Source organism: Pteronotus mesoamericanus, unplaced genomic scaffold (assembly GCF_021234165.1).
Source record: "Pteronotus mesoamericanus isolate MK-2021 breed Mesoamerican mustached bat unplaced genomic scaffold, CSHL_Meso_final scaffold_167, whole genome shotgun sequence".
Lineage (NCBI taxonomy): Eukaryota > Metazoa > Chordata > Mammalia > Chiroptera > Mormoopidae > Pteronotus > Pteronotus mesoamericanus.
In genome coordinates, this window is record NW_026555308.1 from 48026529 (window position 1) to 48098617 (window position 72089).

Genomic DNA, 72089 nt, shown 5'->3' on the forward strand with positions numbered 1-72089 from the left:
CTGCAAATTTTACAAATGGTTGCTGCTTAAATTAGTAAAAAATGCATTGTTGTGTGTAAGTACCATAGTTGAGTCAGTACTTGTTACTAGAAATAGGTTTCGATAAGGAACAGAAACTAAAATATGGAATTGAATTGATGGAGAAAGTGAAGAGATGAAAATTCAGGTCTTAGATACTTGACACTGGAAAACTGGACACATCTCTATAAATAATGAAATAAATTTGGCCACATTGTCACATGACGAACTGCATGAAGCTAACTTTACACTGGCAGAGGCTGTACTGTTGGGAAGCGGGGGCGCTGACCAGAATGGTGGCAAGTGCGGGCTCTATTACCACCTCTAGGAAAATAATACAAGATCTAGAAGAACCCAGGTGAGATGCAGAAAGTAGGGAAGCACAAATGGGAGGAAAGGCCACTTTGGTGAGAGAAGTACTCCCTCCCTACAGTCTGATGTCTATATTATCATAAAATGCTACAATTCAGAGACTTAAAAGGTTAAAAAACAAAAACACATTTCTTATTGTGAATAGAAACCATTAGAAGGGCAGCAAAGGAAGCAACTTTAGCGAGAGATGAACTGTTGCTAAGGTCAGCCAGGCAAATGCAGGCTGTCCGAAGGCAAAAATAAGATTCAGGGTTTGGCCTTCCCCAAAATATATTACTTTAAATCACCCCAAGGCAATGGCCATAAAGTTAAGGGAGGGAGATAGGGAAGAATGTAAAGGCCAGCTAGAGTTACACCTACAGGACACTGAGTGAACACAAGTAACCCACTAATATTCTGATAGAACTGTATGGTAACCAAACTCTGAGTCTGGATTGCACAATAGTGTGACTGTCATTGCTCCACTAAAAAAGATATGGGATAATTAATTCCCAGGATCCCTCAACACACAATCGGAGACACTTGCTTTTGAAAACAAAAAGCAAGTGACACTTGCTTTTGACACTTGCTTTTTGATCTATGAAGCATCTCAGAGGGCAGAGCCAGGGACCACTAAAATGGAATGAGAGTCAAAGGCTGGATGGCCCAGAGCTTAGTCTGCTACTAGTTCAGGGATTCCTTGCTATTCCTGAGCAGCAGGATTTGAAAACTGCTATGAATGTTACTTCTCTTTATTTTTTTAATCCTCTTTTTCCAAATGGAAGTTTTCATAATAGCTAATCTGTCTTCTCCAACACTCTGAATGTTTTGGATACAGATAATTTGCCTTTTACCAGGAACTACAAGTGGTCCTATTCTTGAGATTACCCATTATCAAGATGACACACCCTGAACTTTGAGTTGGCTGCAGTAACTACAAGAGAATTTGAGATGTTTCTATGGGAAAAGAAGCAGTTATGTTCTACTCTTTGGAATAATAGCGTATAAAAAATATTAAGTAGCCAAGGTATGGACTACAGAAAATGTTAGTTTTCCACCAAATAACCATTCCCTTCTTCCTCACTAAGCAAACTCCTACTTTTTTGTGAGTTGGCAATGAACTCAGAAACAACATATTTTCTAGTCTATGTGCTGTTCCTATAATAAATTCTAAAACAACTCTGGCAAATGGGAAGAGTTAAAGTGTGTTCAGGATTTCTGGAAAATTTTACTTTCCTTATGTGGTAGATAATCGCCAAAGATGGCCACCATAAAGTCCTTCTTTTTCTTTACATACATGTTCCTTTACATATCAAGAGGTGAAGTGTAATTCTGTAACGGGGCACAGCCGCCCCCCCCCCACCCCCCACCAAAGGGTATTTTGTAACAGAGTCCAGAGATTGGGGTGTCCAAGAAAAATATATTCTCCCCACCACAGGGCGGGCCGCCTTGGGGGATGGGAGCCTTGAGCAGGGCCATTGACAAGTCAGTTTGCATGTCAATAACAGGATGGCTTCATTCCTCATTTGCAAAGAGGATTATTTGGCATATCACCAAAGCTAATCAGGAAGGTTTAAAAGACTTAATACAGAATGTAACTGAGAGAGAAAGAGGAGAGACAGGGGCCTGCAGGAGAGAGAAAGGGACACAGACTCTGGGGAACAGTGTGTGAAGACAACGCGGGAAGAAAGAGGGGAGAAAGGACTCTTGCTAGTGGGCCATGAGGAGGTGCCACATGGTTATGGGTTAAGAGCTGGAGATCGCGGCGAGGCGGTAGATGGTGCTGAGACCCCCGAGAGGCCTGAACTTCTGTTCTTTTTCTTGGGTGAATGACGGTACCCCTGACTGGCCTGACTGGGCAAAGGGGGTAAGGCAGGACGGTGTGTGTGCTGGTGGTTGTTTTGAAGGGATTTTGAGGTTTAAGGGTGACATTTAGTCATTAATCAAACCTGTATAACTTTTGAATAAATAGTTCCTTTTCCTTCTCACCAAACTCTGCCATTCAGAGCCATAATTCCAAGGGCGGCGGGCAAAGGACCCACAACCGAGGGGTCCCAGGGAAGGAGGGTGTCGTTGTTTTGGTAATAGCATCTGGGCACCTCCACTGCCACGGGTCCTTTTGTTCGGTAACAATTCTTATTTACATGCGATGGCCTTAACGACTGATTTGACTGATAAGATATAGCAGAAGTGATACATACAAATTTTTCAAACTGGGTCATGTAAAATCTTTTAGTGACAGGATGTTTAATGATGACATACTGGAATAATGTAGAAAATAGAAAATGATCCTAATGAACTGATGTATCAAGTTATGGATTTTCCAGGCAGAATGTTGAAAGTGTCTATTTTCTGTTAGATGCATAGGATAAGATACAAATAAAGAATGTTTTTTTTTTTTTAAGACAGTATTCAGTTTTACAGAAGAATTTAGAGGAAAAAGAAGAGTTAAGACTTATTGGGCTCAAAAATAGAACTATTTATCATCTTCAGTCTTCCCAGGCAGCAAAAGGTTTCTCAAAATAAGAAATGGCCTTAAGGCAAAACTTAAACCCACAGTATTTCCAGTAACATACAACAGGAGGGTAAAGTTCAATGGTCCATGTAGAGCACCCTTTACTGACACCTTGAAACATGGCAGGGTTTCAACCAGACTAAAAGGTTTCTGCAAATGTCAGAGTGACTTACATGTAGAGTGACATACATAAATAACTAGCAAACAGGGCTCCAAACATTCTTGGGGATATAATCCCACACTATCGTGACTCTCAGCCCGAAGCAGAAAGGAGCCTCTCTGAGGGGAAAAAAAAAAATATGGGGTGGCTTTTATCTAATCAACTGAACCCCACCCAGTAAGACTGGACTAAAAGCGATAGAGAAAGTTCAAAATGAAAAAGAATCCTTGACAACTCCAAACTTCTGAAGCCAGAAAGTAGGCTGAGAAGCTACTCAGCAGCAAACACAGGGCATTTCTAAATGAAGAGAAGTTTTAGAGCCAGAGTCAGAAACTGAGGGCAGAGGCAAGTGGCACAGAAACTCATTCTTAGGGAGCAGAACTCAGCTCTGGTCAGAAACTGGTGACATGTGCTCAGCTAGACTTCAGACTTCCTGTGGATGGATGATCATTATGTGTGTCCTTTCAAATACTACCCCAAATACACTGGCCCCTGCAAAAGAGGGAGCTGAGGACCTGGTGTCAGGGGCCAAGGCCCTCCAACCATGAAACAATCCAAAATGGAACCTAGTTTTTTTTTTTTTTTTTGCATCAGCCCCAGGCCCTAGACTGCTGATGCTGTCTGGGATGCTGACCCTCGAGAACTTGATCCTGTGCCTTAACCCCAAGGATCCTATGCCCTGGGCTGGGAAAGAGGGAACAAGCAAGCTGGGGCTATCTGCCTCCAGACTGCCACCAAACTGTGGAGGCACATTTCCAAATAAAAACTGTTCTCGGAGGGAATTATCAAAAAAAAAATTGGAGGGTATTTTAAAATCGGAGGGTATTTTTTATTCTGCAAATTTCATACCCTTTTATCACCATTCTAATACTGAGTGTTTATTAAGTTTATTGAGCAGATAAATTTTATCTTTAGTTTAAACATCTTCCATTAGAGAGAAACCCATGCTTGAGAAACTGCATCTGAAAAATTGGATCCTCATCTTCCCTTGAACCTGATTTAAATTATGAATTCTAGACTTTAAACCAAAGCCATAATGGAATACAATTTGAGGGATATTGGAAAGAGTTTAATCTATTTTCCACGCAGAAGAGACATGCACATTGGTAGCCAGAAAGCACACTTTGGTAGTGTCCCTGAATGGCCACCACTGATTTTTTGCTTGTCACATGACAAGGTAGGCTCTAATTTCCTTCCCTTGAATTTGAGTACACTTTAGTTATTTTCTTGACCAATAGAATGTGAGGAGCAATATTCTCAAATATCTAAGGCCAGGTCATAAAAAGCCTGCTCACTTTCATTTTTAACACTCACTCCTGGGACGCTCCCTCAGAACCCAGCTGCTTTGCTACCAGAAGCCAGAGCTTCTAGGCAACAGCCAACATCAACTCAGCCACAAAGTGTCATCTTGGACTTTCAGCCCAGTTAAACCTGCACAAGTCTCCAGCCCAGGTACAATCCGACTGCAATCACAGGAGAGATGCCAGGAAGGACAGCCAGCTGCACCTAGCCAATACACAACCACATGTGATGATAAGGAATAGTTCTAAGGTACTAAATTTTGAGGAGTTTTGGTATGAAATAATAGATGGCAAGAACACATGTGTTCAGGGCTATTTTTCTTCTGGCTCTTTCCTCCTTTTTCAAACAAAGGCATGATGCCTACAGCTGGAACAATCATCTTAAGACCTTGAAGGAAATATCAAGACATTTTTAGGAATTTTGACCCTGAACTCCTTAAAACTATAAAAGAAGCTAGCAATTACAAACTTCCTAAGTTCAAGATATTAGAAAAATAATCTCCTCTTTGTATTTTTGGTTACACACAGCCATGTAACCAAGTTGATACTCCAGGGATGAGGGAAATGTACAAAATACTGCCATAAAGCGTACACTTCACTAAACAGAGGATGGTGGTTCAGCTTCAAGTTTTGTGGAAAAAGAAAATAAAATTAGTCACACAATTATAAAATTGTCAGGGTGTATAAAATAACAATCATATTAGCAGCTCAATAAGAAGACGAATATTTCCTATACCAAACTGAAGTAAATACATACTTCATAGATATGTGTAAAAAAAGATATGATGTAGTATCATTTACCCATTGTTTATAAACTTATCTTTCAGTTTCATATTTTATAACATCTCTTTAGCAAAGGTATAATGCCAGACAGTCCAAAGCAATTTTACAAAATCAAAAACAATGAAATCCAGTTTTATATCTGTTGGTAGTCTGAATTAATCAAAGGATAAAATTCAGAATAAAGAGGAACTGGCCAGTGATTGCTACTACCAACCTTTATGAAAAATCTTGCTTAGTAAGCTTTTGATAAGTCTGATAAAACCCAGTAGTGTAAATATTGCGTTTAATTAAAGATGGACTTAAATGCTGATAAAAACACAGTTAGCATCCTTTTATGGAACCAGGAAAGCCTAATTAGAATATTGCCTGGGTGGAAGACTCTACTTTAATCTGGACATTGGCTGAGAAAGTAGCCAGTAACAAAGTAAGGATTTTCTAATAGAACATTTCTGTTCATTTTATAAAATCTGAGATGCTAAAGGTTTAGCCCAGAGTATATATCCAATAATTTTAACTTGGAAAAAATTAAATTGGGTCAATCCAAATGCCCTCCTTGACTGTGTGCATATGTGAACATGGTGTTGATTTGGATATGTGAGGTGAGGAAGACACTAAGGAAGATTCATGACTTCAGACTTGTATACTTCAGTGTCTGTTGATATCCATCAGTGTGATAGAAAACATAGAACAAATGAGGCCTAGTTTGTGTGAGAACAATCATTAATTTAAGGGATCTATGGACTCCATGTGGATGTGAGAATCATATATAGGAAGTATACATGGCAGTTTGATATATATCTCTTAAGTGTCAGAGAAAATTTAAGGAAATACACATTTGTGAGTAATCTGCTGACCGAAAGGGCCTTAACATACCATCCCCCTTGGCTTATTTCCTACTTTAAGATCCCTTACCCATCTATTCTTTTTAAAGCATTTACTTTAGAAAACTTGTATTTGTAGATTCAGCTCCACCCTTAGAGATGTTAATCTTTTTAAAAACAACTCTTGACAGATTTACAATCCAGGAATGTCTTTCTTGAGGACCTGAATGCCAACTGTTGGAAGCATAAATAAATTTCAAGGGAGACTGTACCCATATCTCCCAGTTTTAATGGGAGAATAGGAGCCTAACTTTGAAGGGACCATATTGCAAAACCACCTCCTATCATAAAGATGTGTTTTTCTTTGCATAAAGCCAATTAGAAAATCAATGACATGACTTCCCCCAACAACCTCCAGTACTTTCTACTTCCAACTAGCTCCCATCAGAGCTTCAAAACTCTTCTGCTCTTTGTTCCAGTGGAGTTTACATTTAGTTCTGGTCTCTTTCCACTAATGCAGGAGCCTTGAAGAAAGTCTTCCTTGCCTGTTTTACTTTACCTGGTACAAGTTTTTATTTGATACTGTCTATATATAAACCTTAAATCATGAGTAGTTGTGCCTAAGGAGAGATCAGAGAGTGAAGAGGTGAAACCAAAATAGAGCTACAACCAAAAAGAGAGAGGAGGGAAAACAAACAAAAAAGGGTATTGAGGAATCAAGGAGAAACAGTGATTTTTTTTTTTGTAAGTTGTTTTATAGACTGTTCAAGGAAAGACTGCCTTAGATGCTATTAAAATTTACCTTTTAGTTATTTAAATCAGTAGATGGTTGTATACAAATTGAATTTTTTTGTTTTCCTGTGAAATTAATCTTACTGAATTATATTGCAGTATGATGCCCCTACTCTACATTAAAAGACATTAGAAGAAAGACAGGTATGATATACTTTGCAGGTTTAATTTAAACATGCTGAAAAAGTGTTCACTACTGTTATACCGGAGGACCTCAGTTACATTACTCCTTGAAAACCTGGTAAAAGAAATATCCCTCTAGTCCCTGCACTAGCAATAATGGAACAACTTTGCTTCTCTCTTGAGTGACATCTATGGCACATTTACAGCCAGTGTGAGGAATTTCACAGTATAATGTCAGCCAATAAAATCATAGTATGACCTTAGTTTCCTACCTTTTGTTTCCCTGTGCCTCAATTTCCTCACTTCATCAAGTTGATTTTATCTTTTCATTATATGTACATTTGTAAACAACCTTATCCTTTCTTTGGATACATTAGTAAAAATAAATTTCACACACACATATTCAGTAGGCCATTCTACTACTACTAGCTGTTTGATTTGGGACAAATTCCTTAATCTTTTTCAGCCTCAGAGTCCTGAGATCTGCAAAATGAGAATAACCTCTCCTTCAAAGAGTTAGTGTAAGGATTGAACGAATTAACAAATCTAAAGCTTTTAGTACATTAGTGTTCAATTAGACTGGATTATTAGTTACATGTGGAGAATAAGCTTGAGAAAAAAGAAATACTGAAGATATTTAAGTTGAGGAAAATGATGGAGCCAGAATTCAGTACAAGGTTTGTTCGTCTCCGAAACTCTGTTCTTACTCATGATGTGGTTAATCTTCAGACTGGCAGAGGACCTCATTCTGAAGTCAACAGAATCACTTGTGGCACTTTCTAATACAGAACCTTAGGCCACTCTCTATGCCAAAATAATCTGAATTCTTGAGTGTGAGATGAGCACATGCATATTTTTTAAAAATTTCCCATAGGCTAAGAACTACCACATTTCCTGCAAAAAAGAAATCTTTTGCTCCTCAATATGACTAAGAAGAGTCCCTTTGGTCCTGCTAACAGTTTCGGGTTTCAAGTCCCCAGATATAAATTTTTTTTATACCAGGTACCTCATACAGAAGTTAAAGGTAAATAGAGCTGTATATAGATATCCAGAGAACGTGCTTTTTCTAGGAATATTAAGCACCACGACAGGGAACTAACTCAGGAGCAATAAGCAGCAGATTGCAGTAGATGGGAGAAATAAGCTTGATTAATCCACCCCTGTTAAAGCCTATTTTACCAACAGAGAGTCAGAGAAGACAAAACAAAACCTATGGAATATTGTGAAATAAAATTCATATATGTTGGAAACAAAAGTTAAAATCTATTAGAAAGGACAAGAAAAAGAATGGGGATGATTACTTCTGGAACCTAGCTTGCCATATTCCAAGAAAAAGCAATTGCCAGCAGAACTGTCCAGTTTGTCATTTCTGAAAGATTGTTTACCTATTGATCTTACCTGAGATCTTAGGATTTGTTAAATCCAAAGCTCCACGGTGTATTGCAAATATGACAATCCAAGGGAAACTAAGTAAGGTCACGTCTGTTGCTTGGAAGTCTATAGGCTTCGTAGGACCCTATAACTATATTGGCACTAGTCTACCTAAAATCTAGCTGATTTATCCAGAAAAAGGTATTGGTCCATGAGAAACTTACTGGGTAAAAGAGTTGAAAAATTTGTTTGAGTCCAGTTATGAGAAGTTTCAAAAACATAATTTTTAGGAGACTGGGTAGGAGGCACAATTGATCCTGTTGGAAAAACAAACAAACAAACAAAAACAAAAAGGAGCAGGGAGTATGTTCTGTCTTAGGAAAGGAGGTTAGACTCTACATTAATGAATAGTAGTAATACATTTGGTGGGAAAAATGGATAAAACAAAAGGATAAGATAAAGTCTGAAAAGTCTGAAGCTTAGAGATTGCAATCCTTTCTGTTTTGGAGGTAAAGAACAAAAGAAAGAGAGACAGAGACAGGCAGAGACAGAGGGGGGAAGTAGAGGAGGGGGGGAGGGAGGGAGGGAGGGAGAACTTAAAAAAAAAATAGCCTGAGTTGCACTCGTCTGTCAAGTACTCTCTTTCTTCAGGCAAGAGGATGAGCATGGCAGATGAAGAGAAATAACTACCAGGGATGTTTGGTTTAGTTTGCTTCAAATGCCTATTTGAGAAAATTATCTGAGTAATTTTGCCTTATCTCTGGTGATATGACATGGGTGCTGACGGAGCTTGTAAGAATGCAGAGAAACCAAATAAAAACAGATATTTAGAGACAGAGGCAAGAATAAAGCCAGAAACCTGGCTATAGATCCTACACTGTGGCCCTGTAATAGGATCTTTTCATGGAACATGCAACATTACTGCTTTCTCAGCCAGCCAGACATGAAAGTTTTGGGGAGGGACAGACCCTCCCCTAATTTCTTCCCTTCTACCTTTACCCTTTCTTGTAACATGATATTGTCATGGACAGGCAAAACATATTGAAAACTGTGGCTTTAAAACATTCAACTTCTGATATAAGGACTTATACTGTGAATTGAAAGGAAAAATGAGACACCTACCTTGGTAAAGCAAGCACAGCTTGCTAAGCATAGCTTTACTAAGATAGTAAATTATTCCCAATACAATAAAGATTGTATTTTCTGCTTGATTCTTATAGGGCACTGAAGATAAAGCTGTTTATGAAAGCCATCCTTGAAAGTCATGGGGTAGCTGGAGGAGTATTCAGGGAAATAAGTATTCCAATCACATATGGAATGGATTGTTTCATTACACTCATTCCTTTAGTCTTTTTACCTCCTAACATGAGAGAAAATAGCTCTCCTTTATTGCTTCACCTAGAAAGGTAAATTAGGTAAAGCTATACTGAATAAGTGAAAATGAATAAAATTAAAATTAACGTAGCAAAAAAAAAAAAGTTTGTGAAGAGAGGATAAGTGACAAAAGGTAATAGATTATATCCTTGTTAAGGAAACTAAACCCCCAAACCAGATAGAAGCTGACAAGGTGAAAGCTGAGCATCCACCCAGCTCAAGGGTTTAATTTTCATTGTAGTGGTTGCCTACTTAATGATCAAGAAAAACTAGGTTGAAAGGAGCAACTTACTTTTTTAGCCCTGCACAGTGGTTGGTCAGAAACTTCCAGTTCAAGTGTAGAATATGTATAAATTACTTCAAAACTATCTCTTCTCTCCATTTACTTGTCTCCTGAGCTAGAACATAATTACACTAGTGTCCATTGACCTTTAATTCCTAGGTTAGGCTCTTGCCAATAAAACAGCCAAAAGGAAGTACAAAATGGGAAGTAAGCATAGGAACATGTTTTCACAGCATCTAGATAACACCAGCTATTTCATAATGTACATGTAGCTTTGTAGGTGAAAATCCTACCATTTCATCAACATATCTAATGAAGGTAAAATTTGGCGTGCTATCTAGCACTTCAAAGTATGGCTTATTATGATTATAATAGTTGATTTGCAGTTCAAGTATGACTATATAAAAGTAATGAAATAAAAGCATTTTCAACAAACATGCCAGAATGTCCATATTCAGTTGAAAAATAATCTCTTTAGTCACCAAGAGAAACTATATTTCTAATAAAATTGTGACTATTGCTTAAGACATTTTAGTAACATCCTCTTTAAAACCAACTTAAAAATCATTTATGAGAATAATCATTATCTTAATAATTGGAATTTTTATTCTCTAGCAGATTTAATTCTTACCTCCACTTACTTGTAATATAAAAGTTAGTTTATAAATAACAGCAATTATTAAATGAATGATATTAATGATCATTATTTCTAAGATGCTATGTTTTCTAAATATCACAAAATGGTAGGTATGGGGATATATTTAATCCAAAAATATGTTCTAATAATATTTAAAAATAAGGAAACTTCACATAGGAAATATAGAGCCAAGCTTCTCTTGAAAATTAAAACTAAAGGATTTAGCAACACTAAGCAGTTATTCCCTCTTAGTAACCATTAGTGAGAGCTGAACAGAGCTGATCCCTTTAGAAGAGGAAATGCACTTTTTCCTTAACCCCTACTTACACAATACAAACAAAAACACTGACCTCAGTGGATTGGACTTACTGATGTACACCAGTTAGCATACAGGTAAAACTAAGGTGGACAAATCGCCAACGCATCTCATTGCTACATGATTACCTATCCTTGCCTTGTGGAACTCTGACATGACCTTAAGCTTTGTTTTGACCAACAAAATGTAGATGCAAGTGAAATATATCACTTTAGGGCAGAAACTTATGAACTAGCATGGCCTTCACCACATCTGACATCAGCTATGAGGCAATATTCTAGGAAGAGGACATTGACTTGTCTCTGGAGAAAAGAAAACTAGAGCGAGTTCACCATCCATAACAAATGGGCAGCATAAGTGAGAAAAAAAATCTATGTTGTAACTCACTGTGATTTGGGGACCATCTGTTACTACTCTATGTTCTAGCCAGGGGTGTCCAACCTTTTAGCATCTCTGAGCTACACTGAAAGAAGAGTTGTTTTGGGCCACACAATCCCAAAAAGTCTCATAATGTTTTAAGTAACTTCATGATTTTGTGTTGGGCCACATCCATGGCCATCCTGAGCTGCATGCCGCCCACAGGCCACAGGTTGGACACCCCTGTTAGCCTATCCTGACTGCCACACATTTAAATGACCTCCCTGGCCCCTGTAAGCAACTGAGTGTGTGACCCATGCTTTTGCTATAGTTCTCCTCTAATTTTTAGAATGTGAAAAACTGAACCTCAATAAGGTTGAATAATTCATGCAGAGATAATGAAGTCACTTTTTGCATCCAAGTCTGACTCTTTATGCACTTAAATTCTTTACTCTCCTACACCGTAATATGACTAACATGTTTGTGTCATTATTTTTATCTTTTTCAATACTATTAATAAAAAGATTGGCTTTGAAATCTACTGGTTTCTCAAACATCAAAGTAGATAATAAGAAATTTGCTAAAATGTAATGGCCCTTTTTTGACAGCTCTTTCTAGAAATCATATAAAATGCATGTTAATATATAATAATTCAAAAGTCTGGGTTTATTTTATAAACACATTCTGTCTGCAACACTTAAAAATAATTTTAAATCATATTTATTGTTTTCCATATAACTCAGACATTTATCAATATTTAAAAGACCCAAAGGCAAAGTAATAAATTTGGCTTCTTTTCCCCACAAAAATGGGAAATATATCTTGATAAAGAAATTTTTAAATTTTTTTATACACCAGTTAGTTGTTGGAACTTACAGTTCCAGGAAAAAAAGAATTAATCAGCAAAAACAAAACAAAGCAAATCTTTAGTTTATAAAACAGTTTCCAACAATATAATAAGCAGGAAACAAAAACTGATCAGAGAACACCCTGCTTTAAGGTAATTTTCAAACAGATTTCTATTATAGTACAGTTTACTCCAAATAACTCTAAGCCCATTAAGAGCACTTCTATATATACAAAACATAGTAATGATACAGTATTTATGGCAATAACAAATTAAAAGTTGTCATAATATATATAACTTAAATACCCCCCCATTGATAAAGTGGCTTCTTATTCCTTAAACATAAAAATTCTGCTCTTCATTGTAGAAAGATGAAATCTTCTCATCAAAAGGCACAGTCTTATCTGCAAGAAAAATAAAATACTATAAATGCTCATCCTTGCATAAATTTAAACATATTTTAAAATATTCCCAAAGATTTGGCATCACAAGAAGATAATGAAAAGTACTTAATCTAAGAGAATTATAATGAATGACACTGATAAGACAGCTATGACTTTGTCTATATAAATTATATCAGATACTATATTTTACATTACAATTCTAACTTTTTCAAAGGGATTTTATATGTAACTAGTGTGGGTAATTAAAGAATAGTTCATAGTTTTACCAAGTTACACCCTCACATAATATTCACAAATGACTTTATTGACAAGTATACAATATAGTTTTTGTTTATATAATTTCTGTAAATATAATTAACTGTTCGTATTTCTAAATCTTCAGAAACAAGAATTAATTGAAGCTTTGACTTGGTTTCACTATAAAATCAGTGTTCATTGGCTTTCTCAGGAAAACCATCCCCTGGGGAATCACAATATGTATCAAAAAATATTTCCCTTTTCATTCAAGTCTTTTCCCAAGGAAAATACATTGAAGATATTTGACCTGAAGCCTTTCTACTCTCCTTTTGCTGTGGTAGCACAGGGATTCAGGTAATTCTCTATGTCTTAGCAGAAAGAATGTGAAAAAAGCAATGGCTGTAAGTGAATGATAATCTAGTTTCCTAAAGCCCTGAATGCCACGTCAATATTCCTAGGAGGAGTGTGAAAGGGACTCTTAAACACTGATGAATTTACACATCTCCCCACTGTGAAAAGCAAAAGAGAAGGTGAGAGTGAAAGGCACTTATGCCCACTGAGCCGAACAATTTGAGCTACGTCTGCAAACATTGGGGTGAGCAGAGAAGGCTTATCTAAGTTCAGTCTTAACAAAATCATCAGGAAGAAAACAGAAGATATGGTTTATAAATAATAATGGATAGTGACTTATTATACTACAGATCAAATGAAGAAAGTAAGGTCCAGATGAGACACTTTTGACTAAAAGAGATGCAACTTTCTCAGGGTTGAAACTTTGAGGGTGAGCTTCGCCTCTATATAGTAACCATACTGTATTTTTCTTGCATTTTCTTATTAAATTTTCCAAATGCTTCAGAGAAAAGATTCCTCAGGGGATCTCTTTAGGGTAAGATAATAAACAAAAAAATGAAAGTATAAAATAATGAAGTTTTTAACCTCCAATTCCTTGATAAAAATTAGCCAGACAATATTATAAAGTGATGACTTCTACATTCACATTTAATAAAATTACTGAATATGTTGAAAAAAAAAAAAGAATTAATTGAAGCTGCAGGCCTGGAAATATACTCTATGAAACAAAAAATTGCTTCTAATATTTATAACACAGGAACAGAATTCATCCAAACAGAAGATAAGGTCTTCCATAAACATACAATGGGGAAAGTTTGCTTATTTTCTCACTTAAGTGACTAGCTTATGGTAAAAAGAGTTCCTGCTTTTAGCATATGCATTTTTGTAGTCCTTAATTCTAATTATATATCAGGCTTTACTCTTAATCCAAATCACAGCTTCTAAGAAACTTCTGCTAATAAGAGCTGCTACAACCAAAGGCATTCAGTCAAACTAAAAGAATAGCCAAGGGTATGCTAATTTGACTGTTACCTTCCCTTACAATCATCAACATTTAGAACTTCATGGGAGATATGTATGAGAATGAGTAATGTCCTCTTCCAACTTGCTGTTTTATTCAAATCCTTAGTAAGCAATCTATAATAAATCTCTAGATTGTTATAGGATAATAAGATTCTAATATATTTTAATTTGGGGGTAATTTAAGCTTTTTCAAAGAGGTGTTGAAGGTTATTAAAAAACAATGTTAACATGTAGTCTTCATTTCATACAACGCTTTTCCTTTCCTTTTAGACTTTGCTTCTGCTTTGACACCTCTCAACTGAACAACTGAAACAACTTCCAAAGATTGGACCTTAGTTTATTTCTAACTTGAATTCATTTTTACAAGGTCAACAAAATTATTTTCCTAGAAAATAAATTTCATGCTATTACTCCTTAGCTTCAAAGCAGTGGATGACTTGTGACCATTTTCACAAATAGCAAAATCCAAATCCTTAACATGTTGCTTTTTAACATGTTCTTGTTGATTTGGTCCCAAATCTGACAGATTTGCTGTGATCCTTTCACATATCGTGTGTTCTATAGAGGATCACAACATGCACATACTCTTGCCAGGACATTCCCTGACTCATGTTTTCAACTCTGCTTGAAATAAGACTCTTATTTGAATCTCTAGCACATTTTTAAAAATAACTACAACCCAATTATCACTTCCACAGTGAAGTCTCCTATATTTCTATCCCTAACTCAGTTTCTCAGAAATCTCGTATCAGTATGAAAAATGTGGAGCATTTATTAGCATGACACAGGGTAAGAAACCCAAGAATTCCTGATGCTTGGAGTAGATTATATATATGCATGCCTGTGCCTCTTCTCTGGTAGAATCTTCTTTGGAGACAGAGGCAGGAATACACAGTGTAATTTGTGTGGACCTGTTAACAAGAGGCTTCTGGCAGAAGAAGCAGGGATAGAATCTAATGTCCCAAAACCAAGCAGGACTGCAAGTGCTCCCTGTCCTATGGAGAGGACTATATTTCACAGTTTCTAAAACACATATTTCATATTTTAACATCTTTGAATCTGGAATTCATCTCCCAATTGACGGCATCTTAGAATTGCCATCAGACAGGTATTGCTTATATGTGCACAAAATCGACTGAAGCTCTTTGTATTGTTATTTCAAATGAATTGTTAGTATTACAGAGAATGAGTTTAATAATGTTTAAAATGCCTTCAAAATATAATATCATGTATCATCACTGAAGTGAAAGTTATATATGTAGAAAGAAGTGAAAGAAAATATTAGCTATAATTTGATATCAGTATGCAAGTGTTTGTCACTAAAACAGTGGGGTCAATTCCGTATTTTTGCCAAAAAACAACCATTTATTTTAAATGGGGAGATATTTCATGTAGACATGACTCTATTAATTTCTATTCTAAGAGACTATTACACACCAAGAAATGCATTTGACAGCAGAAGAAATGGCCAAATTCTTCAGAGGGGATAAAAAGTGCAGTTGTACTGAGAGGCTTCTGTACATGATTCCTACATTAGATAAAAATATCATTATATTGTTTTGAAATGAAATGGACAGTATTTTTTTTCTTAGTGCTACAGCTTAAAATTAACCTCTTAGATTAAATGACTAATGGTGCAAATCTCCACAGAACTTAGATCAACTTGGAGTGAAAAGAGGGGAAAAAGGAGTGTGGAGAATCTTTAATTAATGATGTTTAAATCTTGAATTGACAATGTTATTTAAGCTGGAAATAACTACTGAAATTGACAAGTTCAAGTCCTTCACCATTAGAATTTAAGATGCAAAAATATTAAGAATGTTACATACTTGCTCAACCACATGCTATGAAAGTGACATGCAGAACCAGTATAAACAAATCTACTTCAAATGTATAGTGACACAAGAAAACAGACAACCTCAACTCTTAATGCCTTGGTGGCCTCCAAATCATGAGAGTTTAATCACTGAAACCTAAAGAGAAGATCGAATGTCAAATGTTCTATGCTCTATCTTAATAATCCTATTTGCCTGGATACCTCTCACTTCTCTGCAAAACTGCTAACGAATTCCTCGGAATTCATGCCGTAATTGTGTTTAGGAACTTCCACCCAAACCCAAATGTTACTCTCTTTCCAGTTACCTAATTTAACCATAGAAAATACTTTGAATGGCCAGGGCTGTCTACTCAACATTTATTCATTCCTTGTGGCTTGCTATTAAAAATTCTTCCTCCCTTCCTCTCTCCCTCCTTCCTTCCTTCCTTTTTTTTGGTAAATAAAGGGCAACAGAAGGGGATGTGAAACTGTTGGGAGGAAGGGGACAGTTCTGAGAAATTTTGATTTCCTGATAAAGAGGTAGACACGGCATGGTTCTTGTCCACCACCATCTTGTTGCTTGAAACAAAGATGTGATAGGTGAAACTACAGCTGCCATATAAACCAGGATAAGACAAGCATGAGAAAATGTTTGAGAAAATTCTATAGATGTAGACCCTGCCATCAAATAGCCATTGAATTGATGCCAGGAGCTACTATTGCAGACTTTTTATAACATGGGAAAAATGTTTGAGTCTTTGTAATTCCAGGTTCTCTGTTACCAGTAGTAAAAATGAGTCAAGCTTATAGAAGCACAGAGTAGACTGGTGGTTGAAGGAGCTGAGCGGAGAGGGAAACAGGGAGTTGCTATCCAGCTGTTACAAAGTCACAGTTAATGCAAGATGAATAAATCCTTGAGATCTGTTGTACAACATTGTGCCTATCGTTAACAATACTAAAAATTTAAGGGAGTATCACGCTTTCTATGAGGTAAAGCAAGTGTGTAGTATTAATATATTTTATAGAAATCTAAGTTTGAGTATTTTACAAGCTTCAAGAATGCTCTGTTTCTATACAATCCACAATGATACAATAATTTTAAAAAGACATTTTTTTGAAGAAAACTAAAAAGCCAACTTGGGAATCTAAAACTATCAAAATGGTTATAAATTCAAATCAAATTTGAAAGGAAACACTGTCCTAGTGCAATTAAGAGCATTGTGTTTTGTTGTTCTTGTTCATTTAAATAAATTTGCAAATACTAAATTCCTGGGTTTTTTTTCTCTTTCCAGGTCTTCTTGAAGTAGATATAATGTCTGTGCATTTTTGAGAATGAACACTATCTCAGAGCCCTGGGAAAGGTTAATGCTTTAATAGCTGTGTTTAGGGCTTTTCTTGCCCATAAAATTGAGGTCCTGGTTCCTGTGTTGTCTTAACCCCACTCGCATAAATCAGCCTTTGAGGCGCTGACGCTCTGCCACCCATGTCCACTGCTCCACTATATTCCTTAGAGAGTCTGCAACCCCAACACTCCCAGCAGAATATAAATCCTGAATCAAAGTAGCAAGCATTTTCTTAAATAAGTCAACTGTTATATAAACAGAAGCTTATAGTTTAACTGTTGTGTAAGAGTTTTCATTTAACAGAACTAGCTTAAACCAGGTCAATCAAACACTTTTGCTCTAGGTCTGTGCTATCCTACCCAATAGCCCCTAGCCACATCTGGCAATTTAAATTAAAATTTCAATTCATTAAAATTCAATAAAATAAAAAATTCAGTTTCTCACTCACATTAGTCACATTACAAATGTTCAGGGCCACATATGGCTGGGGACTATCAAATTAGACAGGACAGCTCTAGACCAGGCACTGACCTGAGACGATAGCATTATCAATCAGAACTTAATGGCAGGTGACTTGACTGGGGTGGTGAACACAGAATACAATATCCAGATGATGCGTTACAGAACTGCACACTTTGAAGTCTATATAATTTTATTGACCAGTGTCACCCCAATAAATTCAATAAAATAAAAAAATAAAGTGGTTCTAAGCTACAAGCTATATTTAAATAAAAAAAATAATTTGATGTTACATAGCATTTGTTAAAATAATATACAAATGATGCATGTTCCTAACCAACAAGCACACCGTGACTGTCTAATTATTAATGGAGCAAGGAAAATTTTCTTCTAAGATTCAATGTCTGCAGAAAATGTAAAACACACAAAAAGTCCTACATGAAGGTTTGCCTAGTTAAACAATGGCAAAGACAGCACCACTGTTCCCTTTGAGTGGATCAAGTACATCTGAATAACCTTAGTGTTTATTCTGATAACGTTATGTTCCACATTAGAAGTAGTGTTTTAGAAATTCAAACTATTTTCTAATTGATGATTGTTGATTTTTTAATGAGGCTTTCTGGTTAAACACTTAAATTGAATCTGCTTTCTGATTCTGATATGCTGATATTAAAAACCATAAAATATTTTCTGGCTCAGTAACATTGAGTACAAATGTAATGAACACATACAATATGATATTAAATTTAATTAAACTGAACAGAAGTAGCTAAAAAGCAAAAATAGGTTTTCTTTAAAATTATAAATTTGGCAAAAATTATTAAAATAGCCTTGAAGTAATAAAATTACTAGCTTAATAATTTTATTGTTCAGTAGAAATCACACAATAGCAAGAAAGCATTGTTCCCATTTTTTGTGTTGTAAAGCACTTTCAAAAATGCTTTTTTGAGACTAGTTATGAGTATGTGTTTCCAATATTTTTGAATTGTATTAAATATATAAAATGTTTCACTTGAGAAAAATGAAGGTAATTTTTAGTCAGTATATACTCTTCGGATTCCTCATCAAATTTTCGATCCGAGAAGGCTGAAACAGTTAAAGAATTGATATTTGTTTTTTAGTTTTATAAGTCATTTGTGCAAAATGTTTCCATAAACAAAAGAAATACCTCTAAAAACAAAATTGGGATATCAACAGTGAATTGAAAGTAAGTTATATTAACCAAAGTGCTCAAATTATTTTTTTCCACAACCTACAAATTTTTCCAACTTGACTGCGTTAGCCTCAATGCTTAAATTACTAGATACAGTGGTAATGGTGGTTGTTAACTCGTTAATATCCATTCAATCCCAAAAGATAATTCCAAGGTAGTCATGGTACTTCAATTTTTCTTCCCAGGGTTTAGTTTAGAAATGATCACATGACCAAAGGTATGGAAAACAAAAACAAATAGCAGGAAGCAAGTCATTTCCAGAAAACATGTCCGTTAAAGACTTTCTGGGGAAATTTTTCTCATCTCGAAGAAAGAGACAAGAGACGTAAGAGAACCAGTCCCTAACTTCCATTGAAAATTAGCATTCTGGTGTTATAATAATAGAAACTACTGGCATCATCCTATTATCAGCCTAAAAATGAAACCAACATATGAAAATGGGCAGAACCAAGGGGTTCAGGGAGGAAAGGGGCCGGAGCCCTGACATACTGTGCCTGGTCAGCCCTCTCTGTGACATCCTTCTACATGAAACAGCACATTCTCTAGGAAATTTATATTAAGCCACATAATGGCAGTTTCATATTGTCCAACCTCACACAAAGAAACAGTGAAAATAATTACCTCCAATCCTAACTACCAACTACAATCATCATTAAAATTTTGATACATTGCAAGGCACACTAAAAACATCCCTCTCAGAAAGAGCTAACTACAAAAGGATAATTTTACACTGTGATAAAATTGTAAGCAAGGAAATCCATTTACATCTCTGGAAATGACTTGCTTCCTGTTATTTTGTGGATAGAATTTATAAACTGAGGAGGAACTAATTTTAGAAAGCACTTAAACAATGAAGGCAGCATCCTAAGAGATGATGCAACAAGAATTACCAGCAGTTATACTGTAGACTAAAATGATTCTGTATTGTAACTGGCAAGGTAGGCAAAACAATATTTATAATCCTCATTTTTAGGGTCTTCATTGGAAAATAAGTAATAGCAAGTATTGGTATAGCTAACAAAATGAATAGGATTTATAATTATTCCCTTCACAGATATAAATTGAATAATAGATGGAATGAGATTGAGCAGGAAGAAAAGTCTTACTCATTTAATCTCTCTGAGTCTCAGTTTTCTATCTTTAAAATGAAAGCAACACGAAATACTTTTGATTTCATACAGCACATGTAAGGAACCTAGTACAGTGTCTGGTATATCCTGCACTAAAGTAGGTATTTACAAGTGACTGTTAGATCACCCCTATTGCAGTTTTGTTACCCAACTCTGTCCAGGCTTCTCTCTGGCCTCAGTAACAGGACCCCTGATCCTATCCCTCTAAAGGCATTTGACCGCTGTCCTATCACCCATTCCATCGTTTCTCCTACCATTTACATGGCTGCTCTGGGAAGCCCTAGTGAAACCCTTTTTCAGGGCCCCAAGAAACCTTTAATCCAGTCTCCATGAGTATTGATTCTTCGCCTTTATTGGGAGAAATAGCATTATTCATGATTATCATGTGTTATTAAAGTGAGTCACAGTAAGGTCTATATGCATCTTTCCCATAAGATAAATTTGAATTAAATAGATTGATGTCATAGTGTATGTTTGATCTCTAACACCAACATCAGAAAATCAGAGTGAGAGCTACTGACTGAATCAGCTTCAAATGAAATACAGAGTTTGGACTGTATATATATCCCCTCACGTAAATTTAATTTCTAAGTTACAGAGGGTAAGAATCTTTGGTAAATATGAAGCAAATATTGAAGCTGGAAAATCATTATTTTGCAACTATAATAGTGAAGATCAGAACAGGATGAATGAGTGTTAAACCTGGGGGGGGGAATTTTAATGAGAAGCAGAATATTGTCATGATTTAAAATGTCTCCTTGTTAGTTTCAAAGGGGAAGAAAGCAACAACATATTAGAGAAATGGGATAAAACCTAGAACAGATGCATCAGAATCACCACTGCTGATGAAGGATGGTCATCTGTGTCTTCAGATACGGCATCCTGAGAAGGAGATAGGATGATCTACAAAGTATTTCAGCTAAGAATGCATAACCTGAATCTAATTATAATGAAACACCAGAACATCCAGTAAATATAAAATGAGGGAGATGCATTCTTTTGTGTCTATTTTATGAGAGAGAGAGAACATACAAGAGAACAAATTACATAAAATGTTAAGAATAGGTGAATCTACGTAAAAAATTATAGGGTATTCTTTGTAATACTTTTATTCTTGTAACTTTTCTGTAGATTTTGTTATCCCTAAACAAAAAGGTTTTTTTTTTAAGTAACACATGAATATATGCTCTTCAAAGAAATAAAAATCAAACAACATAGAAGAATACAGAAAAAAAGTGAAAATAAAAAGGGACTGTCAACTTCATCTCACCTATTCCTTGCTAGAAGCTAGGCGCCACAAAGTCAGGAATTTTTTTTTTTTCTTTTCTGTTTTGTTGCTCTAATGTGTCCCAAGCATGTAGACCAGTACCTGGCACTGAAGAGTTGTAATATAAATAGCAGCCACATCATCCATTGGATAAATAAATGTATGGATGAATGAATGAATAAAAAGCAGTAATAATTTGCTGTTTTTACTTTATCTAGACATCTGCACATTAAAGTTTTTATTCCTAAGGCTTTTTTTAAATAAATGGAGTCATACTACTAAAACACTCAAGACTCAATTGACTCAGGACTTAATGGTAATTATCATTATCCCTCAAATTTGCTTCTCTATTATTGTTACTGTTTCTCCCTCCTTTATCCTCAAAACACAATACCTAAATCTTGATACCACTGTTCAAAGCCTGTTGAATAATTTACTCCTCTCTACCTCTCTTGCTATCACTCTAGTACTTAGTACTGGTCACCCCATGTACTTGCACCATCTAACTGATCTTCTTCCTAGTCACATGACTCCTTATGTTAACTCTTCTGCAATGCACTGCAGAATAAACTTTGAAATACACCTTTGATTGTATTTGTCTGAAATTTTCCAAGTGGCTTTTATAACTTGTAGAATAATTTCTAACTGATTAATTTGGATCACGATCTGCCTCCTGATTCTTTGTTCTGCATTACCTATTACTTTCATTTGTATTTGAAGCTCAAAAATCATTCATTCATTCATTCGTTCGTTCATTCATTCATCACACATGGTAATACGGCATCTATTTAACTTCTTTTAGTCCCTTAAATGTGCTATACTCTCTTTTGCTTCTGGTGCTTTGTGCCTGCTGTTCTCTTTCCAATCCCCACCCAGATGTCCTCTTCTATGTAACTCTGATTAATGTCTAGCTCCCTAAAGGAATGCGAGATTCGTGAAGAGTGGGGTATAAGAGTTGGATAAATATTAGAGGAAGGTCTCTGATGAGGCAGGATACAGACTAAAAGATAGCTATAGGCAATCATATCTCATTGAAACTGACCCCTTCTTCGTGCCTCTCCTCTCTTCGTCTCTCCTAGGCCACCTTCCCCACTAATAAAAAAGGTATTGTTTTGCCCTGGTTAGGTAGCTCAGTTGGTTGGAGCGTTGCCCTGTATAGCAAAAGGCTGTGTATTCAGTTCTCAATCAGGGCACATACTTAGGTTGGTGCATGTGTGGGAGGCAACTGATTTCTCTCTCATATCCATGTTTCTCTCCACCCTCTGCCCCCATCCCTTCCTCTGTTGGGAAACACCCTGTCTGGTTTCAGGAACTGGAGCCCCACTCACAGGCAAGAGGGCTCCAAGCCTGGAAATAATCAAGGAGGCCACGGGAAAACAGGCCACTGAAGAGATAAAACCTGTCACATCACCCTGCTTGGCCCTGAGATGGCTGGTAGTCAATGACAGGTAAGATCCCTCGATGGAAGGGTCAACTTAAGTCAGGCACAGCCCACATGGGCATCAGGGAAGAATTTGGGGGACACGGAAAAAGGGCAAAAGATCCTCACCCCCCGGCTTTGATATGGCCGGAGTCCTCATTCTATCTGAAAGAAGTCTCCTTATCTCTTGGTGGCTCTGCCCCGACCGCCTGGCTCAGGCTTGAAACAATACTAAAGGCAGGTACAGCCCTAAGCTGGATCTGGTGGCTCCTGGAGGGAAAGCAGGCCTAGAAGTAAGTCCATTGAAGCATGCTTTGTTCTTCCCTCAAAAACTATGATAACTGACTCATACTGGGAGGGAGACTTACATTATTCATAGACCCTGACCTGAGACAGATCTCTTGTGTTCCTTCAATTGTTACCTATGATCTCTATTTGTTTTCTGTAAACATAGCCTTTGACCTTGATTGATAAGCTTTGTTGTATACCTCTGAGCACATGGTTCTTAATAAAAGCCTTTGGACATGGGGGTTCGGGACCTTCTCCAGAAGAGGGAAGAGCCACCCCTCTCCTGGCAATCAGAGAAGTTTTCTGCAACAACTCATTTTTTTTGCCCCCATCCATGACAACCCCGGGCTGGGCTCTGCGGGATCAGCCGATGCTCCCCGCCTCAGCTGGCCCTGGACAGTAACCCTCAGATCCAGGAGCCCCATGCTCCCGCAACATTCTTCTTTCTCTAAAAATCAATATAAAGTATATCCTTGGGTGAAGATGAAAAAAAAAAAGTGTTATTTTACAACACAAATCTGATAATCTGATTACATGCACTCTAGAGAGACAGCATGAATAATTCTCCAATGATGGCAAGGTAATACCAAACTCCTTAGTAGATCACAAAACTGCGTATTTTTCTCAAAAGTGCGTATCTGTGTGTCCTTCACAGCTGGTCCTCCTAACTCAATCCTGCCAGTATAAATGTACATGTATACATACAATAGGCTATAGTCTGGACACTTTCTGGTGCATTCCCTGAACTACCATACTTCGTAACTACTGAACTTCAGGTAGTTGCTTCTGTCTACAACAAACTTTGTCTTTAGTCAAGCCTATTTGAAATATATTAACCAGGGTTCAAATTCAGTTCCTCTTTGGAAACAACCCTGACTTCCTAAGTTAACAAGTTCCTTTTTGGTCTTCCCTTTCTGTGTTTGTACAGAAGAGGTGTTTCACACGTACTTAGTTTTTGAGAACACTTCAAATACTGTACTTTTCAAATATTGTAAAAATTTTGTAAAAAATTAAAAGGAAATAATAATCATATATAAGCGAGACTCCACTCCCCATTCTATCCAATAAGCATCTTCTATAGGGTGAGCCCAAAATCCCAGAAATGATGTGCCATTCCCTCTGTCTGTCTCAGTTTCCAACTGTATTTCACATTATTCTTAGACTGTGATTTCTAATGTATCAAGGTAAGTCTCTGTTATATACGATAGTTCTTAAATGCATGCCAGCAACTTTCTCTGGTTCGCACTAAAGAAGCAGTGAACCACTGGCAATATTCCACTTAATGAGAATTGCATAATACTTCATAGGCAATTTAAGGGCTTTTCAGAATGCATATTCAAATATTCTAAAATTTTTATGTAATGAATTTTATTCATGTAAGTTTTCACTAAGAGACTGGGTCTCTAATGACCAGATGCAGTTGTTTTGTTAATATTTATATATTCAGTCTCTAATACTACTCTAATGGTACAACCGGCATTTCAAATATATATTTTAATTAAATGAATTATGAGCAACTAAAAGGTCATATAGAAATAATTTAGTAAATATATTATATTTGAAGTCTCAGGTTTCTGTACTGTGCATTTTTACCTGATTATAGACTCCTTTATCAAAATAATTACGCCTGTATCAAAATGCCCTTCCCTATTGAAAGGGATCTTTATTGCCTCCTTCCTTCATTCATTCGCACTGGGAGAAATTCTATATTAATATAATTTCACTTACCCAAACATCTTAGGATAGGTCTTAACACTCACTGAGGCTAGATTTGAGAAAAGACATAGCAACACTATCAGGCCATACACCGTAAGTCCCAAAATTTTTCTGGGAAATACGGCAAACAGAGTAACCCAGACTAACACCAAAATATCTTCAGAATGCAATAATAAAATCAACTTCACTAACCTCCCCCCCACACACACAGAGTTAATACATATTACCAGTAGACAGCAGTTAAAGGGAGTTAAAGGGACAAATCTCCGCAAACAGATCTACAATAAAGAATTATTTGGGGGATGGTATTCTATGGTTTATGTTTATTTTAGTAAAGCAACATAAATGTGAGCTATTGGCTGGGGAATATAAAGAACTTCAGTAAACAGAACTGAGTAAAACCTTTTGGGATAAAAACTAAATATTAAATTTTACTTTATTTTTTTCAATTTACTTCTCAAGGACTTACCTCCTGATTCATGAAACTAAACTGCTCAACACTTACCTTCGAGGATGATTGGCATCAAACAGTGTGTTATCATCATCCTCATCATCTTGTTCCAAAGGTGTCAGTTCCATGTTTTCTATGTTGGTATCCAGAACTCCATATCGCCTAGTCTTTCGGTTTCTTCTCCTCATCCTATTAAATACAACATATTAATGAATTTAAATTATTTGAATGTGGTGCAGATGATACTTATTTTATATGTATTTGTAAATTAAAAATAGTCCCCTCTTTTTCTGACACAGGGGACTCTCAATATCAGAATGATTACATTTTAGAAATTCAGTCTAGGTTATTTATGAAACAAAACCTACTCTTACCGTTTCTTCTGCCTGACGTTCCCTCATCTCTCTGTCAAGTTACAGTGTTGACTGAAACTCCTTTAAGCCTTAGCTCAGGGACCGTATTTTTACTGAAGCCTTCTAGTCCAACCTTTTCCCATCTTTCCCATGTATTCTTACCACTGTAAGGATTATATCAAACCCAGTAAAAATGGTACATATATAGGTACTCAATTCTAGATTGGGTAGCTTACAACCCTGGCTGCATATCAGAACCACCTGGGGTATTTTAAAAAGCTCCATACTCAGTTCATATGGCCACACAATTAAATCAGAATTTCCAAATACAGAAGCTAGGTATCAATATTTTATTCAAGTTCTACAAGTGATTCCAAAGGACTGAAAACCACCATCCTAAATCAGTGGTGCTTGAAGTGCAGTTTCTAGGATCAGTAGAATCACAAACATCTACAACTATTAGAAAAACAAATCCTCATGCCCATCCACACCTGGTAAGTAAGAAATTTTGAACTTGGAACTGTAAAGCACACATTTTAACAAATGCTCTATGTGAATTTGATGCATGCAAATGTTGAGAACTACTGCCCTAGAGGAATGAAAATATTTTAGCATGCTAAACATTACCTGCATATACAGGGTCCAGCAGAAGTAATGCCTGTTCGAGTGGGCTTGGTAGGGTAATAATTTGAGTGTAATAATTTAGTTTTAATTTGTATATTTCACCCAAAATGCCACAGGTCTGTGCTTGAGTATTATATTGTTATGTTACAGAATTACATGTTTCTCATTTTGTAATAAAAGATTTTGTAGTAAGAAAGGGGTATTATTTGTGCTGGGCCCTGTATATGAAAAGGTCATGATTTAGAACTTTATTCTCTGATTCTCTCAAATAACTTGTTCTTTTCCTTCAAATTATTTACATCAATTTGCATTTGTATGTGCATATAACTGTTATTTGCCTGTCTTTCCCACTAAATTCCCCAAGGGCAGCAATCATGACTGTCTTGTTCATCACTGCATTATTACAATACTTTGTAGTACAGTGTGTGGCTGATTAAGAAGCTCTCTAAGTATTTGTGGAGTGTCTGAGTGATATCATCTCAATGCCGAAGTCATTTTTTTTTTTTTTTTTGCAACATCCTAACTCCATGAAAAGGAAAATGTGTCACCTAAGTTATCTACGGCAATTTAAAAACAAAACAGAAGATATTTCAGCAAGTAATGACAAATAAGTTTACTTAAATTCTGATTTACTTTGTTGGATGTAACTAAGTATGATAAGAAATACAACAACTATGCCATCAACTATAAAAACCAATAAAAGCCTCTGCAAACATGAGAGCGGGAACTCCTGAGAAACAAACTGTCCTATACGTACAAATATATATACAAACGTATACTCAAGAAATATTAGAGTCTTACTGAGTACCAGGCATTGTACTACCCTCTGGATATAAATTAACTGGCTTCAGTGATGTAAATTTCTAAAATGTGACTATTTCTGGACAAAAACCAAGATAATTTCCACTAATCACTACTTATAGATCTGCCCTTATGCCAACCCAACAGTGCTGAAACAGAAAACAGAGATTTTAGAATAGTACAGTATTTCACCCTGGCTGGTGTAGTTCAGTGGATTGAGTACTGGCCTGTGAACAAAAAGGTCACCAGTTTGATTCCCAGTCAGGGCACATGCCTCTGTTGCAGGCCAGGTCCCCAGTTGGGGGCATTCAAGAGGCAACCACACATTAATATTTCCCTCTCTTCCTCTCTCCCTTTCCCTCTTTCTGAAAAGGAATAAAATCTTTTTTTTTTTAAAGAATACTACAGTATTTAAAGCTACAAATGTAACTAAAGAAAAAGTTAATACTAATATCAGAACTAGCAATATGAGGTAGACTGGTAGTAGAATAAGCTAGTCTTTGTTATACAGTGAAAAATTAAATGTTTAGATTATTAAATTAACAAGCACATATATTTGTGTGAATGTACATATGGGTGTGTGTGCACACACACACACGCCCACACACATGCCATGTAGACCAGAGGTTTAAACTTTCTCTGTAAAGGATCGGATAGTAAATATTTTAGACTGTGAAGAGCATGTATAGTCTCCGTCATATATTCATATTGATTGATTGGTTGTTTTGATTTCTAACAATCTTTTAAAATGTAAAAAATAAAAATCCTGGCTCATAGGCCTTAATATAAAGTTCAGTGGACTGAATTTGCCCTATGAATCACAGTTTGCCAACCTCTGGTTTAGATTTATAAAAGTAATTCATAGAAAAACTAAGAACAGAAATGATAAAAGTAATGGCTTTGGAATTGGAAATAAAAAAGTACAAGGGTGTTACAGTTCACTATTGGTCCTTTTGGACCACATGATTTAATAACATTTGAATGTATTCCTTTAATTTGAAAAGTTAAGGAAGCCACTTGACAGCAAAAGTTAAGGATATTCAGAGCTATAACTTCTTCTCTTCCTTTTGCCAGTCTGTTGTTAAATTTTCTAAACCACATGGCTTTCTACACATTCATCTTCACTCAACAAAAAATGAAATTAATGTCATGGGAAATTACTTCTAGAAATAAACCAGATTCTTCCAGGTTATATATTAAATAGTCAATATGTTAATAACCTGGCCATTGCTGGACATAAGATGCCTTGGAATAATAAGAACAGAGAGCTTAAGGGATTTTAAAATTTATCTCAGCCGCCACTCCTCTCCACTGTCAGGGTATTCATCATACCCTGACTTCCCAATCTTTCAGTAAGTGGCTAAACAAATCTGCACTATTTCAGTAAGTGGCTAAACAAATAATAACACTATTTTCTCTATCTGTGAACAGTGTAAACATTTGACTGGACTTTGTGAGTACTTTGTTATTTATGCTAGGTAGTATAGTCCTTTAATCATGTATATAAATATCTTCTAAACATAAATCAAAGCTCTTGAAAAATAAGAAACTACTTCAAATAGAGATAGTGAGTGCATTATTATGCACCAAATAAATGGGGGAATACAAGTCAATTTAACTTAGTATTTTAGTAAATATTACGAATTTATACAATAAGTCAAATTAAAAAAAAAAAAAGTATAGTGTTCAATAGAATTTAAACTTGAAATGAGTTTCCCTAAAAGTGTCTTTCCTAAATCCAAACATGCAGGCAGTGATGGTTCGTGTGACAGCCCCACGGCCACACAAACATCAAATATATGGTAATAAAACACGTATGTACCTCGACGCACTGGTCTTTCTCAGGAAAGGTCGAAAACACCTGTAAAACTTTAAAATTACTGGGCCGACTGAATAAAACATCTACTTAAAATACTAACGAACTTCATGTGTAAAATAAAATACGAATAAAAATATACTGAATATGCAGGATACATTATTTTTAAGAAGTTTATTTTTATTTTTAAATGAATATTCAGGGAGTTCTACTTTTACTATGCTTTTTAACACCAACTGTACAAGAATAGGAATGCCAAATTAGGCAGAGAGATAGAAACCTTAATAGACTTCTGCCCTAAACTTCTCTATATTATTTATATTAGCTTCAGGTGGACAACATAATGGTCGATTACGTAATTTATGAAATGACCCTCCCCCAATAATTACAGTACCCACCTAGTGCCATATATAGTTGTTACAGTATTATTGATCATATTCCTTAGGCTGTACTTCACATCCCTGTATTTTGTAACCACCAATTTGTACCTCTGAATCCCTTCGCCATTCCCATGCATCTCCCCAACATCCTGCCCATCTGGTAACCTTCACTTTGTTCTCTGTACCTCTCTGTCTGTTTCTATTTTGTCATTAATTTTAATCCAAAAAGTAAAGGAGGCTTTAAATTCATGCAATTTTAACAGCTCGGTTCTTTTCCTACAAATGAATGTTTCCATTAACCTCATGATACCCAAACTTGTCTAGAGGTATTGATAATTATATACCTGTAATTTGTAGACATGCACAGTTTTCTATTTGACATAATAAGTGCATATTACAATGTGAAAACAAATTTTGTTGGCTCTTGGTTAACAAAAAAAATAGGAACTTCATTTATAAATACAAAGAGAGGGAAATATGGAGGCCTAAAATGGCAAAAGAAAATATCTCCATGGTTTATGATATTCAATTATATTCATTCATCATGTGACATGCACAGGTAAATGATTTTGATCAGATGTCTTCTAGTTATTCAACATATTATTCACATAGCTATCCTATATAGATGTGGATTTCGCATTGTTACACTCCGGTTGGTAAGAGCTGTTTCTGTTTAAATAATAGGAGAAAACTACAGTAGAAAAATAAAACTAAACTACTAAAGTAAGCCTGATAAAATTTTATGTAAAAATGTATAATGCCACACAAAATAAACACAACAGAATAAAACTCCATGTCATTTTACTACTCTATGAAAGTAAGAAAATGAACCAAAGTAACTTGCTGTACTCATCAGACCTTATTCTTTTTTTTTCTTTTTAACTGGATGCCTGTAAGGTATTATTAACTATGAAATAATATAAATAATATTATTCTTTAATTTCTTCTATATAAATAATATTATTCTTTAATTTCTTCTATAGCATTTTCAAAACTAGACTGAGGAATATTTTATTGTATATTTTATACACATATACTCTCCCTATGTGATTAGGCATAATGATAGAGCAGAATAGATCTTAATTAATAAAGATACAACTACTGAAATGAAATATTTTTTCTTGATTGTTTTTTGTAAAGACGTGAATTAGTAACCAATGATAATTTTGAAACTGTTTTTGTCATTGTGACATAACAAAATAAAAATCAGTGAGCTACAATTTTAGTTGTCTATGACTTTCATCAAGAAATCCAACAGATATATAACATGAAGTAAAAATTATTTCTTTATCTTCATTTCTTATCCCCTAAACTCAATCTATCAGATATCATTTCAAGTTTTTCAATAAGTAGACACTAATAAGAGATAAGAGTATATTGTGGATTGAATAGTGTTCCCCAAAATTCACATGCTGAAATCCTAACCTTATATTGAATTACATTCACTCATAACATGGCATATACAGGTAAATGATCAGATCTCTTCTAGATAGTCAAGTTATCATTCAAATAGCTATCCTATATAGAGATGCAGATTCCTCAGTGTTTCATTATACTCAGGTTGGTAAGAATTATTTCTGTTAAAATAACATGTCAAAGCTACAGTGGAAAAATAAAACTACATGACTAAAGTAAGCTTCATAAAATTTTAGCATGTGACTTTATTTGAAGATAGGGTCTTCACAAGGTCAGTTAAGTTAAATTAAGTTGCAAGCATGGAGTGCTATTGACTGTCCTTCCCGAGATTTGTTGAAGTTCACTTCCGGTACTCACCACTGCTATCAATTGCCTTGACTAGTAAAATAGCTTCAAACCATCTTCCTCTATCAGCTCCCTGGTCACCCACTAATGTCTCCTCCATTATCTAAAACCTCAAGTGGTTTCCCACCTCACCTAGCTCTTCATATTCTACTTCACTTTCATCACTCCAGCCAGTGCCTTCTCTCACTCACTTAGAATGGTCATGCTTTCTCTCATTGGGCTCACGCTCTTCCCCACTCACCACAATATTATGCTAGTGCCTATTCATCTTTCAGCTCCAGCTCAAGTATCACTTCCTTAAGGAAGCCTTTCCTGATCAGCCTAGCTCCGTCACAAACACCTATTATTGGCTTCCGTAGCACCATGTACATCTCTAAAGCACTTACCAAATATGTCTTGTACACTTATTTGCGTAATTATTTGTCTTTCCTACTAGACCATTCGTTTCATGGAAGCAGAAAACAGGTCTGTTTTTGTTCACTACTGTACCTACAACACACAGGCATTGGCATAAAGCAAATACCTAATACATATGTTAAACAAATTATTTAACTGCCATATATGGATTCATAGTATATCTTGCATTTTCTCTGAAAAACAAAGCTATTTATAATTTTATGCAAATCATCACTTTTTGGATAAGAGAAGCCTGAAAGAACATTGATCTCCAGGAACATACCATAGCAAAATTTAGGGGAGCTAGTCAATTTTTAAATCATAATATGGATAATGGTCTTTTGTACTAGGATGATTAAACATGAAAGATGTACTCATTCCAGGTTCCTAGGATTCTCATTTAGGATGTTTTAGGTAGAGACCAGGTAATCCTCAGATACTACCCAAATTAGAACCCCCAATATTCAACTTGTACCCTGTTCTGTGGAGTTTCATTTTTCTCCACAGAGAAAATTTACTAGAGTGTAATATGTAGTTATCTTTCATCTACTCTCTAAATAATTTTATCCTGTCAAAAGCCAAACTGAGTTTTTGCTGTTCTCTCTCTAACATTCTCAGCATTCTACATGGAAGCCATATCCAACGTTAACAATATACCTGCCTTACTGTACAGGACAAAGTGAGTTAATTTGATGGGTTTTTATTTTTATCTCTCAGGATCATTATGATTATTCTACTTTGATGTAAAACAGTGGTGCTCTCATGAACTATTGATCCCATAGTAAAGTTTTCAAACTACTGTGATTTTAAATTCCTCTGGTTTCTTTTCCTAATTGTTCTAGGATCCTCTCTATTGCCCTATCATTCACCAAGCTCTGTCACGATTACAACATGGACCAAGTGCAGCACTAAATAAAGATTCCTTCAACAAAGTATCCTGCCACTGGTCATCTTCAGTAAAACATTTACTGCTAACATCCAAAGGTTAAAAAAGATCAAATGCATGTTCGTCTATGTTTAAAATATTTCAATCTTGCTTTCTCTGATAGCCTTTTCTCACTCATCTACTTGTAATTCAGTACATACTATCAGTTCTTATGCTTAGATTTGTCTCTCATTTGATGGTATGCTACTAAACCATTAGTTTCATGCTGGTGGATACCTACAGGTGAAGTAAATCCTAAGTAACTGTAATAGAGCTTAACTATGAAATATCCTATATGAAAGTGCACACGTAGCACATAGTGCCCTTGTGATCTCTCTGTACATGGATTTCCTAGTGTTCTCTTTTAGGCCCCAGACGTTGGAATGTGAGGCTTGATAATTCTTCTGATGTCTAATTTTAAGAGTTCAGCATGGGTTTATTTCTTAAGTAGCTTTAAAGTCCTATTTACAACCTAGCATCCCCCCACCGCCCCCCAAAACTCATCCCAGCTGGTCTTTGACTGACTCTTTGAACAACCCCTCCAGCAAATTTCTCTTATAATCTTCTTTATTCCCTTCCCAAACTTGATAAATCTACGTTCACCCTGATTATAGATTCAGAGGTCAGATACTATACATAATGGGGTATGGGGGAGGTATTAGAAAAGATATTATAGTAACCCCCTAAATATATTACAATTCCATTCTAGATACAAAAAAGAATCACTAAAAATAGATACTGAGTGTGTACATATGTCAAATATTGAGCTAAGGAGCTTAGAAGCATTATCTGATATAATCCTCATAACAATTCTGTAAGTACCCTCATTTTAAACATAGAAAGGCAGAGCTTGGGAAAAAATTATTATAGAGCTAGGATTCAAATACAAGCAATTTGACTCCGAAGCCTGTGTCTTAAACATTAAGCCATATTCTATTCCTACTGAATCAAACTAATTTTAATCAAGGTCACGAAAGTGGCTACCAAGAGAGTCTCCTGATCCCTACTACAATGATCTTACATTATGCCAAATTGGGTATATTGTTCCAGTGAACTGTATTTTTTGGCTAATCCTTTAGCGGTAAAAAGTAATAACTTGGTAGCTACTTGCATTCATAAGTACACCTTGTTTATCCAAAAGGAAACCTTCTCCCTTAACAGGACCATGATTTTGTTTAGACAGCAATTGAGCCCAGCCCTAAGAGATACATAATTATCATAATAATTGGTGTAAACTAATCCTGAAAATGTAATTTTCCTTTTGCAGGTCATTGTCTAGGGTTGAGTAGATAAAGCGGTTTCGGTTTCGACAGATGGCATTGAAGGGGATGCCTCCAGTAGTGAGGTTTCTGGAAAAGAGTTTTCTCACTGATTAAAAAAAAAAAAAAGAATAGAATTTAGGAAAAGAAAGCTTGTGTTCAGGGTCCCTTCCCCCTCTCCTGGTTGAGACACTAATTATGTAAGAATATAATGCTAAAAACCGAAGCCATCCTATGGGAAGACAAGGATAGGAAAAGCCAGGATTCTTGTTAATCTCACAGTCACTGAACCAAGCCTGAGTCTGCTCATATTCGTGATAAGTAAATAACAACAAAAACAACAAACTATGTTTTGTCAGTAAAGTCACTTTTAATTAGAGTTCTATTAGTTGTAGGTGAAAACCTAACTGGTAAGGGCACTGAGTATCTTAGCTTCTCCAAGCTAGGCTGTGAATCTTCTCTCACCCAAGTAAGCATTTTCCTTCTGATTCTCTTCTTTTCAAGAATCTTTCAGGCTGGTTCTATTAGCAATCTGTCCACCTGAATAAACTAACATGTTTTTTACTCTCTCTCAGCAGTTGTGCATCAAAAATCAAAGTGCCGCACACATACATACACACAAACCACTAACTTCTCATAGTTTTATTCTACTTGTTTTTCAGCTTAGCTTGGGGGTCCCACCTCCATCTATATTATCATATCCTTTTCATCTTTTTCTCTCCTCAGAGTTTCAGCAATCCAAATTCATTAAACAACTGTTTTTATACTGGCCTCTTCAAAGAGACCTATGCTTCACTGGAAGTGTTGTCAATCAGGATAGCGTTGCTTTTGGCTAATTTACATATCGGGGCCCCACCCCTAAAAAAGATGGAAATCTCTAGCACTAGAAAAAGGTACAAGGTGAGCTTTCATGGGACCTGCCATGTCCAATGTCCCTAGTCCTATAAGCTCTGCCTATAAGCTCTTCTGAATGGGTAAGGATGGCTAATTGTCTTCTATCATACAAAATTCCTTACTTTCAGCTACAAACAAAATGATCTTGAAATGGGCACCTTTTCTAAATCAGGTCTATAAATCTCTGTATTGGTTTGTGACCTATGATGTAGCCTAGACTACAAAGATAATCCAATCAGATCATTTGCTTTAGGAAGTCCATGTGGGAGAAATCACATGCACATATATGCAAACAGGAAGATAAGACATTTTGAAGGGGTAATGGACATTAAAGGATTCATGGAGATACTACAAGGCATAGCAAAAGGAAGGATGGGTCACAAGACCTAAATTATAAGAAAGTAGAAAGTAGAAGCCAGAAGCTATGAAGTTGAAAAAGATATACACAGTGAATTAAGTAAGCTAGTCAAAAGTAAGAAGAAAACAAAACAGGCAATTAGAGAGTAAATTTTGTTAATTTTATATAATATAGCAGCATTACTTTTTCAAGAGTTGGGGTAGTTTTGCAATGGATATCACAGTGCATCCATTATAATGCTTATACTTCATAAGAAAGCATGGGGAACTAACGCAGACCAAACTGTTGAAGCATTATTTAATTGCTTATTATTTTCAGTATCAATAAAAATTTCACTATTCTATATAATGCAAAGATATCCCCAAAAAAGAGCAAAAATATAATCAATCAATCATTTCAGGAACTCACTGAGCAATACAGAAGGAATGCCAAAAGTAGAATTCAAACTCTGGGTTCTGGAAGAGCTTAGACACTTTCTCGTTATATGGACTTCGGTATTGTCACTTCACGTGGCAACCATTACCAGACCTGGAACACACACACACACACACACACACACACACACACACACACACACACTTCCCAGCGTTTTATACAATCAGACTCATTTCTAGGCTGAACCAGTCAAAAGCCCCTCTGCATTCTTTAGGCTCTCTTGCCCAACTGTGAGAACTGTGAAGGGCTTATGCTGAAATGGCAAAATGCCTGAAGTACACAGGTAATTTTAAAGGTACAGGAACCAATATGAGATGCTCAGTATTTTAATCAGGGCGATATAGGTTATGCTGAGGTAACAATCTCAATCTCAATGGTTTAATGCAATAAAAGTTTATTTTTCCATTATGGAAATTATGCTGCATGCTGGGACTATCCTCCAGGACAGTTGTCCTCCATGTGGTAACTCAGCATTGACCGACCTTAATCCTATGATTTTGATTTAAAATAATAATGGCCCTACAGAGTAATCTCTTCTTGCTTTATAGACTTTGCTGTGACAAAAATGTCCTACAGAGAGAAAGGAAGTGTATTAAATGAGATCTTCATACTTCTTTGTTCTATCAATAAGTAGTAATTATCCTTAAATTTCCAAATCTTCACTATCTAACTGTATAGCAAAATAAAGGATTAATTAAGAACACTCATTCATTAGGTAACTACTTATGTAGACTCTACAATGTGGTGTACATAATGTTCAGGAATGGGGATTTGGCAGGGAATCAGACAGACAATGAGTTTCTCATAAAGGTTATATATTAATTTTAGGAAGCCTACTCTGTTCCTACTGTTACTTGTATAAATTTTCCAATTTCTAATTGTTCTTTGGAATATTTCCAGATTCAAAGTGGATGTTACTTCTAGTCACATATTCATTATAACTGAATTAGATGAAAACAAAACCATTTGGAAGTTTAATGGACATCAAGTATTTTACAAGTAAAGTATTCTCAGTTTACTTCCTATCAGTTAAAGAAATTACGATTTCGGCCTATTCTTCCCTCTTGGCAAATGTCAGTAATGCTGGTGTGCTATCACACATACTGTGGAAGTGGGGGTCAAAAATGTGCATTCATTAAAATGAATGGTTTTCATCCCATAATATGCAAGCAAAAGATATACAAGCTCTGAACTCCAGACCTTGTTAGTATCTTGACTGATTGCTTTGGACATCATATAGCCACTAAATTTAGGACTTACACTGAATGAATGCAACAGATGCAGGTTAAAGAGTTCAGTGTTTCTTCGGCATAGTTCAGAATTTGACAGTTAACACACAACATGTTAGCGAGTCATCCAACAGAATCAGACTGAAAAGACTGTAGCCATCCAAGCTTTACAGAAATGAAGATAGAAAATCAATGGCACTCCGGTCAAGATGGCGGTGTAGGCAGGCATGGCTCACCTCTTCACATAACACATCAAAATTACAACTAAAATATAGAAGAGCCATCACTCAGAACCATCAGAAATCTAGTTGAATGGAAGCCTGACAACTATGGAATTAAAGGAACCACATCCATCCAGACTGGTAAGAGGGGCACAGACACAGAACAGGCTGGCCCCTCACCCATGCATGGTGGATAAATTTTGGGGAGGGATATCTTGGGAGCAAGGAGTCCCAGACCCACACCAGGCCCCCCAGCCGAGGGTTCCAGTGCCAGGAAGATAAGTCCCCAGAACTTCTGGCTGCAAAAACCATCAGGGATTGAGTCAGTGGAAGAAATGGCTAGAGCCCCAAAAAGTTCCTCTTAAAGAACCCACACACTGAACCTTCTCAGACTCACTCCCTCTGAGCTTTGGGTCAGCAGCTTGAAAGGCACCAGCAGTATACAGGGAGAAACGGAAATGTCTGGCATCAAGGCCAGCAGAGGCTATTGTCCCTTTTAAAAACCCTCCCTTCACAGAGCCAGCAGAGGCTGGTGTCATATCTGAAACTCCATCAACCTGACTAACACTGTTTGACCTGCCTTGGAGATCCCCAGAGGCTCTGCCCCACCCAATTTACAGGCTCACCGAAGCTGCTTTTCTATGTGAATGGCTGGGCTGGGCTCACGCTTCACAACTTCTTAAATCCTCTCAAACAAACAACAGCCAGCCTCAGTGAGCCCCAGGCCTAGCACTAGCAGCAGCCAGCCTAGAGTCACAGCTTGGCTTTGCCTGGGAATCTCCAAGCCCAGCACAAGTAGCAACCATCTCAAATTGCTTTATAGAGCAGGCAGGGTAGCCCTTGGCAAAACACAGGTGGGGGCTGACCTTGGCCTGTACCATCCAGGAAACCCCGGGACAAGTGCACCCAGTGGACAGCTACAGACCATGCAGGAGCACCACCACCCTGCCCCTGCACAGCTGATCTTTCACAGAAGGCAGGGGTTGGGGATAAAGGGTCATAGCCAGTCCTTGCAGCTGATTGGCCTGAGTAAATCCCTCCCATCGATCTGCTAACAGCAACCAAGGCTCAACTACATTGTGTAAAGCACAGTATAGGAAATGGAGTTGCCAAAGAACATATGCATGACCCATATACATGAACAATGGTGGGGGTATTGCTTAAGGGAGTATGGGGTGCTGGGTAGAGGGGGCAAAGGGCGAAAATTAGGATGACTGTAATAACATAATACATAAAATATAATTTAAAAAAAGACAATCAATGGCAATAACATTTATATATAAAGGGGTGGGCAAAAGCAAGCTTCCAGTTGTGAGTATGCAAAACCACACAACAGCTGCAAACCTATTTTTGCCCACCACATAAGTATATATCCCCCAAATTTAACATCAGATCCATAATTTACAAACAAAATATGCAACCTATTCTGTATCTTAATAGGAATTACTGTTAACCCATAAATAACACAGTTTGAACTGTGTTATTTATGGTATACTTACATGTGGATTTTTTTAAAAACATACTGTAAATGCATTTTCACTTCATTATAATTTCCTAAACACTTTTTTTGTAGCTCACTTTATTGTAAGAATACAGTGTATAATAAATATAACATACAAAATATTTGTTAATTAACTATGTTATCGGTAAGACTTCCAACAATAGGCTATTAATAGTCCCGTTTTAGGGGTGTAAAAAGTCATGTACAGATTTTCCACTGCACAGGGATCAGAATCCCTAACCCCCAATGTTGTTCAAGTGTCAACTGTACACAGATGGCATTAAATAACAGAGTGAAAAAAATAATTTTTGCTTCAATTTTCTTCTAATCTTTCCTTACATCAAGAATAAAGCCCTGGTTGGTGTGGCTCAGTGGACTGAGTGCTGACCTGCAAACCAAAGGGTCGCTGGTTCGATTCCCACTCAGGGCACATGCCTGGGTTGCAGGCCAGGTCCCCAGCTGGGGATGTACAAGAGGCAATCACACATTGATGTTTCTCTTTCTCTCTCCCTTCCCCTCTCTCTAAAAACATAAATAATTTTTTTTTTAAAAAGAATAAAGTCTTAGTTTGGTGGTAATATGATTTTAACACCTCATAAATATTTCCTAACTTCCCCTTAATAGAAAGTGGGTCTGGATTCGCTGGCTTTCATGAGCAACAGTATGTAGCTCAAATAATATCGTTTATACCAGTCCGTCTCAAACACTTGGTTTTGGGTTTCCTTAATACTATTAAAAATTATTCAGGACGCCGAAGAAAATATATAGAGAGAGAGGGAGAGAGAGAAGGAGGGAGGGATGGAGGGAGGGGGGGGGAGAGAGAGATCTTTGATATGTTTAATGTTAATTAAACATAAGAAAACTATTGAAGAATTATTTAATTTAAAAAACCCATTGCATGATAATGTATTTTCTTATGAAAAATATATTATCAAGAAGAAACCTAAAAAAGGTAAAAAAATAGTACTGATTTAGGTTTTTTTCAAACCCCTTTAATGTTAAACAGGTAGCACTAGATAGAAAATGGAAAATGATAAAAAATAGAAAACAGCAAAATTTTTATATTTGCTTATGCCTTCCATCATTTACAATGTGTTGTTTGGTTGAAGTATATGAAGAAATCCAGGTTCACAATGATATGAACTTGGAAAAGGAAGAATTTTAATGGCCTTTTTATATGCTAGTGTTTATTCTTTTTTTGCTACTACAGCAAAACTGAACAAGAGATAGTTTCTTAAAAGTTTGTTGCAATGCGGAATTTGAAACTCTACCAGTGAACTTCTTACACCCTATAAACTTGTAAGAGAATGTACTATTTTGAAAATAGCTTTGATCTTGCAGATTCCCTGAAGAGGTCTCACAGAACCCTCTTCCACCCCCACCCCTCAGGCTTCCGTGTACTACATGTCTAGAACCAGTGGCTTACACAGCACTCTACTTAAGCCAAGGGATGTTGGTTTTCCATTCATAAAATAAAAAACAGATTTTTAAAGGAAACTTCAGTTTAAATATATTTAAGGAAATGTATGAAATAATAGAGGTTAAGTAGTTACAGAAAAAAAAAATCAAAGAGTTTGGGAAACAATAAACCGGTGCATTTCTACAAACCTCCCATCCACTCTATTTTATAAAGGGGGAAACTCCTTTAGCTCTTCTACTGGCTGGCTCCTCCTAACAATATCTTGGCTTTTTATGTCAGCTCTTCAGAGATGGTCCCCAAATAACCCACTTAAGGAGGCTTTATTATAGATTTCTCTAAATCAATCTTATTACATGGTTGGAATATTTTAATGTCATGATTGATGCCATAAAACAAATCTATATCAGTAACAAAGGAGTGCATCAATGGAGGTTACTGATAGCAATAACAAGTATCACTAATTGGAGTATATAATTCCTTTTCTACTCGATAAAGCATTAGGGTAGTAGAAAAATAAGTGGTGATTATCTACTTTTATTCTTTTTTTTTCTTTTAAGATTTTATTTATTTATTTTTAGAGAGTGGAAGGGAGAAAGAGAGGAAAAGAAACATCGATGTGTGGTTGCATCTCATACGCCCCCTACCGGGGACCTGGCCTGCAACCCAAGCATGTGCCCTGCACTGGGAATCAAACAGGCGACTGTTCGGTTCGCATGCTAGCACTCAATCCACTGAGCCGCACCAGCCAAGGGCTCTACTTTTATTCTTAACCCAGTCCTTATAACATAATGATCTGGTTTAATTAATCAGAAGGCTATCATTGGTCAGCACACAGACATCTTGTGAACTGAAAAAATTCAAACAAAGCAAACAATGAACTGTATTTCTGGGTCAGCTTCCTCATATGTAAAGGTAAAGGCGTCATTTAAGTGATACCTGTTCCAAATCTGAAATTCAAGTAACTACACAATCTAGAATCCTACAGTAAGGCTTTAAAAACTGTTCATTTTGTCCCTGGTGGGGTAGCTCAGTTGGTTAAAGTGTTGTCCCGATATGTAAGATTGTGACTTTGATTCCTGGTCAGTGCACATGCAAAAATAAAACAATGAATATATAAATAAGTGGAACAACAAACTGATGTTTCTCTTCCTCCTTCTCTAAAATTAAAAAAAAAAAGTTTGTCATAAATTTTTGAATGACAAAATAATTTATAGGTGAATTCATTTTAGAAAGGTTTTATGTGTGAAATATCAAATTTATCCATATACTAATTAAAATATTTGTAAATTTAAAGTCACTATATCAATACTTAGTTTTGTTAGGATATTAATCATTTGCTCTAATATTAAAACTGGATATTTATGACACCTTCTTCCTTTGCTGCATAGGTTATCAGTTTTCCATCTTACCATGCAACTGATAACACTTAGCATTGAAATACTTTGTGCCATGAAAGATAAATGCTAAATGTTTGATTAATAAAGACTATGACACGGATTGAAACATACAAAACCATCACTTTTCCAGGTCGAAACTGGTGGCATGCAGGAATGTACAATCTAATTACTTAGGTGGCAGATTAAAGGCCAATGCTAGGAAACTACAGTTAAGAAATTTTTTTCTTTTATATTTTATAAAATAACCGTAAGGTCCTTCTGCAGTAATATCAGTCCACTCAAATATTGATTTCCTATTAAGTGGAAATATTGTACAAAGTACAGTATGTTATAACCATAAAATTCTTCTGCAATACGTACTATTAATCCACTCAAATATTAATTTTCAATTAAGTGGTGATATTATACAAAGAACTCTAGGATTTACAAATGCTACTAAATAGGAATCCTGCCCTTCAATAAGTTCGCATTCTAATATGCAAAATGACGAAGAGTATATAGAGTAGAAAGAGAAGCATTACAAGATATTGGGGTTGAATACAAGATTACTACCTCTTCAAGGAAAGTGTGCCCTTTGAGACAAGGTAAAGCGATTGGGGCGCGGAGCACTAATTTATAATTTATGAACGAAGGTTTACGGTTTAACTCCTCCCAAAGATAACAAAGGCCTTTAAGACAGTCATCTTCACATCTCACTCAGGTAGGCACCTCTGATAGTGGGAGCGGAGAGTGGGCAACGCCAGGTCAGATCTCTGCCTGGCTAGGTCACCAGGCAGCCCATCTCAGGCCTGCGAGGGAGGCTTATCGAGGCTTTGCCTCACCTGACAGTCCTGACGACGAAGTACACCAGCACCACGCCGCTCACCACCATCAATACGGTCAGGGCCCGCTGGGTCATGGGCTTCTCGCCGGAGCTGGTGCTCCCAGCGCTACCCATCGGGCCTTCTGCCCCCGCCTTCCCTGCTAGGTTATCTGCCGCAGGCACCGCCCCGGGGCTGCTGCCATTGCCGCCCTCGGCGCTCCGCGGGGCCGCGGCTTCGGCCCGAGCGCGGCCCGGAGAGCGAACGGCAGTGGGGCCAGGCGGAAGCGGGGACAGGGTCCGCAGCCCACGGTCGCGAGGGCCGGAGTCCGGAGCGGCCTCGGCCGCCTGCAGCAGTACCGCTAAAGGCCCTCGTAGCCCTGGTAGGAGTAGCAACAGCAAGAGGGCGGAGGCCAGCAGGCGGCTGGAACAGCTGCCGCAGTGCAGGGCCTTCATCGTCCCCGGACCAGCCTCTCACCACGCCGGAGCCGCCGGGCCCGCCGTCCCGGCTGCAGGAGGGACCATGGGCGCGATAGGGAACGAGGGAGAAGTGAACAAATCCCGGGAAGAGACCCGGCCGCGGCAGGTGGCAGAGACGACAGCAGTTGCAGGGGCGGCAGCGGCCGAGAAACCGGAAGTTCGTACATCTCTGTAGCCACTGCTACTACGGACGCTTTCGGTTGCTAACATGTAGTGGCAGGCGCGTGCAGTGACGTCAGGGCGCGGTACCTTTAGTGCACGTGCCCAGCCAGAAGGAGAGGGGTCGAGGTCTATGAATAGGTCATAAGTAAAAAAAAAGGTAAGCAAAAAAAGAGTAGTGTAAAATGTTCAGCAACTCTTTGCGTAAGGAAACCATGAGAGATAGCGAGCTCATAATTTGGGTTCCTTGGTGCAAAACTGCAGCCAGCCAGCCAATCAATGATTAAGACAGGCTTGACATTCCTCTAAGCTCAGGTACGAATTTTAGACAAGTTTCGTCCTGTTTTATAGGATATGACCTTCCTTTCCTGAGAGCATTTACTTTATAAAACTTCTAATCATAAACTCATTCTCTGCTCTTTTGAGATTTAAACCTTTTAAAAACTTTTTTGTGGGTCTTACAACCCAGGACTCTTAAGGATGAGAGAGCCATCCTTTTGAAATTCGGTCAACAAAGGAGCTAGCACTCCTATTTCCAGTTTCTGTGGGAGGCTCCTTGTTCCAAGTTGTAGAACTACCCTCTATTGTGCGCTAAGAGAAAAAAATTAACTTTTCCTTTTAATATGTTAATTTGTAAACACAAGTGCCCTACGATGCTCTCTACCGCAACTCTTAAAATCTCTTCTGGCTCTTTGTTTCTGGGCAGTTGAGCTCAGAGTTCTTATGATAATCTTGAATAATGCCTCTCTTACATGTTTAACTTTGACATCACTAACATGGAATTTTGACTTGAGTTGATACTAACAACAACGGCAACAAAAACCTGACCAGAAGCCAAAGTTAGTATTTGTTACTTTTTTTAAAAAACTTACTCAACAAATTGTTTAGAATTTCTATTTGCTTACCAACGTGCTAAATTATGACTATTGGAGAGGAAACAAATAACGTCTGACATTTGCTGCACTTAGTTTCAAATAGAGATAACAAAATAAACAATTGGATGCATTTTGAATGCTGAAGTATGTGTTATAAATAACAAGTATGGTATCTAAAATAGTTTTTTTTTTTTTTTTTTTTTAAGTACTGTTGTAGGTAGCATGGACAGAATAGTGTCTTGAGCTGCTTAGGAGTAAGAGACTAATGTATTTGCTCCTGAGTGGTAGAATTGTAGCACTAGGCTTCTTAATGCTGGGTTCCAGTGTGAGGAAGATGATTGCTGACACACTCTAATTTTAGCTTTCAGCCTAGCATTTATCAATAAGATGGCTCTTTGGATTTCTCACCTTCCTTATTCACAGGCTTATTCAGAGCCACATGTGGCATAGGGTTGGTATTTGATGCCATTCTCCTCCACCCTTTAGAAAAAGTCCAATATGCAACACATCAAAAAAATTGCAACATGTTTCATTCCTTACAATATCACATTTTACTATAGTGTTCTGTATCTTGATCACTAGCATTATTCTTCTCTAGGGTGTTCAGGCTTAAATTCTTGACATCAGCCTTTCCTGTTGACTTCGCATCTGCAGCAACCCTTGCCAGTAACTGGAACATGCAAAGTGCTAAGTAATTCTGAAATAGCAGACTCAAACTAATGGTTTCAAATGATTAGAGTGTACCATGTTCTAAGTTTCTCCAAGTGTGACTCTCAGCCCCGAGTCAGAATCAGAAATGGGATTAGTTAAGAAAAACGGTTTCTAGGTCTGACTCAGAATTTTGGGGAGTAGGAACATGAACTGTGTATGCATTTTACTTTTTTAAATTGTTTTGTAAAAATTTTACTTATTTATTTTTAGAGAGAGGGGACGGGAGGGAGAAAGAAAGGGAGAGAAACATCAGTGTGTGGTTGCCTCTCGCCCGCCCCCAACTCGGGGCCCGGTCCGCAACACAGGTTTGTGCCCTGATTGGTAATTGAACCAGGGCCCTTTGGTTCTCAGGCCAGCACTCAGTGCACTGAGCCACAACCAGGGCTGTATGCATTTTTCTTACGCTCTCAGGGTAATTTTCATTTACACTAAAGTTTAACATTCTCTTTTCTTTCCCTCACCAACTGCATCCAGATGTTGTCATCTTTTTCACTTCCCTAGTGTCTTTTTTATTAATTAACTCTTTTTCTGTTCCCTGCTTTTGACAAGAAATCATTTTTATATTGTTAGGGCTACCCACTAGTCTGCTTAGCCTCCAGCCCTATGGGCCCTCAATTAAACTCTATACATTACAAATCAGGGTAAACTTTCAAGCTCAAATTTATCTTAAAATAACAAACAAACAAATAGATTCCACCACTTCCCCAAAGATTCTTAGTCCTCAACAACAGGCAAAGCAACTGCAAATTATTTTATCCTCCGCCCAGGACATTTTTGCACTGGTTTAAGAGAAAGAGGAAGGAAGAGAGGGAGACAGAGAAACTTCGATGTAAGAGATAAACATCAGTCCATTGCTTCCCATAGATGTTGGAACCGGGACTGCACCAACAACCTAGGTATGTGTCCTGACCGGGGATTGAACCCACAACCTTTCAGTTTATGGGACAACACCCCAACAAACTGAGCCACACTGGCAAGGGCATAAATTATTGTTATTTTCTCAGAATACCAAATTATTTGTAAAGCATCATGAAACATATTTTCAATTCCATCACAGGAACTCTGAGCAAGTTTCCTGGGAGATTTTATTTTGCTTGTGTAATATAAAATGACAATTTTGGGTACATATGTCTATTTAAAAGACAAGTTTTCAAACTAAATATATTGTTTCTGATTTTTTCTATTAATAATAATAATAACACTTGTGCATTTACTTGTTTTCAGTTGGCTTACAAAAACATTATGCCAATCTCTCAAGGTTTAAAAACAGGAAAGAAAATTTCTTAAGATGTGAAGTTTATATCAATTTATTTTCATTAATTTGCACACTGGAAAAAGACCATTGTTATTCTAATTTATCAGGAAATACACCAGTCTTTCATGGAAATACAGCTAAAACCACTGACCTGCTGAGTAAAATCTAAATTCCACAGTGGTATTGAATGATAATTTTGAATATTAATTAAGCATTTTATACCAGATTCAGTGTTCTCAAATGTTAAATGATTATCTTTGTTTATCCCTGCCAAAACCCCACATTATTATTACTGCTTTACAATTAAGAAGACTGAGGCACAGGGTAATCAACTCCATGAACACCCTCATGAGTAAAAACAATAGAGTTGGGCAGTGAATCCAGACAGTCTAGCACCATAGGTGAGCTATTCCCTGCTACATTTTATCTTCTTATTAAGGGTTTTCATGATTTGTCTAGCTTATTGTCTCAGTCAACTATTGCTAGAAAAATGTATAAGCAATACCTCAAAAGATCCCGGGGTCATGCAGCAAATACGCATTTAGTTCTCAGATGTCTTTAGTCAGGTTGGGATGGACTGATTTAAATTGAACCTGTATAGGCTTGGTTCCAAGCCACAGGTTTAGTTCAGTTTTATGCCATATATCTCTCTTTATTTTTGGATCACATAATTTTATCTGGGTCACGTACATCAAGCCTAAGATCAGAACTTCCTGGTGCAGAGTGGGTGAGTGGAAGGTAAATGGGGACCAGGCATAAAAGGAAATAAGGAGCCAGGTGTGTCATTTTTTAAACAAACAAACAAACAAACAAAAAACAGTGAAAACAAATGGTTACCCAAAACCCCAACCTCGTGCTCTTGATGTGAATCTCATTGGTGACAGGTATGTCACATGGCCACTTCCAGCTTGGGAATCTGGGAATTTTAATATTTAGTTGGATATATTCTTTCCCCAGAAAAATTATGTTTATGTTAGCCAGAAAATAAAATAAAATTTACGTTGATAAGAATTTCATTTTCCTTTCATTTTCATAGAAAACAAGGCTCAGTAAGTATTCCCTGGTGTCTTCCCTTATTTGTCCAAGGTAGGTTGACTCAACTGTCATGGTCACATTTGACAGAAGAAATCTCTTATGCTTCAAGTGGCAGGAAACTTCCATATAAGGGGACCATCTATACCCTGAAGTCCAAAAGGAAACGAAGTTAAGGATACGAACAGATCGCAAAACCAGGAGGGCAAGAATACTAAAAGCTAGAATGTGGAGGCAGAATTGGAATGTCAAAGAGATAAATAAAGAGCAAGAATAAAAGAACAGTGTTGTTGGGATAGGCATTGCATAATCTAGTAGGAACATGACTGAAGGTTAGGATTAAATATGTAAAAGAAAACAAACTTATACTTGGGTTATGGCTCCTGAGAGGAAAGAATGTGAGCCCCCATTTCTCTAGATCTCTGCCTCTGGAAAATTTTCCAGCTGTAGTGCAGTGACCTAGAGTTCAGTCAGAATAAGGAAGTCTCTCTTATCTAAAGAGGCAGAGATCAGATTTCCAGACTTTTGAAGTGGTTGGAACCTGTGTGGCAGGGCATTAAAATAAGGATATGCAGAGGTCTTCAAGTTCATGTGTGGGTTCACCCCAAGTCCCTGCCTGAGAGCTGGAGAGTACAACCACAGGCACGGCCTTTTAGAGTTTTTTAATCCTCAGAGGTGAGACCCGAATAGAGGTATCAAACATGCCCAGACATACTGAGTAGATTGCCTTAACATTTCATAACATGTGAATCAAGCTGAATGATAAAGGCCATAGCCAGAGAAAGGCCCACTCTTTAAGCACTTTAACAAAACTTAAAAATCAAGTTCTAACAAGATTCTTGGAAAAGAGAATTAGGAGATTGAATCTTGCCACTTTAGAGTGGCTTGAGAAACATTAAGAGAAATTATGCAGTTTCAAGAACAAAAATAAAAAAATATTAAAGAAAAATGAACAGAACCCCCATGAACTTATAAGACAATATTGTGCAATTTAATATATATGGATTGGAGCCCCCAAAGAAAAATCAGACTATAATGTAGCAATGAAATATTTTTGAAAAATGATAGCTGGAAAACTTTGACCTACAATTTGAAGAAGATCAGGCAGCAGGAAGCAAGACAAATGCAAAGAAAACCATATTTAGGCATATCAGAGTCACACAAGTATTGTAAATATCAGAGTTCAAAGTAGAAAATCTTGACAGAAACCATAGAAAAAAGATGCATTACATACAGAAGAACAATAATATAAATGAAGGCATACTTTCCATCTGAAAAGATGGAGACCAGAAAACAATGCGGTACATGCAGTACTATTTTTAAGATGGTAAAAGAAATAAAGAAGCTATCAATCTGGAATTCTATATCCAGTAAAATTATTTTTTAATGTGACAAAATAAAGATATTTCAGGCAAATGAAATCTGAGGAAACATTTAACAGACTATACTTTAAGAAATACAAAAGGATATTTTTCAGGCTGAATGAAAATGATACAAGATGAAAATTTCAATTTACGGGAAGAATAACAAAACAAATGAAAAATCAGTATGTATATACAAAAACCTATTTTTATCTTTTAACTTTCTTAAAAGAAATTTAATGCCTTTCAAAATATTAGGGACACACTTATGGCATATGTACACAAAATATGGAATTTATTGGCTATATCATACTTGTGTTTTAATTCTAAAAAGAGCATATAATATCTGGATAGCAATCATATTTTAAATGGCTCATTAATTTGGAAGGATGCACTTGATGAAGGATATACAAAAGAGAAATGCTCCTTAATGAAAAATTGCCTCCATATTATGAAAACCTATCTTATTTTTTAAAAGATATTAAATTCACATGGTTCAAAATTCAACATGTGCAAAAGAAAATTTACTGAATAACTCCTTTTCATTTCTACTCACCGATATATAGTTTGTCTCTCAAAGCCTAACAATGTTTACAGATTCTTGTGCATCTTCCAGCGATACTTACATACAGTACATATGTTATGTAAAACTTTCCTTTGGATATATAGTATACTATTTTTTGTTATTATTTTTTAAAATATCTTAGATATCATTCCATATAAGTATATCATGAAATTTGTCACATTATTTTATATATGCCTGATTTATGATTTTTTGTTAGCTCTAGGCACTTTTGTCTTCTTTGGCTTCCTTCTCCATTAAAAAAAATTAAAGTTATAGTTTATGATTATGTTGGTATAAAATGAATATAATCCAGGCTGGATTCATCATTATTTATTATTATTATATTTGTTTCTTCTGATTTGATTTTAAAGGAAGTTAAAATTAACACATTTTCATGGATCCCTAAAATATTGTGGGACTTAGGCACAATGTCTATTTTAACTAATTGAAAGAGAATTCAGCTCTGGTTTTATTACTGCAAAGTTTTCTATAATAAGGGAATTAGTGTATTTTTAATTAACTTTCCATTAATGGACACAAAGTCTGCAAACTTCTTAATGTCTTTTAACAATAAATGGAATTTGCATACCATAAGTTAAACAAAAATGCAACCAAATAATATTTACATGCTCATTTAGAATTGTACTACCTTTTAATTTAAAATTATTTTCTTTTTGTTCATTTTTTAGGCTGGTAGCAAACCAAATAGCTACCTAGTGTTAGCTGTATATTATAGGAGCATTTGATATCTCTCTTTTACTTATTTTTCTTTTTTTTTTCTCTCTTCACATGCCATCTTCTTTTTTTCCCTCCTTCTTTCCCTCAGATAAATATTACTATTCTCTTTACACTTCTTGATTCCTATCAATTTTTGAAGCTTGCGGTAAAGACTTATTTAAATATTTTTGTTGACTTAAAAGATGAGGAAATGGCCTGAATTTATACCAATTTTGTTAATATTTGAAAAACACCTGTATAGAATTTCCTCAGGTTCAACGCCTAGGTAAATAGCTTAACACAAAAGTTAATCCACATGATGTGAAATGTCGTATAAACTAAATTATTAAATTGCCTTGTATCCTGGATTCTCACAAAGCTCATCAACTGTATTGTGTCTTTCTCTTTATCCTGTCCTTTATTCCTATTGTGACAAAATCATCTCTTAGGTACATATGTTGAGTATCTTAGCCAATTCTCATAGCAGAGTTGTATCAGTATCTCTTCTTTCAATGTCATATTTTCCCAACTACTGGCATGTTTGTAGACCAGGGATTAAAACTAAATGAGGCCAGGAAGGGTAGGTAAATGCATACGTAATCAACTAGTGGAAAAAATCTAAAGTGGAAATTAGTATCTTCAGTAAGATTTCCTCATACAAGAATAAAAGACATAAGTTGATTTTAAAAAAATAAACCAGAAATGGATATATTTATGTAAAGTTACTCTTTAATAAACAAAATTTTTTAAACTGCTCATAAAAATCACAAATACCATGCACTCAGCACTGCAGACCAAATCAAATATATGTAAAATATACAATTCATTTAATAGCAGTGTGGAATTTCTATGTAAGCCCTTTAAGGACAAGAATTTGTAGCGGCCTTGGTATTTAACAACAATGCCTTCACATGGTTGGTGTTCAATAAATATTTTTTTAAATTATAGAATGAATAGGAGAGTACAGTTTAAAATTTTGGATAATGTTCGTGATGTTTCTTTTATTCATGTACCACAAGTCTCCTAGGAATAAAAAGTTATGGAAAGATATAATGCAAATTATTCAGGTTAATCAGCTGCTATTATAGAACAGAAAAATTAACACTAAGTAGATTTCCATATATTTGTAGAATCTTAGAGCTATAATAGACCACAGAAATAAATTTAATACCTTCAGTTTTGTAGACAAAGAAAGGAGTGTCTAGAGCAAGTTTATAATTTTCCTAGTGTACAGAACACGACTAAAATCCAGAACTAAATGCAAATCTGATTTTTTAAAATTGGACCCCTTTACACAATATTTTCTAATCATCAATAGTACTGCAACAGAGCAAACAATTGGATAATAAGGGTTTACTCTCTGATATCCATTAGGGGTTTAAATTTTTTAAAATTTCATCTCCTTTTATTAAGAAAAAAGTTTAAAAGTTAACTTTTTTTTTAAAATATTCTAAATGGAGGTAATGGAACTTAACTATACGCAACAAAATTTAATTATATGTATATACTATTAAAATCATTTAAGCCACAATGAAATTTGTAACTGGGGTTTGAAAGACCACATTGGCATAGTTAATTAACAGCACTCAAAGATTCTTCCTGTTTTACCAAGTAAACCCATTTTTAAAGTTGATAATTATGTAGCACACCTGGAAAGTTCATCTCAAAGGATGACTAGGATCATAGACAAATATGTAAGCATTCTGTTTTACAAATTCAGAACTTTTCTTAAAAATTCTGTATCAAATCTACATTCTATGTAATTTTTTCCCACAATCCTAATAAGATTCAGGCTTCCACGCTCCTTACCGCTCTCGCAATCAGCACGGACATACCAAGAAGGGGAATATGGTAGGTTATCAAAGAAGCATTTCCGTCCCACAAACACTATTGCAAGCTCCTAATTTTAATTTTGTAGAAAAGGTACAGTAAAATAAAACTATGATCCCAACCTATTTGTAACCTTAGGAATGCCCCAGAATATGTTTTAGTCTGCTGCGTAAGCCCTAAAGATGAGGAAGGAGGAAATTATCCTATGCCTAAAACTTTAAATGGAGCCAGGTGATCTGTCCATGCGCATGGGCACATCAAATAAGTAATCACAGGTCTCAAGCTTGTGATGTAGTTCAGATGGTCACCCAGCATCACTCTCCTGCTGATACACTCGGCCTCCTGCTTGGTCTTTCATTTCTTGGCATGCTTCTTAGTTTTGTTTTACCTGTGTTACTGTCGAAGTCACGTAACCCTACGCTTGGCCTGCGTCTTGGCTTTAGCACACTGCAACCTCAAGAAAGGGCTTTGAGAAAGTATAGAATGTTTATAAAACTATTAATGAAATTTTACTATGTCTTATAAAGTCTTTGTGAGAAAATATCACTAAATTAGGTTAAGAGAGTTAAGGGAAGTAGAAACTGGGAACTCCAGTATTTAGTATCGGCACTGTTCCTATGATTTGTGAACATCTTTGTTCAGCACGAATCACCGGAGGATATTGATAAATAAAGCAGTTCTAAAAACATACACTGAACATCCTGTTGTATGGAAACTACATGTTTCCTCACAAGAGAAGAGAAAAAGATGAAAAGCCATTTCTGTTCCTGTTTAAAAGCTTTCTTACTAATTTGAAGTCAACATAAGTATAACAGAGGGGAAAGAATGGGATACAAGTATCCAAAAATCATGTCATTCAAAATAAATTGCTTTAATTACTATTTTGCTTGTCACCAAAGGAAAAATACTTTCCATTCTAAGGATGTACCAATCAAAGCTTATTGATGAAAATCATTTTTATTGTTATTGAGTTGTAGGAGTTGCTTATATAATTAGGAGATTAACCCCATACTAGGTATATGCTTTGAAAATATTTTCTCCCAATCTGTTAGTGCCTTTCACTCCACTGATTTTTTTTTTCTGTGCAGAAGTTTTTAAGTTTGATATAATCAGAGTCCCAAAGTTGATTTTGCAGAATTAGAAAAAAACAAAGTGATATAAAAAATACTTTCATTTTATGAATGTCACTGATAGACTAGAACCTCGCCCTTTCAAAAACCATGATGTTTTACATCTAGGACATTTAAAACAAAAGGTTCTCTTTGTTTTCAGAATTTTACTAATCTTACTTAGTTCATGGTATCTAGAATACATGACAGGCACTAAAGTAGGGACAATCTCTATTAAAACTGTAAATATTTACATTCTGCAATCAGGCATATTTATTGTCCTTTTTCCAACTAATTTTTGGCTTTTTGCACTAGTCTATGTGCATACATTGAAGGTACAATAGTACTGAGTTATTGAAGAGATAAAGTGAGCAAACGTACGTAAAATACTTCAAACAGTATCTGGAATTTTATAATTGCCACGTATGTTTCCCTTCCTCTATTACCTCCCTCTCATCATCCTGACAAACAGGGACTTTACTAGGGAGATCTCAACTTGTCATTGGGACCCTCACTTCTGATCCTGAGTTTATTTTCTCAGAATGTATCCTTTTGCATTTTTATCATGATCTTGTTTCTTAAGATATTTACCTGAACACCCCAGATTTGGGGTCCATCTCTTTGCCAGGATCAATTCATTGCATAATATTTAAGTTAAATATAGCCTACCTTTTAACTATGAGATCATTTCCAAGTATTTTAACCACAAAAAGGAAATGCCTATAATTGTCGGTCCTTTTATGAGGAAAGGAAATACTGTTTGATTTAAAGGCTATAGTGTTGTTAATCAAAGAGAGTAATAAAGAGGAACATTAGCAAACTAGGTTTGAATGCAAACTGTTATGTAAGCGAGAAGTCTAGAATGCACCTCCAATACTGGTTTAGACAATATATTTATATCATTTTTTTAGAAATAGATTTTTCTTATTTTAAAAAATGCTTTAACAATACTTTGACATCATAGTAATTTAATCAGAAAAGCATTAAGGAAGTAAAATTATGAAGAAACTAAACCCTTATACTGAACTTGGCAATAATCTTTCTTGTGATTGGCCTGTACATCTGGTATACTTCATCCAATCTAAGGTAACATCAGTTATAAGATGCTCCATTACATTATGAACCATTAAGAAAGAAAAAAATGCTGCCAATTAAAACTATGATAAAATGCTTGTCTATGACATTTTTTTATGCATCAAAAGGACTTCTGTAGACATTTAGCATGTACTTCAATCATATAGCATGTGTACATGCAGAAAAAAGAAAATATGAGCAAAGCAAAATGGTTAAGATACTCCTAAACTGTCTTTATGTGAAATGTTAACTCTGTTGAATCACTTTTGTCTCAATGTGGTCAACTTACATGTTTTTCCCCATGACATCTGCTGCAACTACGGGAACATAGATGATGCAGCATTTCTTGAGTGTTTATTGTCTTCTGTGAGTGCTTTCTTTAAGCTGCTGACACCTATTCTGAAAGTTTTGATGAACACACACAGGCATTTGTGAATAAATCAGTTTTGCTATCTCATCAACAAAAATGATAAGATCCAATCCAATTTCAGAGTTATTAGGACATCAAAATAATGTGAGCATCAGTTAGTGTTCAATCAGGAAACATTTGGGGAATTCAGTAGGAATAATTTATTAGAAAACTACTTAAAAAATGTTAGGCAAATAGAGGTAGGTAAGATAACAGGAGATTAGCCCCTTATGGAAACTGATCTCACTTTCAGGGTGGTAGAATAAAGGAATGAGGCGGTGTTATTTGGACATGTGAGCCACTGTGCCTGACACAAACTAGAATCATGGAAGGAGCCTGAAGCATGGAGGGAGAGACTGATTGAACCTAGAGCCACAAAAGGGATGGCTGGCTGAAGATGCCTTCTACAGCAAGGAGAAAAGGAGAGCACTATCTCGTCTCTTCCCTCCTCTCCCCCAGCTGTTCATATATGCCTTCCATTACTTGAAACTAAAAGGAAGCCAGATGGCAGGATGTGTAGGGGATAGTTTGCAGGGTCGTCAGAGCAAGGGGTGGATGGGAAATGGATCAGAGAGGAAACATGGAAATGACTAGCAAAGTAAGCATTGTAGAATTGATTAAACATCTATTACTCTATCTCTGTAATGAATGTGATTCATATAAAGCGTGCACTTTTATAACCCAGTTTTTATACTCACATTATATCTTGTATATAACGTCTGCCGTAGTTCTTTTTTTGTTGTTGTTGTTGTTTGAATTGGCTGTTGTATTGTTTAGATAATATTTATTAAAGGTTCAGAAATGTTTGCATTTCTATGTGGCTCTATAAAGCTTTACTCATTTTTGTTTTCCTTGCTCAGTACACATCTTTGTTTCCATCCCCTTAAAAGTACAGGCTCCTCAGGTGCTTTTATGTTTCTTGCATATTTCTAGTAAAGATGATTTTTACTTAATCATTTTTAAGTTTTACAACCAATCAAATGTAAGCATGTATATATTTATTAAACTAGATCAGTTAGAATAATAAAATAGACATTCAGATTATAATTTTTCTTAAGGAGGCCATTTGTTAGAGGGAAAGCTCATGTTTTCATTTTATAGTTTTATGCATATTTCTCTTTATTAAAACTTTAAATTTCAGTTTCTCCTGCTACCTGATGGGATAGTAATTCCCACCTTTTAATTTATTGCAAAACTATATAAAATATGCTTAGCACATAGCATACACTCAATATTATTCCCATCTCTCCAGCATTAATCTTAAACAATTTATGAAATTTCTCCTTTCTATTTTATATTCAACAAATGACATACTTATAACCAATTTACCCCCAGTGAGTTCAGACTTGTTCCCTGCTCCTAAAATTTAAGGACCTGTCTATGAACATCAGTAAATAACGTGATCTGCAGAAGCTGATTTGTTGAAAGTAGTTGAATTGTCAACCCATGTTTCATGTTGTATAGTAAGATTCAATGATGCCTTCTAACTATTGCTTTGTTTTGATTTTGACAATGCAGAGCTCTGGAACTAGGAAGGGGGAATGATTATTCATAAGTACGTACTTCTTTAGTATATGCACATTAATTCAGTCACCCATTCTTTTATCCAATTAGTCATCCATTCATTTATTAACTTATCAAATATCACTAGTGTCAGATAGTATTACATTGGGTGCTGGTGTTTAAGATACAACAGAAACTGAGAGAGATAACAATACACTCACAAGAATTGCAGTTTATAGTGGTGTGGATACTGCTATTAAATAATCCTATAAGAGTATAGGAATGGGATGTAATTCTTGATAAAAACCTATGTAAAAGTAAAAGATACAGCTAGAAATTATAGAAGAAACTCTGGTTTACTTTGTAAGTTGAGAGAAGGGTTTCTGAAAAAGAGACATTTAATTGTAGACCTGGAAGATTAGTTGAAGTGACAAAGGACAGCACAGTAAGATGAAAGAATTGACTATTTTATTAACAAAGGATGAAATTAACAAAGGATGAAAGAATTAACTATTTTATTCATCTTTAAGCAAGCTTCTAGTTTTACTCAATTATAGTCCTATTAACTGAATAGATATCCCATCTAAAATGTGTAGTAAACTCTGTACTTACAATTAGCAATCTGGGCTTTCTATCTCAACTTTTTTATTTGAAGTGTAGGCTAGCTTAAAGTATGATGATTTTAGTATTAAACTCATTATTTTCATCATTTTGTGGAAATATGAGTTAAGAATAATATTAGATAATGTGGATCTTTTGTTGACTTTACTTTGTCCTTTATTTAATGACTTGGACATAGAGCTGTACTATTTGTAGCCATAATTAAAAGTGACACAGACAACTGTATGGTTATTACCAGAGGGAAGGGGTGGAGACATGGTGGGGGCTAAAAGACACCTAATATGTGATGACAAAATATGATTTGACTTTGGGTGGTGGGCACACAGTGCAATGTACAGATCATACATCATAGAAATGTGCCCTTGAAACCTATGCAATTCTATTAACCAATGTCACCCCAATAAATTTAATTAGAAAGAAGGAAAAAAGTGAGCAAAACTCAAAATAGTTAAAAACAAAACGGAATTTACTGTCCCATGTAAATCAGTAGCCTATGTTTATACATTATTCTTGACTGGATAGATCTAGGTAATTTGAAATATCAGAATGCTCTCTAAATTTATCTTATATATGAACAGTACCTAAGAGGAGAACTATTTAGAATCAGTATAAATACCTCATTATTGACTTTTATATAGTATTCATGTTTTAATACATTTTTTAACATCCAGGTTTAATAGGAAAAATCTTGACTTGCTGTCACTATTGCTTGAACTGGAAACATGTTCTTTTTAGAGAAAATAGAAAGATATACATTCTCCTTTATACAGTCAATAGGAATGTATTTTCTTAAACCTGGATCCAAGTGAATTGATGATATAATTAATGTCAGAAAGAATCACTTCAGATCAACTATTCCAAAACCAAAGGCATCTTTCGGCCTTTGGCACAGGTTTTTCAACAATTTACTGCTTTGTATCTAGCAACTGACATGTATATTGGAATACATACTATGATTTTTTATTATTAAATATTTGTGGGTGCTTTACCAAAAAATACAAATGCACACAAATACACACTTTTTTTAAAAAATCAGGAAGTGTGACTACAATGGACTGCACATATTTTCTAGACTAATATTCTTGTTGCTGTCATTTTTTGCTACAGACCTTCAAAGCTTTTACTATCTATGCATTCATTTGATTTGATGGTATGATTTCCCAATAGATGCTAGAGCCTGCTTTCATGAATTCTATGTCCTACCTTAGTGTATATATAGGTGTGTGTGTGTGTGTGTGTGTGTGTATATATATATATATATATATATATATATATATATATGTTATGGTACATTGTGTCTTTAATATGTATATTAAATGTATGTTAAAAACAATAACAAAATCAAAGCATACAACTTTGTCTTAGTGAAGATACTGATCTTTGGTGTCTATATGAGCATTAAATGTGCTTCATTCAGAAACTGGCTGGTCCTTATATTTTGGAAGCTATAGAGTAAGTAACTGGTTGTTTCCTCTGGCTTTACTGTTACAGACATTGTACTGTCAAATTAGAAGTTTGATGTTAAATTACTCTAGGGTAGTGGTCCCCAACCTTTTTGGCACTAGTGACCAGTTTTTCTGCAACCTAAGAGGGTAGCGATAGGGAGACAGGAGGAGGAGTTCAGGCAGGTGGGGGCCGGAGGCTGGGCTCCCGTGAGCTTCAGTTGCAGCCTGGTTCGTAATGCAGCCGCGGCCCGGGGGTCGGGGACCCCTGCCCTAGGACATGCATTTTGTTTAGCTTTTGTATTTATTCTATTGTCTCTGCTCTTATTTACCTGTGCCACAAGTTATTTACTTCTTTCTGATATACATTTTGTTATACTATGTATTTTTATGTTTCTCCAAATCGTTTCCAAAAACACTGAGTGTACAACTATAAATGAATAAATACAGAATAGTAATGAGTGAGGTAGCATATAAATCTTTTTATGTTATACTTTTTTTTCACATGTCCACAGTTCTAAAGTGCTTTCAGAAATGTGTTTTAGTAGCATATTTTTGTAGTGTTTATTATAATTATTGATTACTGAAATTTTAAAGCTACTAATGTATCCTTAATAAAGCAGTAAAGAGAAAAAGGGCCAACGTTGAAAAATAAATTAAAAGTATTTCAACCTGAATGGTGAATCAGGGAATTTCTCTTCTCCTTTTACGTTTAAAAACATATTTTTAGCATCACTGCTTTTGGTAGGTGTACTGTTTTGCAGTCACTCGTTCAGAAAATCTAACAAAATTGAATGTACTAGTCAGAACGTGTCTGCTCTGTCTTCTGCTTATAAACGTAATTATGAGTTTATGCTTTGGAATGTATGTTATTGCACACCCATGTACTTTACATGTGTGTGTGTAACTGAGTTTTGTCTTTTAATAAACTGGCAGTCATTCATATGGTTCCTATTTTTATTTCTTTTAGTTTTAAATTTGCATTTTCTAAAAAGTCAATGATAGGTACTGCTTCTTTTGTTACTGTTTGGTACAAATGGGTTGCCAATTATTATTGTGTTGTGATAGGATGTACTGATGATTGGAAAAAGAGTAAAAATGGATATTGATTTTTCATTTCATGTCCTAAGTAGGACCTCCCAACATCTAATGACATCTATGGGATAATCATTCTAATGTATGTTTAGTGAATAAGTTGAAAGCCTAAGTTTTGGGCATAGAATAGCTAATAACCAAACCCTGGAGATTTGCTGTGAACTATTTTTTTCCAAGTGACATATTAATTGTGCTGTAGTGGATACACTGAGTGTTAATCAAGAGAAAAGGATCCAAATTCTGTGTATAGGACTCTAGCAGCAGTAGGTTAGGTAAAATTTAAAAAGCACCATTATATCTATATCTATATATCTATGTATCTATACTATATAAACTTAACAAAAGAACCTATAATTCTTCTTTTTGGGTAGCAGGTATACACAAGAATGTGTTATGTCCTCAGACAAACTGAAGAGACTTCCCTCATCACATGTTTTATCCCAGCCCAGGCCTAAGTTTTGTTCTGCACTTGGTGCATGTTAAGTGCTCAGTAAATACTTATAGGCTATTTGATGACATTTGAAAGAAAAAGAAAGGCCCTACACAGTGAGCCTGAGACTCAGAAATGGCTGTCAGGAAAGAAAAATTGAAATGCCCACGTTTCCAAAAACCAAGTTTGCTAGAATAAAAAGAAATGGTTGTTTGACAGCTCCTACTCAGAGAGCTGATACACACAATTCTCTTCACATTATAATGAGTAGAGAACACATGTTTTAATGCTGGGCTAGAGGATATGCCCATTGCTCTACTCAGCTTCTGCTAGAAGTGTCAGGGAAAAGCTGATCTTACAGAAGGAAAAGAAAATGTGAGCCTCACTTCATTCATATTTGCAGTGAACTGGTACCCTGTAAATACTTCACTCTTAATATGCGAAGAGTAAAATCTGTGATAGTGTTTCTACAGGCTGCTAATGTTCTTAGGGACAAACTCCCCAGGTAGTCATTATGAGGGCAGGGAAAAGTAGAACTAAGTTAGTCCAGACTGAGGACTCCAGTGAACTTGAGAATGAATATTTGAAGGAGTAGCTGCTAGACACCATATTCTTTCTACTTGTTGAGAAACTCAGTATTATTGTGTAAAATAATCTCTAAAGTAAAATAAGTACTATAGAGTATTGTTTTCAGAGATATGGAATGAAATAAAAGAAGCTAAAGGCATGCTTCTAGGTTCTACTAACTCCCTGTAAGAGTGGTTGGGCATTAATCTCTTTGACTAACTTCTTATGTCTCTGCATTACTACTTTGTCTCTCAGGATTTGGCCTGAAGTAGAATCACCATATGTGATGTAGAATAGAAATTTATTCGAGACTTTCACATTCCACAGCTATGGGAGCGGTACAGAAGTATATGCAAAGCTGTTGCTGTTCATCTTGTATTAGACCTCAAGTCTCAAAAGTCGGGTAAGTCAGCAGTCTTGAAAGAAAGCTGCATGTGCAGCAGGGAAGAACAGAGAAAAATTGGAACCTATGAAGACAAACTGAACCCATGAAACCAAAAAGAGACCCACATCCTTTTTACTGCTTTTTACATTTTACTGCTACCAACCCTATGATGCCCATAACCTGTAGAAGCTGGTGCCATATGCCATGGAACTGATTACAAAACTTAAAGTTCATGGTTAGCCTTAAGTTCTTCAATAACAACATTTTATCAGCTTACTCCTGTTCTCCCCCTCATACTCTAAAGCTGTTTGCAGAGCATTACACATTTCTCAAAAATATATTTTTAAAAAGTTCCTAAATCATCATCGGAAATTGAACCACAGTTATTTTCAAGAAGTTGAACCCTTTCTGAAGACGCTTTTAGACTAAAAGTGGATTTCCAAGAGGATGATACTCAATACAGTGAAGTGGAATCTTTCTCTTACATTTTTAGGATCTGTGTCAGCAGTGGTAATATTAAAAGAAGATTTACAGGTCACATGAAAAAGATGACTTTTCTCCATCCCTGCTCCTCCAGGCTTAATATGGTATTTTGGAGCTATCCCTACAAAGTCTACCAGATTGATCCCTGATCACACAAGACCATCCATTTATAGTTATCTAGATGACCTGTGTTATATTGTACTGTGCTGTTCAGGAATTTAGTACCAGCTAACACAAGGACTGGCTGAGCAATGTAGCTTTGATGTGTGCAATAGTAATGCTATTTTTATTCTCCCTCTTGAGAGGAATGTTGAAGTCTGGTTCTTTAAAAAAAAAAAAGTTTAGAATGAAGCAGCCATATGGCTGATTACAATGATGCTTTCCATTTTAGTTCAATTTTGATTAAGTTAAAATTTGATACTGTCAGTCCTCTCATATAATAACAGAATAAAGCCTAGGCATTTCAGTCTTAGCATGTATGTTTGTATACAAATCTTGAATTTTTAAAATGAAGGACCAAGCTTTATATAAATTTTAAATTAAAAAAATTTTCATATTTATATTATGCCTTACTGTAGTACTTTTACTTTTTCAAAAATATAAAATGCCTTGCTATAACATTTATTCTAAAATAATTGGAAGTTGAGTAAGAAATTGAGGAAAAGAAATGAACATACAAGAATTATTTCTTAAGAAAGGAATTTACAAGACAAAGGTTACCTAATACAAGTGAAACTGAAATCAAGCAATTGATACACCTACATGTTCAGTTCACATTAGTAAGGACATTAAAAAGATTTTTCAGTCACATAAAAGAAATGATTCTCACTATTCTTTCTCCCTAAGAACCAATGTTGTCTTTTGTAGCAATTTATTATCGTTTTTTAAAAAAATGTCTTCTTGTAGTATAAATGATGTGGAAATTAGAAAAGAAGGGAAAATTCAGAGAAGTATCAGATCTATGTATATTGCTGCAATGATTTTTAATTTGTCCAAATGTTTTTCTATGAGTTTTGCAAAAATTATTTTTTCTAAATCTGAATGCCAGAACAAAGTCCATCAACTTGCTATATAGTAAGTTTTAGATAGAAAAAGTTGATAATATGAATTTTAACATTTATATTGAAAAGTTGCCTTTGAAAGGCATTGCATTATGCCCAATTCTTGGACTATAAATGCTATGTTACTTTTAGGAGTATCATAACAATAGTATATCAATTACATTCATCACATAATATCAGGTGTTAATGTTGAATTACTACATAATTTCATTCTTAGACATTGAACATAATTTAATTTTTAGTTAGTATTTTTGTGTAAAACAGAAAAAGAATTATGGGAGATTAGAAAAATTTAAAGAGCTTTCAGTTACATTTAGAAATATATTCCCAAAAGCTATGCAGTAACTCAGTACTCCAAATATCAAGTTTTTCAATTGTTTGACATTAGAAGTTTACTTGAGGAGTCTGTAGGGAATGGCGACCTTGACCCTCCCTGGGAAGCCCTAATTTGTTAGCCAGTCAACCAGCTAGTCTATAAGACAGTCAGCCAGCCAGTCAACCAATTCATTTATATAAGGTGGGGCAAAAGTAGGTTTACAGCCGTCATACGAGGAAAAGTTTGCTCTTGTATTATTTAATACTGTATTATTTCCATATGAACAACTATAAACTCACTTTTGCCCCACCTTGTATTTACTTGCTGCAAGGTGGAACATCTTGGAACCTGAAAGAGAGTGCCACATTCTCAGCACAACCACCACTACCACATGATTTAATCCTTCATTTAAGCTGATATATTGGGAGGGTGGGGGAAGACAAAGAATCACTAACTACATTAATCTGGGGAGAAAATGCTGATTCATAATTTGCTAGATTCAAGTAAGTAAATTTAAGTACTGCCCTTGTCATACCCATGACATTTTGGGAGCTGCGTGATCTTAGATAAGGCAAGAGGGCATGATGTACACAACACTAGGTCCATATCTTGCTTCAGCTAACCAATTCATTTTAAGATTTTTATCAAATCTAGTTTTTGGTCCACGGTCTGTTTAATTATAATGTTGGCCTAAATAGCTTCTATGCCTCGTAAATCTAAAATTTTATGATCTTTTTCTTCATCTCTGTATACATCCAATAGCATAGTGATTCTCAACAATTTTCGCACAGCTTTTTGGTGTGTTATGAGCTCTTTTCCATGAACCACTTCCAGTCGATCATGGTATAAACAGTTTATTTTGTTACCATTAAGTCTCTAGTTTTAGTAATGTCCAAATGGGTCATTAAATTGAGGAGATTGTGGTATGGAATTGGTATAACTTTCTAGAAATAAAAAGTAAGCATGGGATAATATTAATCCAGTGCTAAAGAAAAATAATTTCCTTAAGAGGATATTATGATGGACAAATTAAGATAGTGTACAGCTCTGTCCAGGTGGCTTGATTGGTTGGAGCATCATCCTGTACACTGAAACAGTTACAAGTTCAATTCCCTGTCAGGGCACATACCTGGGTTGTGCATTCAATCCCTAGTCAGGGTGCATAAAGGAAAACAGCTATGTCTCTCCTCTCTGTTTCTCTCTCTGTCTCCCTCTCTCTCTAAAACGAAAAGAACATATCCTTGGGTGAAGATAAAAAATTTAATACAGTACACAATTTTGGAAAATCCCGTTGCTCAGTGTGAAAATAAGGGTGACAAAATAACTGACTTTCTGAATACCATGAGAACTTGTTATATGAGTACTTTGTAAATGATTCATCATAATTATATTTGCCTTTTTAAAGTGTCACACTAGGTTTTTAAATTTTTCCAGTGTGCTACCAAATAATTCTGGCATTTTTAGGGGTTTTACAAGTACAAGAAGTTTAAGATTTACTATAGAAGGATGGGTAATTAAACTGATCTAGTAAATATAACTCAAATTGGATGGAATCCTCTGACTCAAATCTTGAAATTAAAAAAAAAAGTATATCTAAGGATAAACCACTTTAAGTCCACTAAAACTTAGTGCAGCAATTTTTTCTAAATTTACTATAAATGAGAACATTTGCAAAAAGCAAAGCTTTCACCTAATGTGTTTTACCTGAGGAATGTGCACTCCAAATTGATTCAATGAATAAGTATTCCTCTTGCATTTATATTCAGTTTTTGAGGGTTTTTTCTTGGTGATTAAATAGTTCCCTAAGTTATGACATTCTTAAGCTAAAAGTTACTTGTTAATCAGATGATTTTTAAAACTTGTGAGATTAATAATAAGTATGAAGAAATGCCTGGGCTCGGAAATGGAAAAATGAAAAGCATGGATCAAGTTGTGTAGCACCTCTTTGACAGCTTGACATGAGGCCAGGAGCAAGAGTTTACCCTAAATGTTTTTAAAACACCACCTTTAGTGTTATTTGATTTTTTACCCTAAGCAAACGAGGATGTGAAATTTAATAATCCCTTCCGACAATTTTATAAAAACGGGCTGCCATGCTTAATTGATGACAGGCCTCTTCATCTGCCACCTCTAGGCATTTGCTGTAAGTTATTGATACGGAGTTCACAGCCTCTATCCATCAGATCTTCTGACTGCATCTGTGTTATTAACCTTTGGGTTGATCTGAGAGTGGCATCGCCCCAACTAAGTGGCTGTCATGTCAGCTTGGCAGCTGGGCTTCGCATGTCCTCTTTCACTTTCACTTTGTCTCCCAAGAACACCTGAACAGATAGGAACAAAGTCATGTAGCCAATCACCTTGTAATTTCTAGATTGCCTAGCCTTTCTCCTTGAGATAGTGCCAGAAGGAAATAAAACCCTAGAAAGGTATGAGTATATTGCAACCCAGGTTCTAACTTCAGCTCCAACTCTATGTGACTTTTTGGAAGATACTTAACCTCTCTGGTCTCACTGGTAAAATAAAGGAAATTATTTTGGGGCAAAGGCAGGGAATTTTCCTCCAGAATTTATTCTCCCTCTATTTCTTTAATAGACAATGCCCTACGTATCTGGGGCATTTCTATCTTTTGCAAGTGTCAAGAATAAAAGTATATACAATAAATAAATAAGTTTATAGCTCTCTTTCCCCTGGGCCTTGGAGGAAGCCTCTGTAAGTTAAGGGCTCCAAAGATTATATCACAATAATTTCATAGTAAATCTATTTTAACAAACTCTACCACAGGCCCACATATTTTAATAGGGCCCTTATTCTCTCAGCTAGAGGCTACATTTCTTAGCCTGCCTGATACTATGTGACCATCTGACCCAGTTCTGACCAGCAGGAGAGTACAAATGATACATGTCACTTTCATATCATACCCTTAAAAAACCCCACGTGTCTCCCATTGTCCTTCTCCCCTTTTCCACTGGCTGGGAAATGACAGTAGTTGTAAATGGCACCTTCTTGGAGTCAGAGGTGGAAGCTCTACCTTGAGTCTGGCAGAGCCCTATTAGGATAAGCCATTCTCCATCACCCTCTGTATTTAAGTGTTCCTTAAGAAAGAAACCCATGTTTTCCTTAAATCAATGTACATTTGGGACTCTATCCTAAGGTAGCTTAGCTTTTATCCTAACAGATATAAATACCTAAATTCCAGTATTTTTATGAGGGTTAAATGATATGGTGAGTGTAAAATGCTTGCATGTGGTACTCCATGAGAAATAGCTCTTTTGCAGACTGAATTTTTGAATTATCTAGTTTTGTTAGGGCAAAGAAGTAATCCTAAAATCAATAGGAAGATTAAACATTAGTGTTAATGGTTTAAAAATATGTTAGTATATCCTTAATAATAAATGGTTCATTCTGTTTTAAATGTATAGAACAAATGTACTGCCAAGTACATTCCCATTTATCCTCATATTTAATATCCTTTATAGATATTTGGATGAGTTTATAATGTATATGAAGTTTATAAGGCATATAGTAGGTATGCTACTCATTGAAATACGCTATTGCTCTCCTTTTATCACATTCTACATTAGGTATAAAAGATGATGGCTTTCCAGCTCACAAATATTCATCCACTGACCTTCTCATTCTTTTGAAGAACTGCACCTTCTCCCAACATCCTAACCATGCAGTCTGAAGAGAATATTGAGATCTTGCCTTTTTATTCAGAGCTCTTACTGGGCTTGTGAATTTTCCCCTGGGATTTAAAAATAGCGATGAGAGCAAGGCCATCTTTTCCCTCTGGTTCCAGTGTTTTGGAAATGTGAAAATTCACTGTTTCTGCAGCTTTCTCTGTGGTCAGGGGGGAAGAGTTGTGGTAATATTTGATTTATTTGTTCTAAATGTGCAAGGCGAGTTTCATCCTAGCTCTTCTTATGATTCATGTCCATGAAACAAAATGATTCTCATCAATTAATAAGACTAAGAGTGTTTCTTTCACTTGCTTTGAAAATAATCCTTAAATGAGGAGGAGCGTTTTTGCCACAAAGCCACATGTCTCCCATGGGCTATTGTTGCAACAAACAAGATCAATATATCTGAACTCACTGCTAGATCAAATTGGCAGGTACTGCCCCTTATAGTAAAACAGCTTCTCTCTAAGCCACATCCCTGTCCTCAAGGGGTTTGCCATTGAGTTGAGGAGAAATGTTATGACAAATAAGTAATAAAATAACAATACAAGCTTGAAATAACTGAGGGAAGTAATAATTAAAATAAAAGATGACAAGACAGTGCAGTGGTATCACAATTTCCCTGTGGAACTCGAAGGCAGTAAGAAAAGCAAAGCATATCACAAACCATTAGTGAAGTGTTAATACTTGTAAGAAATAGTACCTGCAGACTTGCCCTCCATTTCTCGCATCTTAAAGAGCATCAGGTTTTCACAGCCAAACATAAAATCTGCAAATATATGAATACTGCAAAGACTGTTCGCCACCTCCTGTCCACCCCATCGCCATCATTCCTCTCTTCTTCAGCATCCCACCTGCCATAGCTCTCAAACATGGCCGTGCAATTCCTGACACTGGCTCAAACTCCAGAAGCAGGAATGTTCTGGAGTTTCCTGAGTTACCTCTGCTGCATAGTATTCAGTGAAATATAATAAGCCTTACCTTTTCTCTAATTCCTTGATGGCAGTTTATCATGCCAGGCCTTACTGGTAATGCTGGAGACATTCTTCTGAACCGCAGTACAGCTGGTTGGGGGAAATAACTCTTTGCACACCTGCCGAAAGCCCTTTCACCAGTTCAGAACTCTGTTGCCTCTATGTCAGTTTTCTTCATGGGCCCTACCTGAAATGCCCACTTTTATTTTGTCATACGTGAACTGGTCCTCCAAAACCATGGCATTACCAACTGTTTGACTGAGAATGTTCATTGCTAGGATCACCTGATACATTCCCTAACCTAGGGAATTAGGCCATCTAGAATATTAACAATGGTTGGAATAAGCCAGAATTAGCCACTTGCTTCGGTAGATACTGTGTAGACTGCTTGCAACAGCCTGGGTCCACATGACCTAATTAGAGTTATATGTTGGCAAAATAGCAGAGACCTTGGAACAAGAAATATGTGTCATGGGGGGTGACGCTTTGCAAGGAGTGTGGGGCACAAGCACTCCTGGATCTGAGGGTTACTGTCCGGGGTCAGCTGAGGAGGGAGCGGGGCTCTGAATCCCGCAGAGCCCGTCCCAGGGGTGTCACGGATGGGGGAATAAACACAGGTCATTGCAAACACTTCTCTGTTTGCCAGGAGAGGGGGCATGGCTCTTCCCTCTGATGGGGGAAGGCCCTGAGCCCCCATGTCCAAAAGGCTATATTTACAGAAAACAAAGATCATAGATAACAATTGAAGGAACACGAGAGATCTGCTTCAGGTCAAGGTCTATGAATAATGTAAATCTCATTCCCAGTATGAGCCAGTTGTCCTCACTTTTGAGCTAAGAACAAAGCAGGCTCAGAGGAACTACTTCTAGGCCTGATTGTCCCCGGAACCACCCGATCCAGTTTAGGGTGGTATCTGCCTTTAATATTGGTCAAGCCTAAGCCAGGAGGGCAGAGCAGAGCCTCCAAGAGATAAGGAGGCTTCTTTCAGATAGAATGAGGACTCTGGCCATGTCCATGCTGAGGTGAGGGGTGCAGGCTTTTTTGCCCTTTTTCTATGTCCCCCCAAGTCCTTGTCAATACTGCCAATACTGGCCGATGTCTGGTTTAGGTTGTCCTGCCTCTTGAGAGGACTCACCTGTCATCAACAACCGACCATCACGGGGCCAAGCAGGGTGGTATGAGAGAGGCAGGGACTGCACCCCTGCCAGGGGGACAGGTTTCGTCTCCTCAGTGGCCTATTTTCCCAAGGCCTCCTTGATTATTTCCATCCTTGGGGCCCTCTCACCTGTCGGTAGGGCTACAGGCCCTGAAACCAGGCAGGGCGTTTCCCAACAAATATGTACTCAGACTGACCGAGGTTAAACTTGGATCTACCATTTTCTAGCTGTATTGCCCTGGCTAAGTTACTTACTTTCTCTAATTTCCTTCACTTTCACCAATTGTAAAGATAAAACTAGCGAACACTTGCTAGAATTATAAAATTTAGGAATTATAACATTTATAAAATGTTTACCAAGTGTATATCAAGCACACTAAATGCTGTTAGCTATGATTGGCATGCTGTTGAACATGAATAAATGTCAAATAAATGTATAAATAAGATTCCATGCTACTTTTCATACTGTAAAAAAAAAATAATAATATTCAGCCCTGGCTGGTGTGGCTCAGTGGATCGAGTGCCAGTCTGCAAACCAAAGGGTCAACACCTTGATTCCCAGTCAGGGCACATACCTGGATTGAGGGACAGTTCCCCAGTTGGGGGTGCGCAAGAGGCAACCACATATTGATGTATCTCTCTTTCTCCCTCCCTTCACCTCTCTCTAAAAATAAGTAAATAACTCTTTAAAAAAAAATAATAGTACTAGTCATCAAATTAAAGTAACAATTTTGGCCACTTAGTTTGAAAGTTTAGTACTCCCTTTGTAGGGGAGGAAAACTTCCCTTCTACCCTTCTACGTTCTTTGGCTATCCTATTAATTAAACTGATATGACAGATTAACAGGAGAAAAATGGGTTTAACTTTATATGTACAGGAACCTCAAAAAGACATGAGAGGCTTTCCAACAGCTGGACAATTTATGCCACAGGAAAAGGGGGTAGGAGTCTGGGACTTCAAAGGCGAGGACACAATTCACAGGAAGGTGGGAAGAGCAGATGTTTGGGAAACAGATGTTAGCCATACCATACACATAAGTCTTTCTGATGTAAAGAGTTTAGTCTGGTAATAGCTCTGTTCCTGGTACAGGCCCCCTAACTAAATTAATGTAAACAGTTAAGGGAGAGGAAAATCTCTTCTTGAGTGCCTTGGGTCTTGATTGTCTTTAGTTGGAAATAATTCACATGCCAAATGGTGCATTCTGGGGTGGCCTGACCTGAACACCATTTATCTGAAGAAAAAAAAAAAAAGTAGACTAGCTCATCCTTGAAAAAAGCAATCATTCAAAAATTGGGAAATAGTGTTACCGAACAAAAGGACCCGTGGCGGGGGCTGGGGGGGTGGTGGCCAGATGCTATCACTGAAACAAGGACACCCTCCTTCCCCGGGACCCCTCGGTTGTGGGTCCTTTGCCCGCCGCCCTTGGAATTATGGCTCTGAAAGAGAGTTTGGTGAAAAGGAAAGGAACTATTTATTCACAAGTTTTACAGGTTTGATTAATGGTTAAATGTCACCCTTAAACCTCAAAATCCCTTCAAAACAACCACCAGGACACACACCATCCTCCCTTCCCCTCTTTGCCCAGTTAGGCCAGTCAGGCCAGTCAGGGTACCGTCCTTCAGAAGAAAAAGAACAGAAGTCCAGGGCTCGGCCAGGCAGGCCTCTCGCGGGTCTCAGCACCATCTACTGCGTCGCCACAACCTCCAGCTCTTAATCCATAACCATGTGGCACCTCCTCATGGCCCACTAGCGAGAGTCCTTTCTCCCCTCTTTCTTCCCGCATTGTCTTCACACACTGTTCCCCAGAGTCTGTGTCCCTTTCTCTCTCCTGCAGGCCCCTGTCTCTCCTTTCTCTCTCAGTTACATTCTGTATTAAGTGTTTTAAACCTTCCTGATTAGCTTTGGTGATATGCCAAATAATCCTCTTTGCAAATGAGGAACGAAGCCATCCTGTTATTGACATGCAAACTGACTTGTCAAAGGCCCTGCTCAAGGCTCCCATCCCCCAAGGCGGCCCGCCCTGTGGTGGGGAGAATATATTTTTCTTGGACACACCAATCTCTGGATTCTGTTACAAAATACCCTTTGGTGGGGGCGGTGGGGGGCCTGGCTATGCCCCGTTACAGTAGCATTTTGCGATAAAGAGAAAAGTAACTAATTTTATGTAAATAATTTGATTCTTGATTTGTAAAATGTAAGGGCGAATAAAAATTTAAATAAGAGGCTTAATTTCTTCTGTAAAAAATAAGGAAAGAGATGGCCTGTCCTCTTCCTGATATTTACTTTGGAAAATTTGTAATTATAAATTATTTTTCTGTCTCTTTAAAATGTATACATCTTTTTAAAGGCTAAATAAGCCCCTTGTCAGTTTTACAATCCAGGAATATCTTTCTCTAGGATCTGGGTACAATCTCTTTGAAATGTATCATCAAGGAACACAGCACTCCCATTTCCTAGTTTCTGTGGTCAAGTAGGAGCGCATCCTTGGCCAGGTTGCAAAACTATCTCTTGTAATAAAGGTAAAAATTAATTTGCTTTAGGGTAAATCCAATTAGTTTACACAATGGGCCAGCCCAATTATCAGGTGAATTTAGAATGAAGTGTGAGAAAAATGTGCTATCAATTCCTCTTACTTGAACAATCATTGTTTACCTTGACAACATACATGGAATTGCTTGTATCTGCTTGGCCATATAAAAGAGGGAGATTTCTTTCTGCCATTGCAATCTCTTAGTGGATTGCCTATAATGATTGTCATGTTCTGGTTTGATGCTTATTCAGTAATAAAACTGTTTTCTCTCCCTTCTACTTTTGTGGAGAGGTTTTTCTGGTTTGGCAGAGATTTGTGTTTCTTATTATACTTTGCAAACAAAGGTGAAGACATGTTATTTAGTCATTAAACATTTATAATTTTAAAATATTATTTAAACATTGCTCTGAAGCCATTAAAAGAAAAATATCTATACATTTACATATATTAGGTTAAATCATTTGATACTGTTTTTTTAAAAAATTTTATTTACTTATTTTTAGAGAAGGGAAGGGAGGAGAAAGAAAAGGAGAGAGACATCAACGTGTGGTTGCCTCTTGCACGTTCCCTACTGGGGACCTGGCTCAAAACCCAGGCATGTGCCCTGATTAGGAATCAAACCAGCGACCATTTGGTTCACAGGTTGGTGCTCAGTCCGCAGAGCCACACCAGCCAGGGTTGATACTGTTGTTTTATCAGTGAAAAACAGTTGAATATCAGAAGTTTCAAGTTACAAATTATTGAGTACATGTATCACTAATTAAGTATAAATATGTGGAAGAATCTACAGTAAACTATTAATATTGCCTAATTAGTTACAGAGAGATTATTACATTTATATATATATATATACCTACCCTTATATTTTTTTAAGTTGTTGCAGTAAATTTGTATTATTGCATTTTTTAATTTACAAGTACACATTGATTAGAGAAAAGATGTAATTGCATTTGCAACATAAATTTATTAATCAAGGCAGGACAATTTCCCTTTCATTTAATATTATATAAATAGCATTATATAAATTATATATAATATTATATATTATATAAATATATTTTATAATATATTTTATATATAATTTTATAAAATATGTATTTATTATATATTATATATTTATAAAATATGTATATATCATATACATATTTTATATAATTTATAATTTATATAAATTTATTATATATATCTATTACATAATATTTATTCATCAATATATAATATAAAATTAATATATTATTAATTTTATTAATGTATTAATACAATAAAATTTATATATTAAATATTATATAAATATGAATTTACATATTCTCCACCTCCTAACATAGTGTTATAGGTTTTTGTTAAAGAAAAATGAGAATAAAATGAATGAATGAATGAATAATTAATGCCAGAGAATGTTTGTTTGGTTTTTTTGTTTGTTTTAGAATAGTGAAGATCTGAGGCTAAACTGGAATAAGTTGACAGGTGTTTGGGGGGGAAAAGGAGCAGTATAACTAAATATCTTTTTTGAAAGGTTGTCAGTTCCTGGAACACATTTTCATGCTTATTAACATTGTGGGTGACAAAGAGGCTGAAGACAGGATAGGAGGGAAAGACAGGATAACTAAAAGCTGTAGGTCACTGAGAAAGCAGGGGGAGGTGCTGCTCTTGAGCTGTTTCATGCAAAATTCTCTATTAAAACAAAGATGAGGAGAGGCTGCATTTTCAGTTCTATTTGCAGATCTGTTAGAAGAGTGGGAGGATCTTGGTCGATGATGACTTTTCTGTTTCTGTGAGGCATGGGAATAAGATATGATGCATCTTTCTTTGCTGCTCTAACGGACCTTGCTGAGCCTAATACATATCTTCACAAGCAGAGGTGGTACCTTTCTGCCTTCAGAATTACCACTTTTAGTTGTCATTTGCATGCCTAGTTATTAATCCTAAAGCATGGTCATCATACCCAGTTGCCTATAACAGATTGTTTTTCATCACTAGTTATGCATTAACCAAGCTAACTATCCCCATCCTGACAGTCGTGGAGTTAATCACAGAGAACCAGCTCATTCTCTCCTTTTCCTCTTGGTGAGACCTGTGTTCCTTTCCTAAGTCGGGATCACCAATGGGTTTTAAAAAAGAAGAGGTGGATTCTGGACTCCTTTTTTTCTAGAGGAGGTTCAGTTAGGAAACTGGAAATAACTCCAAATACTTCAAACAATAAATAGTTTAATAGAGGGGATGAAAAAAACCTGGGAAAGAAAATATTAGGGTGGCCATACTACTATTTAGGAAATCAGGAAATGCTCAAATTATAGGAAACCACTGTAATTTGTTTTACTGCCCACAGCACTAAAGCAGGTAATTCTTTAGAGGACACCAGGAAGCTTTTGGGAAAAGCTTGATGCTGAAGCCTCAGTAATTGCCAGCCACAGACACAAGAATAAGAATTGCTTTTGTTTTTCCTATGCCTTCAAAATTATACTAACTCTTCTCATTGGCAGAATCTAACCTAGGACCTCACTGGCAGGGAGTCTTGGAAATGTGGTTCCCAGGC

General features: G+C 36.2%; 1 protein-coding gene across 2 annotated transcripts; it reads right to left on the reverse strand.

Moving 5' to 3' along the window:
- Positions 1-11934: 11934 nt before the first annotated feature.
- FAM174A (family with sequence similarity 174 member A) lies at positions 11935-42363 on the reverse strand. Of its 2 annotated transcripts, XM_054589341.1 has the most exons (3): positions 41759-42363; positions 25222-25356; positions 11935-12453 (listed from the first exon to the last, which is right to left on the reverse strand). In XM_054589341.1, the coding sequence occupies exons 1-3, from the start codon at positions 42190-42192 to the stop codon at positions 12450-12452; spliced, it is 573 nt and encodes a 190-aa protein (XP_054445316.1). In that variant the 5' UTR covers positions 42193-42363; the 3' UTR covers positions 11935-12449. The 2 variants fall into 2 exon arrangements, with proteins under 2 accessions (XP_054445316.1, XP_054445317.1); XM_054589342.1 differs by lacking the exon at positions 11935-12453 and having other exon boundaries at positions 25218-25356.
- Between the last annotated feature and the right edge of the window lie 29726 nt (positions 42364-72089).

Excerpts from the sequence above, each read along its gene's own strand:
- FAM174A (XM_054589341.1), bottom strand. The coding sequence starts at position 42,192 with ATGAAGGCCCTGCACTGCGGCAGCTGTTCCAGCCGCCTGCTGGCCTCC. Across the intron at positions 25,357-41,758 it reads TTCGTCGTCAGGACTGTCAG|GATGAGGAGAAGAAACCGAA; the intron begins GTGAGGCAAAGC and ends TGTATTTAATAG.